The following is a 71,347-nucleotide window of genomic DNA, read 5'->3' as shown; positions in this document are numbered from 1 at the left end:
TGGGACACATGTAGAGGAGTCAGTGTGACACATGAGTAGAGGAGGAGGAGGAGTCAGTGTCACAAGAGTAGGAGGAGTCAGTGTGACATGAGTAGCGGAGGAGTCAGTGGGACACATGAGTAGAGGAGGAGTCAGTGCGACATGAGTAGGAGTCAGTGGGACACATGAGTAGAGGAGGAGTCAGTGTGACACATGAGTAGAGGAGGAGGAGGAGTCAGTGTCACATGAGTAGGAGGAGTCAGTGGGACACATGAGTAGAGGAGGAGTCAGTGGGACATGAGTAGGAGGAGTCAGTGGGACACATGAGTAGAGGAGGAGTCAGTGTGAAACGAATAGAGGAGGAGTCAGTGATGCGACATGAGTAGAGGAGGAGTCAGTGCGACATGAGTAGAGGAGGAGTCAGTGGGACATGAGTAGGAGGAGTCAGTGGGACACATGAGTAGGAGGAGTCAGTGTGAAACGAATAGAGGAGGAGTCAGTGCGACATGAGTAGAGGAGGAGTCTGTGACATGAATAGAGGAGGAGTCAGTGGGACATGAGTAGGAGGAGTCAGTGGGACACATGAGTAGGAGGAGTCAGTGTGAAACGAATAGAGGAGGAGTCAGTGCGACATGAGTAGAGGAGGAGTCTGTGACATGAGTAGAGGAGGAGTCAGTGGGACATGAGTAGGAGGAGTCAGTGGGACACATGTAGAGGAGGAGTCAGTGTGACACATGAGTAGAGGAGTCAGTGTGAAACGAATAGAGGAGTCAGTGCAACATGAGAAGAGGAGGAGTCAGTGTGACATGAGTAGAGGAGGAGTCAGTGTGACATGAGTAGGAGGAGTCAGTGGGACACATGTAGAGGAGGAGTCAGTGTGACACATGAGTAGAGGAGGAGGAGTAGTCAGTGTGACATGAGTAGGAGGAGTCAGTGGGACACATGAGTAGAGGAGGAGTCAGTGGGACATGAGAAGGAGTCAGTGGGACATATGAGTAGAGGAGGAGTCAGTGTGAAATGAATAGAGGAGGAGTCAGTGATGCGACATGAGTAGAGGAGGAGTCAGTGCGTCATGAGTAGAGGAGGAGTCAGTGCGTCATGAGTAGAGGAGGAGTCAGTGCGACATGAATAGAGGAGGAGTCAGTGGGACACATGAGTAGAGGAGGAGTCAGTGGGACACATGAGTAGAGGAGGAGTCAGTGCGTCATGAGTAGAGGAGGAGTCAGTGCGACATGAATAGAGGAGGAGTCAGTGGGACACATGAGTAGAGGAGGAGTCAGTGCGTCATGAGTAGAGGAGGAGTCAGTGCGACATGAATAGAGGAGGAGTCAGTGCAACATGAGAAGAGGAGGAGTCAGTGGGACACATGAGTAGAGGAGGAGTCAGTGGGACACATGAGTAGAGGAGGAGTCAGTGGGACACATGAGTAGAGGAGGAGTCAGTGCGTCATGAGTAGAGGAGGAGTCAGTGCGACATGAATAGAGGAGGAGTCAGTGGGACACATGAGTAGAGGAGGAGTCAGTGCGTCATGAGTAGAGGAGGAGTCAGTGCGACATGAATAGAGGAGGAGTCAGTGCAACATGAGAAGAGGAGGAGTCAGTGGGACACATGAGTAGGAGGAGTCAGTGGACATGAGTAGGAGGAATCAGTGGGACACATGTAGAGGAGGAGTCAGTGTGACACATGAGTAGGAGGAGTCAGTGGGACATGAGTAGAGGAGGAGTCAGTGCGACATGAGTAGAGGAGGAGTCAGTGGGACACATGAGTAGAGGAGGAGTCAGTGCGTCATGAGTAGAGGAGGAGTCAGTGCGTCATGAGTAGAGGAGGAGTCAGTGCGACATGAATAGAGGAGGAGTCAGTGCAACATGAGAAGAGAAGGAGTCAGTGTGACACATGAGTAGGAGGAGTCAGTGGACATGAGTAGGAGGAATCAGTGGGACACATGTAGAGGAGGAGTCAGTGTGACACATGAGTAGGAGGAGTCAGTGGACATGAGTAGAGGAGGAGTCAGTGGGACACATGAGTAGAAGAGTCAGTGCGACATGAATAGAGGAGGAGTCAGTGCGACATGAGTAGAGGAGGAGTCAGTGCAACATGAGTAGGAGGAGTCAGTGAGACACATGAGTAGAGGAGGAGTCAGTGTGACATGAGTAGAAGAGGAATCAGTGACATGAGTAGAGGAAGGGTCAGTGTGACATGAGTAGAGGAAAAGCTCAGTGTGACACATGAATAGAGGAGGGGCTCAGGGTTCATCATATGGGGACAAGGGGCTCAGTGTGACATGAAAAGAGGACAAGCTCATTGTTGCAATCGAGTAAAGGAGGAGCAGAATGAGACACATGGATGGAGGATGGGCTCGGTGTCCCATGAATAGAGGAGGAGTCAGTGTGACATGAATAGAGGAGGAGTCAGTGTGGCATGAGTAGAGGAGGGGCCATGTGACACATGAGTGCAGGAGGGGTCAGTGTGACACATGAGTAGAGGAGGGGTCAGTGTGACACATGAGTAGAGGAGGGGTCAGTGTGACATGAATGGAGGAGGGGTCAGTGTGATATCTAAGTAGAAGAGGGGTCAGTATGACATGAGTAGAGCAGGGGTGTGGGTGACATGAGTAGAGGAAAAGTCAGTGTGACATGAGTAGTGGAGGTGTCTGTGACACTTGAGTAGAGGAGGGGTCAGTGTAACAGAAGTAGAAGAGGAATCAGAGTGACATGAGTAGAGGAGGGGTCAGTGTGACATGAGTAGAGGAAAAGCTCAGTGTGACACATGAATAGAGGAGGGGCTCAGGGTTCATCATATGGGGACAAGGGGCTCAGTGTGACATGAAAAGAGGACAAGCTCAGTGTGACAATCGAGTAAAGGAGGAGCAGAATGAGACACATGGATAGAGGATGGGCTCAGTGTGCCCCATGATCAGAGCCGGGGTCAGTATGACACATGAGTAGAGGAGGAGTCAGTGAGATACATGCGTAGGAGAGAGCTCAGTGTGACACATGAATAGAGGTGCAGTAGAGTGACATTTGACGGAGGTGATGCCATGAGTGCAGAAAGGGCTCTGTGTGACATACAGGAGGAGTTGTGGACACAGCAGTCTAAGAGTGTTTTTGTGCTAAGGAGCATCCCAGAGCTGCAGTCTCTACCATGTGAGCAATGGTTTGCACACACCACAGGAATTCTGATTCATAATCCATGGAAATAATCAACTAAACTGTCCTGAACATTCCGGGAGTGCATCTACCAAGGCAGAGTTCCAAATTAGCAATCCTGAAATATCTAAATTCCATCAAGGTCCTTAAAACTAAGTCCAACCCAATATTTGAAGGGCACCGTTAAGATATCTTAGCCACCCCCCAAGCTCATGTGCCCTCCTCCCAGAACATCCACAGGGTCTTCATGGACACCAGTGGGTCCCAGATTCTGACTGTCCAGGACCTAGAAACTTCCAAAATAGATATATGACAGCCAACTCTTGGTCAGGCAAAGACATTAAAATCAAAAATCATCATGACCACCATCATTTAAAGAACAAAAGTACATGAACAGCCCAAAGAAGCAAGGACATAGCTCAGAATTTTACAATGGAATAGATTTTGCTTTACAAAGAATTCACAGCCTCGTCCACCGTTTTCCGATTTTTACCCCAGAAACACCAGTCCCAGAAACATGACTAGCCCACCCCTCACTGACCCCTCCCCTCCAACCCGCATGCCTGTTCTTGAGCTTCGCCTTGAGCAATCCAAGGGCTGTGCAAAGAGAAGGTACACCTTCCCCACAACTCCCCCCATCATTCATTCATTCATTCATTTATTCATTTCAACTTTGGTGGAAAGATACATAATTGGGTCCTTGACCCTCTATTTGAGTTCCTACATGTGACATTCAGAAAACATATCTTAGCATCAGTCTTTCCACCTAAACAAGAAAAAGGTGTCACCCCATGAAAAAACTTGGGTAGGACTGGATGATCTCCAACAAAGTGGACAGCAAGGAGGCTGGTCCAGAGATGGGACGCAGAGTGGGAGGAGCCAAAGCTCATGGAGGGGCAGGCACCAAGACAGGGGCCTGGGAGGGGGGATTCCGTGAGAAAGCTAGGAGGGCCTGGGTTCCTGGCACCATCTCTGAGATGTCCGCCACCAGTGGGGAAGAAAGAAGGTACATGTAGCTTCTTCTTTCAGGCCCCACTCAGCCGAACCTTGACAGAGCCCCCCACCCCCCAGGAAGAGTCAGCTTCACCCTTCTCTGCATCACTTCCCCAAGCAACCCTGACCCAGGCTCTCTGCCATCCGCCGACTCTTGTCCGTCTCCCCGAGGCGTGCACTTTCAAGGGCAATGTCCGTTTACACGATGCCTGGCACAGGGCCTGGCACACAGTAGACCTTCACCGAATGTGCAAACGAATGAATGAAAGCCTACCATGTACAAGGCCCTGGAGGCCAGATGAGCCCGAAGCGAGGATGATGGAGGTGAAGTAGATGATGGATGGGTGATGGCCAGGTCCACAGTGATGGAGATGAGATGCTGCGCCCAGGATGACAGAGGCCAGGTGGAGGGGAGGGCAGCCCGAGATGACCCACCCACAGGGAAGGATGGACCAGGCCCTGGTACCCGGTAGTTGCAGGTGACAGTAAGCAATGCTGGGTGATGGGAGCCATGAGGATGGAGCCCATGGTGACAGACATGCGTGAGATGGACCCCCCCCCCAAAGACTAGAGTGGGAGGGGGAGGAATCCAGACCCACACGCTGGGCCTGGAAGCGTCTGACGGTCAAGGTGGAACATATAAATGCTCTTGAAGGTCACAGCCCAGCCCAGCGTCCTACTCAACACCCCCCACCCTGCCCCTGGCATTAGCAGAATATCCATCATGTGTGAAGTTGGGAGAACAATTACCGAGCCCGAGAACCTTGCCAGTGAGGAACAGTGGACGCCTAGAACGGGAGTTGGCAAACATTTTTGCTTGCATACCCCATAAAGGAATCTTGAAAAACAGCTATCTCTTCCTGCAGCCCATTGTTTAATTAGCAACATTTGCCCACCAGGCTTAAAGAGTTGCAACAATGTAACCTCCTACATATCCATAGACATTGGTCAACCTCAGAGCTGCAAATGAAGCTCCTTGGATTTGTCCACTCCTGGCGCACTGGCAAACCATCAGCACGGGCCTGCATCAGGACGTCCGGTGTGGAAGTGGGCCCTGTGCCATCCTGTCAGCATGTGCCTATGCGTCCAGGGCAAACACTGCCCTCCGGATTCTGAATCGCAGGCAGAAGAGCAACCTGGTGATAAGGGGGTGGGGCACCGAGGGACATGGCAGGAACTGACCTGGATGGTGCAGCATCCTATCCGAGCGCACTGGTGTCCTTCCGGTCTCAGGCTCCGTTGAGGGCATGAAGCAGCAGCCAGGATCTGGTCCTGAGGTACCTGGCCAGCACCACCCGGTGGCAGACACCAGCGGCAGCGGCTGGGGAAGCTGGGGAGACTGCGGAGGCTGGGCACAGGACCCAGCCAGACAGTGCTCAACCCATTCTTGTCCCTACATCCATGAGGTGGCTCAGTGTCTGCTGTGAGCCGCCCAGAAGCTGGGGTCTAAGGGCTGGTGGGAAGAGGGCTGGTCAAAACCCCAAGCAAGGGGGTAGGCGTTGGTGGCTGTGGGAAGGGAAGTCTTCACTCCAGGACATGGGAGAGATAAACTGACTGGGCAGCCTGGGCAGAGCTGGTGAGGGAGTGTGGGCGGCTCATGGGGGCAGGGACCCCCACCTGTGGCAGCATGACCAAGGAGCGGCAAGGGGGGGCAATGAAAGGTAGGGGTTTGGGGACCGAGGAGGCCACTCTTCCGCCCACTGTGGCAGAACTGGATGCACAGATGGGTTGGTGGACAAAACTCTGAGGGGAATGTGGCCAGGGTGACTGAAGGTTAAGGGTCTCGGGGAGACGTGGATGTGAAATCCACGCTAGGGTGTCTGGGGCTAAGGAGAGACACACACTGTCTCTCACTTCCATTCACTCAACATCTGTCTCCCTCTCACACACACGTACACAAGCACAGAGCCACACACTCGTGCACGCTCACATGTGCGCATACACAGGGTCTGCACGTGCATGCACACTCACACATGCACACACACGCAGACTGCACATGCATGCACGCTCACACAAGCACACACACTGCACATGCATGTACGCACATCCAGCCAAGCACAGGCACACATTCACCCCCAGGCCAGGGCTCCCTGCACACTCAGCCCTCTCCGGGCTGGGAGATCACCTGAGCTGCACCTGGGAAGTCACTAGCACCAACAATGGGGGCCCACGAGGTGGGAGAGCGCAGACTAATCCCTGGACCGGGGTCCAGGCTGCAGACCCTCTGGGAGCAGCATGCTGCCAGGTGACGGGCACAGGCTGGCAGGGGGGTGGCGACGGCCTGGCCCTTGGGGTCTAGTCGATTCTAAGTAGAGGGAGGCGAGCTCAGCCTGGTCTGGGGAGGGCCAGGGGCTTTCCTCCCAGCTGCGTGGCCTGGGGATTCCTGGGCACTGAGGCCCGGCCAGGGCTCCGCAGAAAAGACCCTTACTGACCCCAGGAGAGTGAACCCCAGACCTCGTGGACATGTGAGCATACCCAGAACAGCCTGTGCCCCTGTGCAAGCCCTGGCTCTCGCCTCTGACCTGGGGGTAACCAGCACTCAGCCCACTGACGGGCACACTGTCACGCACGCCTTCCACCACAGCCAACAGCAGGCACACCGATAAAGTGCTTTGTAAAGTGCAGGTATATAGGTAATACTCCACATTACCCTGCCAGCCCACCCCCCACCCGGCCCACCCCAGGGCGCTCTGCCATAGAGGCCCCTCAGCTGCAGCCGAGCTGACGGAGACCGCTATGGGCCCTACACAGACCACAGCAGCACCCCCTGGAATTTGGTCTTGCCCACTGTCCAATTAGCCTACGAAACCTCTCCCTGTCCCCCTCCTTTGCTGACTAATTCAGTAACATCTGGCTTGAATTTGGCCTCACTCTCTGCCAATTAGCTGCTGTCCTGCTCCCCACTGTGGTGCCCATTCATCCCCCCAACCCAGCTCCACCCACCCATGGGTGGGCCAGGCCTCCAGAGAGACTGGCTTTCCCAGTGCCCTCCTTCTAGCTAGGTGCTGGGCTCCAGGGGAGGGCCCAGAATGTCCCCTGAGAAGCGCAGGGTGGGCAGTATTAGGAGACTGCCTCCCAGTGGCCATGAGGGGAGCCTGAGACAGCTTTGCAGATGCCCGCCCCTGTCACCCCCAGCCCCAGCTCCGGAATGGTGGCCGCTGGTCAGGATAAGGGGAAACTCTCAGTCAGGTGGGAAGGACATCCTTCTGCCTCTAAATGCTGAGCTGGGAAGGTCAGTGACATTTGGGACCCAGCTTGGTCCCTCCCCTGGCAGGAAGAAGGAAGGGACCTCCTCTCTCAGTAACCACTGGACTCCATGCCACTGACCCATTTTGCTAAGTGGTCACTACTCACAAAGTGTGAGCGTTGATTCCCACCAGAGCACATCCCTCCAACAAGCAGGAGGACAAAGCGAGTAGTGGGGAAAAGGGAGAGTTGGGGACAAATTGGGGCCTGGTTCCCTGGACCCCCAAAAAAGCTTCCTCCCAGAGCATCCTCGCGCCTGCTGGTCTGGTGTGTTAGCCTGGCATGGGGGCTGGGCTCCTCGCACATGGGTACCGGCGCAGTCACTCTGCCCAAGGGGGCGGGAGACATGGAGCCACGCCTTTCTGTCTCTGCTCTCTTGATGGATGACGGAGGGTGATCCAATCAGCTCTCCAGGTTCTTCCTGCATCTCAGCAAAACCAGAGGCCGCCTGGGTGAGGGTCTGGTGCCTCCAGCAGGAGGTGTGGTCTTAGCAAACATCAGGAGTCAACCTTTCTCTCGGCCTCAGTGTCTCACCTGTAAAAGGGGGGTGGCTGCCTGGGAGACCACTAAGTGCCTTGCGCTGAGACCGCGGCAGCAGCACTTGGAATGCGGTCTTCCCCACTGGGAGGGAAGGAACTGAATCGCTTTCCTCTCGGACCCGGAGTCCCAGCACAATCCTTGCATACTCAGCAAGGTCCCGGAGCTTGATGACCTTGGCCGTGCCTGCAGAACCTCTGACCTAGCTTGCTCAAGTCGGTGGTCCCCCACCCCCGTTCACTGCCACCGCTGCAGTTCTACTTGGAACCGATTTCCCTGAAGCCGATGACTTTAGGGAGCAAATTTCACGTTCTTCACAGACATTACAAGCCTGGCTCATCCGTTTCGCATTTGGCTTCAAAATTTGTTGTCCAGATTTCTAGGAAATCAGTAATGAGTGATTCTAATAATTGTTTGTTCTTGGAACTCCCCTAAAAATAACTTGGTCAAATGAGGGTGGGGATGGGGTGGGGCCGTCCTCTGAAACTTTTCTCCTTCGTTCCATCCAAGGTCTTGAGTTCCAGTTACTCATAAAAGGAGTTTTGGTGTGCATCATTCCAAATTCTAATGAATTTCCAGGAAATGTCACCAAAATGATGTTGGCATCATTAAGATGTGTTTTTTTTTTTGTCCCAAAACTCTTGCCAGCTGCTCCCTTTTCCTGCGGACTACAACTGCATCAAAGATGTCAGTTTCTGGGATATATGTAGCGGTGTCTCAATAGCATAACTGATGATATCAGAGTCTCAGAACCGCCAAGCTCAAGGTATCAGAGTCAGTATGTCCACAGTAAAACTCAGAGGTCTTTCCTCCCAAAGTCAACACTTTTCATAGTTTACCTCTGTCTACCCATGACATTCTTATGGTTTCTGAGCAAGTCAATATTCTGGGCCTTATTTCTTTGTCATCCCTCTCCAGCTTAGTCAAGAGTCTGGTGTCAACCAAGTTCCTGAAGGACCACAGCTATGGTCAAGGTGCACAGAGCAAGGTCCCAGCCTAAAATGTGGCAGCATCTGAAAAGCTGCCATCTTGTCCCCATGTATTTAAGGTCCTTCCTTGCCACCCACGTCACCTCCGTGCCCATCGTGATGGTCCAGCCAGCCTGTGCCAGTCCTAACCTCAATAAACTTCCGTTGCTGGAAAGAGGCAACCAGATCTGACCAGCCCCGAGGCTGCGGCTTCACGCCGGGCTGGCAAGTGGGCGGTTAGCACCTTCCCCTGGCAGAGGAGCTAAGCCGCAGAAATGAGCTTGGGTTACATTCCAGCGTCCAGCCAACTTGGCAGCCCCATGGGTCAAGGCTGGTGTGCGGCCAGCCATGAAACCAGCACAACTAAAAGGCATAAAAAAAAACAGTATTTTGCTGCAGAGATACACACTCATGGGCAGGCTTTGTCGGTGGTGCCCCGCCCACAATCCATGATTTCTGCTACCATGCTCTTCCTAACACCCCTTCTCCAGCCAAGAGTCCCCACTCCACATCTCTCCTTATGCACCTGGAACCCAACTCCCCACTGATGATGCTAATGAGGAGGGTGGCAAGTCATGGGTAAAGAGCGGAGTCTCCTCTGCATCTCTCGTCCAAGTCAAATCTCAGCCACATGTACTCCTGCCCAGCAAGTCCACAGCTTTGAGGTTTCCTCACCAGTTCTGCATGTCAGTTTCATTAGAGACTGGAGCTAGTATCTCAGCTCTAGAACATCAAGGAGACCCCTCATCACAAACATCTGAGTTTCATCGAAGGCTGTGCCTGGGGTCTCGACCCTGGAACATCAAGGAGACCCCTCATCATGAACATCTGAGATTTTTCAGAGGCTGGAGTTGAGGTATTGGCTCTGGAACATTAAAAGAAGCCTTCATCATAGACATCTAATCTTCACTGGAGGCTAGAGTTGGGTTCTCAGCTCTGGAGCATCAAGCAAACACTTCATCATGGACATCTAGGCTTCAAAGGCTGGAGCTGAGATCTGTCCTTGAACATCAAGAGGGTCACTCATCATGAATGTCTGAGCTTCATCAGAGGCTGGAGCTGGGGTCTCAGTTCTGGAGCATCAAGTGGACCCTTCATCATGGACATCTGAGCTCCACTGGAGGCTGGAGCTGGGGTCTCAGTTCAGGAACATCAAGAGGACCAGTCATCATGGACATCTGAGCTTCATCGAAGGCTGGAGCTGGGGCCTCAGTTCAGGAACATCAAGAGGACCAGTCATCATGGACATCTGAGCTTCATCGAAGGCTGGAGCTGGGGTCTCAGTTCAGGAACATCAAGAGAACCAGTCATCATGGACATCTGAGCTTCATCGAAGGCTGGAGCTGGGGCCTCGGTTGTGGAACATCAAGAGGACCACTCATCATGAACATCTGAGCTTCATTGCAGTCCGGAGCTGGGGTGTCAGCGCAGGAACATCAAGAGGGCTGCTCATCATGGACAGTTGAGCTTCATCGAAGGCTGGAGCTTGGACATCAGTTCTGAAACATCAAGAGGGCCACTCAACATGGACATCTGAGCTTCACTAAAGGCAGGAGCTGGGGTCTCAGCATCATGAGGGCCACTCATCGTGGACATCTGAGCTTCATCAAAGGCTGGAGCTGGGTTCTCAGTTCTGGACCATCAAGAGGGCCATTCAACATGGATATATGAGCTTCACTAAAGGCTGGAGCTGGAGTCTCAGTTCAGGAACATCAAGAGGGCCACTCATTGTGGACATCTGAGCATCATCAAAGGCTGGAGCTGGGGTCTCAGTTCAGGAACATCAAGAGGGCCACTCAACATGGACATCTGAGCTTCACTGAAGGCTGGAGCTGGGGTCTCAGATGTGGAGCATCATGAGGGCCACTCATGGTGGACATCTGAGCTTCATCAAAGGCTAAAGCTGGGTTCTCAGTTCTGGAACATCAAGAGGGCCACTCATTGTGGACATCTGAGCTTCAGTAAAGGCTGGAGCTGGGGTCTCAGATGTGGAGCATCATGGGGGCCACTCACTGTGGACGTCTGACCTTCATTAGAGACTGGAGCTGGGGTCTCAATTCTGGAACATCAAGAGGGCCACTCAACATGGACATCTGATCTTCACTGAAGGCTGGAGCTGGAGTCTCAGAGGTAGAACATCATGAGGGCCAGTCACTGTAGACATCTGACCCTCCCTGGAGGCTGGAGCTGGGGGCTAAGTTCTGGAACATCAAGAGGCCACTCAACATGGACATCTGATCTTCACTGAAGGCTGGAGCTGGAGTCTCAGAGGTAGAACATCATGAGGGCCAGTCACTGTAGACATCTGACCCTCCCTGGAGGCTGGAGCTGGGGGCTAAGTTCTGGAACATCAAGAGGCCACTCAACATGGACATCTGAACTTCAATGGAGGCCGGAGTTAGGGTTCAGTTCTGGAACATCAAGAGGCCACTCTTCATGGACATCTGAACTTCAGTGGAGGCTGGAGCTAGGGTTCAGTTCTGGAACATCAAGAGGCCACTCTTCATGGACATCTGAACTTCAATGGAGGCTGGAGCTAGGGTTCAGTTCTGGAACATCAAGAGGCCACTCTTCATGGACATCTGAACTTCAATGGAGGCCGGAGCTAGGGTTCAGTTCTGGAACATCAAAAGGGCCTCTCATCATGGACATGTGAGCTTCAACAGAGGCTGGAGCTGGGTTCGCAGTTCTAGAACATCAAGAGGGCCACTCATTGTGGACATGAGCTTCATCAGAGGCTGGAGCTAGAGTTTTAATTCTGAGACATCTAGGGGTCCCTCATTCTGGATGATTCAGCTTCGTCAGAGGTTGTTGCTCTACCCATCTCACACAGGACTCTCCTGGACTGTCAGCCCTCTTTTGGAAGGACAGACTCATCTGAGTGGGGCATGGTCTGGAGGTCGTATCCTCTGGGTCTCATGGTTGCCTGTAGAGTCACTCAGCACCATCCATGTCTCCATTTCCATCAGGGACTAGGGTCAGTGTTCTTAGCTGATCCAGATGGTTCTTTCTCTTCAAAATGGAGCCACACTCAGCCCATGCACTCATGGATGGACTTGCTTATATTTCTCTTAAAACACCTCACTGTGAGAAGTTGGGGAGAAAGGAGGGAGAAGGAGCAGAAAGAGGAAAAAAGAGGAGGAGGAAGAGGCAGAGGAGAAGGAGGAAGAAGGAGGAAGAGGTGGCCGTGGTGGTGGCTTTGGCTTTGGCTTTGATGGTGACAATGGTGGTGGTGGCAGTAAGCCTCTCCCTTCCCATGGGTTACGTGTCCAGCTCATCTGCTCCAGCAATGCCAGATGGGCCGGCCTGAGGACTCTGTGTGGACTTGGTTCCAAAGCTCTCTGCCCTTGTTCCCTCTGCCCTCATCCAGCCCAGCCACATGCTGCTGGCCAACAGCCTGATAGTCCTGAGCTGGGCTTGGTGCCCCTGCGACAGGGCAGGGGTGGATCTGAGGCTTGGCCTCTGCCGTCTCCTCAGGGCCCTGCTCAGTAACCATCTTGTGGAATGAGTGTTGGCACGGGGTCATAGTCAGGCTGGACCTGCTTGGCCATCTACTTGCCATTAGTTCAATAATGGCAAATGCTTGGCCAGACCCCCGCTGTGACCTTGGGAATATGCAAGAAGGGTGAAGGAGCGTTGCAGCCCTGGGGGTAGCCCCTCTAGGGCTGTCGAAACCAGGACAGTGACCTCCTCCAACACTTCTACATTCCTCTGCAAAGAAACCTGGCATCCTATGACCATTAGAAGGGGGACCAGCAGGTTAGTTCAGGAGCCCCACCAGGCCAGCTCTGCTTCAGGACATCCTATCACCCTGCGCGCGGGATGGGTAGAGGACAGGCGGGCACTGGAGCTGGCTGCCCTGCTCCCCCCTACCCATCACACTGCCCAAAGTGAGAGGAAGCCCGGTGAGACCGGAAGTTCGACATTTGCCCTCCTTACATTAGTAGCACACCCATCGCTGCGTTTAAGACAAAAACCGCATTTATTGAGAGCACAGTAGGGTGTGGCACTTTCAAGCCGCCTCACAGGCTCCTCACAACAACCCTGTGAGGTAGGTGCAGAGCCGATTTCACAGACGCGACGTCGAAGCACCGCCGTCCCCTAAGTCCCAGGGCTGGTGAGGGGTGGGCGGGGGTCAAGCGGCGTGCCTGACCCTCAGATCAGTGAAGTCCATCAGCCAAGGGGTGGGCGGTTACTGCAGGGGGAGCTGAGGAGGGCACACCCCCTCCTCGCAGGGGGCAGCCCAGGTCCAGAGTCTTTGGGTCCAGCCTGTCTCGTGGGAATGTGCAGGGCGTCCCCGTGGCTGTGGAGGCTGAGAGAGACACAGGTGCAGATGAAGGCCACCTGCTTGCGGTCGCACTGCTAACAAGACTTCTCATGCAGACAGGCAGGCCGGGAGCGAGGACAGGAGGAGCCCGAGAGCTCGGCCGTCGCGGGAAAGGCCCCACCGCCAGCAGTCATGCGGGGCAAAGGGAGCACCCCGCCACCAGCTCCTGCCTGTCTACCGAGTACCCTCTAACCTCTGGAGTCCTGCACATCACGGGCTCCTCTACCCACAGGCTTGCAGAAGCACGACCCTGGTCATGGCACCCTCTCGTGGTGCTCACCCCATAACAGAATCTAGAACGCTTGGCCTTTCTCGAGACTCCCCAGGGCTCCTGTCGGACCCATTCGCAATGAAACGTGCCTATTTCTAAAATACCTGCCTCATCCTCCTCTGGGGGTTTCTAGAAATTCTCCCTGAGCCTCTCATTTTGGCCTCCGCCCCTCTTCCCCAAACCTGTTAAATCTCTGTATTTAAAACAAATGTTCCCTCCCTCACGGTCTCCCCAGAGCTGCCCTTCAGGGACCTTGAGGTCCCCCGGGAAGCTGACGGACCCAGCCTCTACCCTCACAACAAAGCTGGGAGGCAAGCTTCCTGGTGACCCACAGCTGAGGGAAAAGGAGGCCGAGGGTCCGAGAGGAGGAGACTTGTCCAACCACCACAGTTAGCTCCGTGGCCCTGGGGTCTGCAGGATTCTAATTTCTGTAACACTGGCTTATCCAACGGACAAAGTTCCATCACATGGCACCCAAAACAAGACTCCTGGTTTTGGATCAACATACCTCACACAAAAGTCCTCAAGATGCGGCCGTTAACAGGTCAACCAGGAGCAAAAGCTGATCTCTGAGCAACGCTGTAAACACCCGCCGCTCGCATGTGGTGGGAATGCCGTTATCTGACCTGCGCCCACCCGTCCATCCATTCCGCAAGAGCAGAGCACCACCCGACCCTGGCCTGGCACTGCCGGCCTGTGAGCCCCCATGTGGCCATTGAGGAGTGGGACGCTGGGGAAGGGGGACATGCAATGTCTTTGGTAGCTGCTGCCTGATGTTTTGGGGGGAGGGCTCTGCTAGAAGAAGCAGATGCAAGTACAGCCCGCAGGCCAGACACAGGGTAGACAAGACACAGCTGAGCACTGCCAACCTTTCACTGAGGACGTGAACGTGCACCCGGGGGTCCAGGGCATTGCTCAAAGAGGCCCCGCCCCCGTATGAAAGTTCCGACCTAAACTCCTATCAAATCTCAGCACACCACACAAACGGAGCGCTCTGCCCCACCAACCTGCCTGGACCACACTTCCTCCTGGTGTCCTTTCGTCCTGCCCCTCCCCACCCCCAGGGGCATGCGGACCGCCCGTTACAAAGCCTGCTTACAGGAACCCTCCAAACAGGCCTGCGAGGTGGGTGCTAGGTTCTCCCCCAGGCGAGAGACCCCAGCTGCCAGTTAAGTTTCATCCCCACGCGTTTGTCCAGCTCCAAGGTACCAGCTTTGCCCAGTCTACCTAGTCTCCGAAGCAACGAGTAAAAGACCGAATTCCAGTGGCGCCCTCAAGACCCCCACCTTGCCCCACGCTGGCAGCAGTGGGCTAAAGAGGGGTCCGCCAGGCCTGGGACCCGCATGGATGCCGGGGGCTGCCTCCGGGGTTCGCAAAGTGCCGTGTGCCTGGGACACCCTGGTTCGCTGATGAGTCGCTCCATGCAGACCCCTCACAGGGCAGGATCCTTGTCATCCACACGAGCAATCATCTCCCCCAATTTTCTCTAAGTAGAGCTGAGCATTAACTAATCTCGAATGGGGCGGGGATGGCTCTCAGACCCCCTCCGCGGCGCCAGACCAAGGTGCGCTAATGACTTGAAAGCCCGTTGGCGGAAGCAGCAGCCGCGCACCTCAGACCCTGCTGCCACTCAGGCCTCTTGAGGATATGGGCTGTGATTTCTGAGCACGCAGGGAACACAGTTTACTGATTACCAATCAACCTAGTTTTGTAAGGAACCAAGTTGGAGGAGATAATCAAACTTTCAACAGAACTCTGACTTGAGAGTGGCAGCTGAATCGAGGGCCTCGCCTGGTGACGGGCACACAAACAGGGCCCCTTGCAAACAGGTTCAGCTCCCCTTTCTCAAGGAGGCATCAGAACGCGACCTTGGGAGCGCGCCCGAGCACAGCACTAGCTGGGTTTTTTTTAAAATATGTTAATTGTGAGTGAAGGAATAAAGCGAGGAAGGGATGGGTCACAACCATGGTCGTCTGGGGGACAGAGCTGGGGGTGGAAGGCAAAGGTCATGGCAGGGACCATGCACCACCAGGCAGGGCGGCCTAGGAAGGATGTCTCTGTTGACGGGCGGGGGTCTGGCAAGGACCCCAACCCTGGATTCGTCACTGTGTGTGATGAATGGAAAGCACTGTGGGCGATGGTGGTAGATGACATTCATCTGGGACATGCTCATGGCAGTGACTCTGGAGGAAGAAGCTACAAACACAGACGTTCGCTGTTTGACCACAGCCCGTGGCACTACACACCTGCCCAAAGGAAAAAGTTTGCTTTCTGGAAAGGGAGAAGCCAAGCACCAGGTCAAGGAACATCGGACAAGGGCACGGACAGACGGACAGAAGGATCAAGCTGGAAATCATCACCGACCTCCCTCGCCTTAATGCTGGGATCAACTAATGGGTGAAAAATTCCGATGCAGGAACATGGCACTCTGTGCTATAGCAGAAATGCCAGTGGGAAAAAGAGGCCCTCTGCTGAGAAAGCGGGGGCAAGGTCTCCTTGGGTACTGTGCTGTCCCCAAAGGCCATGATGACCTTTGAGCCCTGGCTAACTTTGAGCTGGGGCATGAGAGGAAGCTCAAGAAGAGCTTGGAGTCCCGTCTGTTCCTTGAATAGTGGAATCAATTGGCCCAGTTGAGACAAATGGAAGAGGATTCTCCAACAGCCCTGGTCCAACAAGTCCCATTAATCAGTGAAAACCCCAAAGACCACCATAAGGTCCTCATGTTTACTCACACGTCACAGGACCTGACTTGGTGGCTGGGAGGTGGGAGAAGGTGATCTACAGAGCTAGCTTCCTCCAGGTGAAACGGGGGTGTGGGAGAGGGGCAGGCGACAGTGCTGGTGGGCATGGTTGGGCATGGCTGTCTGAACCTTAGAGGGTCAAAGAGATATTCCTATCCCACAAGAGTTGCAGAGGGTGAGTTTACACATCACAAATACATGGTCCAGCCCAGAGGACTCAACCTTAAATGTCAGACTGTCAAATGGAAGATGTCATTTCTACCACACGAGCCCAACACACCTGAAAGGCCATCTGGGCCAAAACCATTCCCATTATTTGAATCTCCTTAAAACTAACCACATTCAGTGTCTAGTGGTCTGCCCCTTGAATGCCTCCAGTAATAGAGGGCTCACTCCCTTCCAAGGAAGTCCATTTTATCCTTGGGAAGCCATGACCCAGTGGATTTGGGCAAACAGTTTATAGAAGATAAAATATAATCTGTTAACAAACATATGTGAACATGTTCAACCTTCATTAGTGACCAAAGCAATGCAAGTTAACATGACAAATACTTTTTAACAGAGATAATCTGGCAATATCTTAACAAATGCTAATACATTGCTGGACATTATAAAATGCTGAAAACCTTCTGAAATTAGTATTTATACAAGAATCCCTGGCCTTTCATTCAAGAAGCTCAACCCTAGGAAATGCATTTCTTCATTCACACATCCATTAATCCATTCTTCCATTCTTTCATCCATTAGCCAATCATTCCTTCACTCACTGCACCTTCGTCCATCCTTACATCATCTCATCCTTCAGTCAACGACTCACACAACTTATTCATATACTCATCCATCTATATATCCTCATTCATTAGCCAATCACTGACCACTCACTACATCTTCATCCTTCTCTGTCCTCTTATCCACCAATGATTCATACACTCAACTAAACCTTCATCCATCCTTCCATTCTCTCACCATCAACCATCAACCAATCATTTATTCACTCACTACACATTCATCTATTCTTCCATCCTCTCATCTATAAACCACAGACTGACCACTCACTACATCCTTTCTCCCCTGCAAATTGGATTATCCTCTCATCCATCAGGAACCACTGACCCACTCGATAGATTTTCTTCCATCCCTGCATCCCCCAATTCATCAGCCAACCAATCACCCACTCACCCTATCTTCATCCATCCTTCCAACCCCTCATCCATGAGCAAACCACTCCCTATGCATTTATCCTCCTTTATTCCTCTTGACAGCCAACTCAAATCTACACTCACATCTTCATTCATCCCTCCATCCTCTCATCCATTAGCCAGTCATTATTTCACTCACTACCTCGTCATTCATCACTCTATCATCTCATCCATCAGCCAACAACTCACCCACTTACTATATCTTCATCTATCCTTCCTCTTCTCACCCATGAGCCAACCACTCACTCACTCATTACATCGTCATCCCCCTTCTATCCTCTCATCCATCAGCCAACCATCACCCAGTCACTATTTCATCCAATCTTCCATCCTCATATTATAGAGCCAACCACTCAACCACACACTGCCTCTTCGTCCATCCTTCCATCTTCTCATCCATCAGCCAAACACTGACTGACACTCACATCTTCATTCATCCCTCCAATGTCTCGTGCATAAGGCAACCATTCACACACTCATTCACAACTTCATCCATCCTATCATCCTTCCATCCTCTTATCAATTAGCCAAGCATTGACCACTCACTATATCTTCATCCATCCCTCCATCCTCTCATCCATCTGCCAGCCATTCACCCACACACTACATCTACATCCATTCATCCATCCTCTCATCCATCTCCCAACCACTCAATCATCATTCAGATCTTCTTTACATTTGCATACTACCTTCCTTTCATCCATCAGCAAATAATTCATTCAATCACAACACCTTCTACATCCTTTCATCCTTCATCCTCTCATCCTTTAACCAGTCACTGACCACTTATTACATCTTTATCCATCCCTCCATAATTTCATCCATAGCCAATCATTCATTTACTCGCTACACCTTTATGCATCCTTCCATCTTCTCATCCATTAGCCAATTACTCACCCACTATTCACATCTTCATCCATTCTTTGATGTGTCCACCCTCTCTCCAATGGCCAATCACTACATATTCATCCATCCCTCCATCCTCTCATCCATCAGTCAATCATTCATTCACTACACCTTCATCCATATTTCCATCACCTGATTCATCAGCCAATCAAAAATCCACCCACTTTATCTTCATCCATCCTTCCATCCTCTCATCCATTAGCCAATCACTGACCATTTACTACATCTTTATCCTTCCCTCCAACTTTTCATCCAGCATTCAATCATTCATTCACTTAATACACATTCATCCATACTTCATCCTCTCATCCTTCAGCCAACTACTCACCACTCACTGCATCTTCAAACTATTTATCCTCTAATCCTTCAATTAACAAATCACCCACTCACTATGTCTTCATTCATCCTTATATCCTCATTCATCAGCCAACCACTCTACCACTCATTCATATCTTCATCCATCCATCCATTCACTCATCCTTATTCATTTCCAATCACTGACCACTCACTATATCTTCATCTATCCCTTTATCCTCTTATTCATCAGCCAACCAATCTCTCACTCACTACATCTTCATCCATTACTCCATCCTCTCATCAACCAACCACTCACCCAATCACTACATCTTCATTCATCCTTCCATCCTCTCATCAATCAGCCAACCATTAACCCAGTAATTTGCATCTTCATCCATCCTTCCTTTCTTTCATCCATTAGCCAAACACTGACCATTCACTACATATTTATTCTTCCTTCCATCCTCATATATCAATCATTCACTCTATACACATTCATCCATACTTCCATCCTCTCATTCATCAGACAACCCCTCACCATTCACTACATCTTCATCCATCCTTCTATTCTTCCATCCTCTCAAGCATTAGCCAATCACTAATTAGTCACTACATCATCAAATCATCCATCCTCTAATCCATCAATTAACAAGTCACCTACTCACTACGTCTCATTCATTCCTCCATCCTCATTCATCAGCCAACCACTCACTACATCTTTTCTTTTCAGTTCTCTAATCTTTCAGACACTCACCCACTCATTATCTTTATCTACTCACTACACCTTTGTCCATTCCTCCATCCTGTCATCTACCAGCCATCCACTGAACCCCTCACTACATCTTCATCTCCCCTTCCAACCTTTCATTCATCAGTCAACCACTGACCCACACTCACATCATGAATCCTTTCATCCTCTTATCAACTAACCACTCACCAACTGATTCACATCTTCATCCATCTTTCCATCCTGTCATTCATTAGCTAATCACTGACCTTTCACTCCATCTTTTTCATTCCTCCATCTTCTCATTTATCAGCCAAGTAATTACCTATTCATTACACCTTCATCCATCCTTCCGTCCTCTCATCTATCGGCCAATCACTGACCATTCATTCACATCTTCACTTATACTCCTTATACTCACATCCCCTCATTCATTAGTGAATCACTTACCCACTCACTACATCTTCATTTATCCTTCCATCCTCTGGTCCACCAGTCAACCACTCACCTACTCACTGCAGCTTCATCTTTCTTTTCAGTCTCTCATCTATCAGTCTACCAATCACCCATTCACTACATCTTCATCCATCCTTCCATCCTCTCATCCTACAAGGCAATATCTAGCATCTGTAATATGTTGGGCATTGGAGATGCAAAGATCAATTCAACAATCTCCTTGCCCTTAGGGGCTCATAGTCTAATGGGAGAAAATGACATGCCTCTGAAGCAATGATCTTTTTTGAGTGTAGGAAGATAATTCATAAGAATGAAAGAAAGTGGGTGTGCTAAGCCATTAGCTGTGATATAATTTATAACATTAAAAGGAAAGATGCTATGCATAACAATAGTAGGTAGGTGTTGCAAATAGTCAGACACAATGCATCTAGTGAGGTGATGAAGACGGTAAGCAAGAAAATTGTTGATGACAGAATATTAAATAGAAAAGGCAAGATGTAAAAAATTATTTTTTTGTGGTGAGAAATGGCAGTTAGGTCACTGAAAAAAGTAGATGTTCATTGTTAACATATGCTTCAGTCAAGAATTTGAAGGGGAAAGAGAGGTGGTGTATCAGGTTGATGGATGACCTCCTGCTCTAGGTCATGTGACATTTACACTGTTTACATTAGAAACACAAGAGGCCCTTGGCATGCCTATTGCGGGTCTTTGGGCTGAGCCCTTCTGCCTATCCAGGCCATAGATGGAGCACTGCCAACAGGCAGGTGAGCATCTGCCCCATGGTCAATTCGAGATTAATCTAAGCAGGAAGCTGATGCCATTCCAAGGCTACAGAAAAAGAAACTAAGGATGAGAGAGCTGAAGTACAATGGCCTACACACCAGGCAATGACATTCAATCAACCTTCCTGAGCCAACACCTCCCTCTGCCAGGTAAAGTGCACGTAACAGGCACATGAATTGCCAAGAGCATCCTCCCTGGTACCCACTTTATACAACTGGCTAGATCACAGGAAGCCCCTAAAAGAAAGGCAAGTCCCTCCTCCTTTCTTCCTCCCATCAGTTCCTTCCCTCACTCCCTTCCTTCAACCCTTCCTTCCTTCCTTCCTTCCTTCCTTCCTTCCTTCCTTCCTTCCTTCCTCCCTCCCTCCCAGTCACTCATACATTCATTCATTTGAAACAAATCAAAACAGATTGGATTATTTATGGACGTCAGAAGCACAGCTTTAAATTAATCATAGCCCTTAGTTCATGAAGCCCTCCCTGCACAAGTCCTATTTATTCACTCATATTGTTTTTATTCCTCAATCTTTTCTTTTTTATTTCCTCCCAAACTTCATTTTTCTCTCTTTCTTTCTCTCTCCCTTCCTACATTCTCATTCTAAATTCAGGTGCACAGAAGAACCAGGGCTACATGCAACAGCCTCATCCCTGGGCCATGTAGCTCCATTTCTCATTCATTCATTTGCTCATTTATTCTTTCACTTGCTCACTCCTTTGTCCTTTCTTTCTTATTTTGGGTGTTCTTTTACTTATTAGGTCTCCTGGTAAATAATTGTATTAGTCAAAACCCCATGTGCAAAATAAACCTCACTGGCCCATGTTTTTATTTGCATTTACAATCTTTCTTCCCTGAATTTAGTTACCTTTTACATTTAGTATTTACTCTTTTATTTATGGACCTCAATTGCATATATTTCATTGCAGTGCTTATTTTGGGGCCGGTGTTTTCTCAATTTTTCATCTATTCTTTGAAAGGTGTAATGTATCTATTTACAGAGTATGTATGTAAACCAATTATAACCCCTGTTCAGACAGCCTCTTAACTAGCCATTTATCACTTTGGTTGTTTATTATCTTTCCCTTTTTGCTTTTTTTATTCTCCTTGTTTTCCCTTGCCCTGGACACAGGATTGGATGATCTCATCCATCTTTAGGATTAATGACAACCCATTACCAACCCCCAGGGGCCTTTCTATAGCAGACACACCCATGTTACCTTTTTTCAGGGTTGTTTAGTGGGGGTTTTTTTTTTTCCTTCTCTTTCAGGTAAATTTCATTTTGCCTTATCTCTCTTACTTTAACGCAGATGTTTCTTTCTTGCATGTGTTCCCATGTAGGGACTGGAGGAGCCTGGAGTGACGTCAGAAGCACTGCCCCGGCTCCTGCCAGCGCTGCTGTTCCTAAGGCAGCCCCTCGCGATCCATTCGTCCTTCCTGTCACTTGCATTTCAGTATCTATCCTTTTATTTGTGGACCTCAGCTGCACAGAATTGGATTAACATCATCTGTGATTCCTGGAGCCTTCTCGAAACCCATCCATGGGGCGCCCTTTTGCTTGTTAATTCCTTGTACTGGTGCTTTGCTTTAGGGTTTATTGAACAATATCAAGAGCCCAGTTTTCAATCAGTCATCATTTGGGGGTCAAGACATCTCATTTCTCTGTTCTAGATGGCCCTCTCTCATATATTCACATCTATGTATGTATATTCACTTAATATGTTTTTATTGCTTATATCCATCTTGTCATTATTTTCTGTGCCCCTCCTTCCTTGATTTCTCTTTTTGGCATTATTTTGTCCTTCTGAGACTTGGTGCAGAAATGAAGTCACTGAAATCATTTTTCATTCATTTATTCATTCATTCATCCACATAGCCATTCCTCTGTTAATTCCTTCCCTCTCTTTAGCCATGTGGGTTTTTTTTTTTTTTTTTGGTGTTTTTTTTTTGCTGTGGAACCTCACTTTTTACTAATTATATTTAATGAGTAATATTTGTTCATTATATTTAAGTACTTATCCAGTAAGTGCCTTTTCCTCTATATATCTATTTTAATTTATTCCCCTACATCTTTCTTTGTCCAAGTCCTTCCTTCTATTTTCCAAATTATTTTTCTTGCTTTCTCGTGGAACACACACATTTATTCTCTCAGTCTTTTGTGTATGGTATTGTTTTTATTATTTATAAACTTCAGGGCCACAGATTTGAACTAAGGTGGATGATCAGTGTTAAACCTAACTCCTCTCATACATGTAGTTGTTTGACCTATTTATTTATTATCTTTTTCTACTCCTTTTATTTATGTTGACTTTTCCACCATCTTAATTGGTTTTTCTACCAGTCTTTCGATCTTTCTTACAACCTTTCATTCCTTTGGACACCAGGCACCAGGAACTGGCTGAACCCTAGTCCCCTCTATAATCCCCTCCTCATCAGTCCCTGCAAACCTTGTTCCTCCTTCTTTCCTTCATTCATGCAGTAATGCATCCATTCAGTCTTTCTACTTAAATCAGTCTTTTCCTTCCGGGTGGCAGGGGCACCTAATTGGATATATGATCATCTATAGTCAGTGGGTCCTCCCCTGCTCTGGCCCCATGACAGTCCTCCGTGACATGGGTCAGCTTTGAACTCTTTCCCGGGTGGTTGGATGGCTACCCATGTCAGAAGCACAGATGTGAATTAATTAGGGTGCTTGGTTCATGTACCCTCAGTCTTATTCCTATGTATCCATTTATTTGTTTGTTATCTTAATTACCTTTCTTCTTTTTTAGGTAATTTTTACATTTCTTTCCAATGTTCTCTGTTTCTCCCTTTCACTCTCATTCTTTCTTTCCTGAATTCCTTCATTCTTGGAGCTCAGTTTTCACGGATGGATGAATTCCCCCGCCACCTGCTAACATCCACCATCCCCCATAGCTCCAATCTCATTCATTCATCCATCCTTCCTTCCTCCCTGGGTATTTTTTATTGGGTATTTACTCCACCGTGTGTGAGGGCATCTCGTCACCAGTCCGAGCCTAACACTCTCCTATGGACCTACCCGCCTGCTCATTTAGTTATTGTCACTTTGTAGTCTCCCTGTCTCTTTTGTTACAGATTTCTACATCCCTTCTTTCCCTCACTGTGCCATCTTTCACTCGCACAGAGCTTCTGACCAGAGGGGATGCGTGAAAACGCCCAGCCCGTCCCCAGGAGCTGCCCAGCCCTTCTCCCCTACCCCCACCTCCTCCTTGTTTCCTTAGTCTCTTCAACGTGCTTATTTAGAATAGTAGATGCTTCCTCTTGTATCCACAGTACCGTGGTTTCACACTAGACTCACCTTAACCCTGGACTTGTGACCTGTCCTTCTAGCATTGATTCACCCATTAGTGGACTCCTGCACCTGACCTCTGCTTGTTCTTCCATATGCCTGGATGTGCGTTTAGATGCTACATTTAGTCCCTCGTTCTTTCGTCATTTCATGTACCAGAGCTCAGATCCCACGACCGACGACTCAGAGCCCCTCACACCATGCTCGGCCCTGGTCCAGGGACTCCTTCCTCACTCAGCCATTCTGTTTTTCTTTCTGTCTTTTTCGGCTGTCTTTCACTTTGGTGTTTATTTTTATTTATTTATTTATGTGTGCCCAGAGTTTTAAAAAACAACTTTTGGTTAAAGTTACTTCTCAACTTTGCCCCCCCCCCCCCGATCCTCTTTAACTAATCTTTCCATTCTTTTTCTGTGGCTTCTTTTTCTATGCCAGGAGCACATGCTTAAAATTAACCCCAAAGCTCGGCTTATAATACAATGACACAGTCCCTCTTGTATATTGACTCGTATTCATGTTCAAAACTTCTGTCTTCCTTTGATTTATTATTTTGCCTCCCGCCATTCTCCCTCCTGGCAGCCACCTGCTCCTTCTCTCGGCACCTTTGGGTTTGTCAGATACTTTCTCTTTAATTTTCTAATGTTTACCTTTTTGACGAAAAGCTGTACATAATAAATGTGCACATGTACATCTTCAGAGTTTAGAGATTAGTATACGCTGTGAACCCATTACCACAGTCTGTGCCATAAACCTATCGGTCACCTCGGCAAGTGTCCCCCCACCTCCGTATTCATTGTTATCATTTATGATAAGAACACTTTACATAAAATCTACCCCTCGGGCAAATTTTTACACATATAGTATTGTCACCAGTGGCTTGTGCATTTTCACTTCCTCACTCTTTCTTTTATTTAGCATTTGTTCTTTTATGGAAACATCGTAGGTGCTCTGAATTTGAATTACACATTCCTTGATCCATGCCACCTGACATGGTTCGTGTACGGCCTTATCTACAGGAGTCGATACTGTATTGACTTACATATTGATCTCCTGTGCATCGAATTGCGTCCTGTTCAGTGGACACTCACATGCTGCCTCGCTCCCTTCTTTACCTATTTGTTTTTATTCATGCTTCTGTTCTTTCATTCACCATTCACTTATTTGGACCAGTGAAATGACCTCCCAACCAAAAAAACTGAACAATCCCCGTATCTGAGACCTTCTTTTTTTCTCCTGCTGAGTTAACCACCAAGACCAAGGTGTGCACAACCCATAACCTTTAACACATCCACGTGGTAGATGCAGGCACAGGTATGGTACATGTTAGCGTAGCCACACCCTCCCCGGGCCCACATCCTAGACAACTGGGGGCGGGGTGGGCACCTCCCGCAGACCCCATGAATGGCCCTCCCCCTGACAAAGCAGCCTCGAGAGCCAGCAGCACACAGAGACACACACGTCGTACACGGTCTCCCCGGTGGGAAAAGACGGATATGGAGTTTGATTTTAAATAGACAGCTTTGTTTGTGGCGATATAAAAATATTTTGGCCTTTCAAGGCAAATACAAAAGGAACTCCCCATTACCATTGCTGAGTGTCTCGGCCCCAAACAATAAAGAACTTGAAGAGGTTTAGCTGGACACTGTGAAGACAGAAAATCTGCCCATTCTGTTTCCCAGACATTTCAAGGAGGTGAGCGAGGTCACTGGAGCTGGGGGCCCATTTGAAAGGCATGCCCCTCGCTCCGAGGTCTTTCGCTGGCCTGTGAAGGGCCCCAGCTCACAAGGGCACTTCCATCCCAGTCTGCCCTGCAGCACGAGAGCCAAAGGGACACTCAGTAATGAAAGGGCCATTCATTTGGAGGAGTGAAAGCGAAGAAATTCTTTTGGGGTCTGGCACTCGAAGCTGCCTATAGAAATCTCTGCCACAACACAGGAGGCTGGAGGTCCTGCCTTAGAACATGAGCCCCCAGCCCAGGTCCGAACCCGGCGAGCTGGGACCACCCCTCCCCCCGCCCCGCAAGAGGACCTCCGACCCACCTGTGCTCATCAGCCCCTCCCACAAGGCTCGCCTGGCAGTGTGCTCTGAGTGGCAGCCCCCACCCTCAGTGACAAGGCCACAGATGTATGCCCCACCCTCCAGGAACTTACGATTTTACAGGTGGCAGATGCTGGGGTTATGTCTGAGGTCTCATCCCACGAAGGATTCCGGACGATGGATTCGGCTGGAACGACAAACACTGGTCACTGGAAGAGAACCTCACTCGACTGAATGAAGCAGGGACTCCCCAACTTCTAGCAAGTGTGGAATTGGGGGAACCAAGCATCTCTCTTTTCAATACACTGTGTCCTTGCCTGCCAAGGCCCCTCCCTCCCCCACCAACTTCAACCACAAATGGAGTGGATGGGGGCAGGGGGCGGCACAGAACAGGGGCCCCAACCCGAGAGCCCTAGGGTTGGTGCTACCCATGGGGCTAAGTGCTGTCTTGCAAAACCAAAGGTTTTGTAAGCAAGAGCTGAGATGGACAGCAAAACGGGGCAGGGGCGCTTGCTGGAAGTCAGGACAGTGCCGGTCAACAGCGCAGCGTGGCGGGAGCGTGACCAGCAGAGCAGCTGGCCCTGGGTGAGGCACAGTCGGGGGCTGCGGGCCACACTGAGGGCTGTGAGGTCTTGGGCAGTGTTCCCTAAAGCCTGGCTCCCACGTCATGGGGCAAAAGATGATGGGCTGGACAGACAGCTCCGCTGCACGTAACGCACACGTTTTAATCGGCGCCAGGAAGAGCCACGACCAAGCACACCGAGCCTTTGACTTCAAGCCGTGCTCACATTTTGAGTTTAAAGGAAGCGAGTTGAGTCACGGCAGGTATATGTCATCACTTGTCCCTCGATATCCGCAGGGCCCTGGGTCCAGGACCCGCCCCCCCCTCCAGGTACCAAACTCCACGGGCGCTCCAGCACCCCCCCCCTAAGTGGTGTCGTACTGGTGAGTGACCCGCGCACATCCTCCCGTAGACTACATCGTCTCTAGGTCACTCGTAACAGCTAACAGTGTAAGTGCTGTGTAAGTAGTTGTTATATGGACTGTTCAGGGAATGGTGGCAAGAAGCCTGTCGTGTTCAGTGTGGACGCAGCAGCCCCCACTGGGAGCCTGACGGCGCGGACCGTCGCCTTTTCCCAAATACTTCTATCCGCGTTGGGTTGACTTCACGGGGGCGGAACCCAGACACAGAAAGCCAACTGGATGTTGGCTCATCAGCTGAAACAAATCTGCCACACTAACGCAAGATGCTCGTGACCGGGCACACGGGGAGAGGGCAGTATGGGGTATCTCCTGAGTCACCATTCGCTTTTTCTGTAAACCAAACTGCTCGGAGAAATAGGGTTCGGTTCCCGCTGGGGGCATGTACTTCGGTTGCAGTTTGTCCCCGGCCCTGGTTGGGTCATGTGGGTGGCAGCCACTCGATGTGTCCCTTTCACATCGATGTTTCTCTCTCTTTTTCTCTTCCTCTCTCTCCCTCCCACTCTGTCTGGATAAAGAATGGAAAAATGTCCTCGGGTGAGGATAAAAAAAAATTAAGTGAGTGGATTTTGAACATGTGTTTGAGTCTAGTGAAGATAAGTGGGTGTGGCCAACAGATGGTGTGAACAGTAAGGTGGGTGAGGGTGGAGCTGAGAGATGGGCGAGACGGAGAGGGCCCAGGTGCCCAGGTGTCCAGGGGACCAGGAAAGGGGTCTCTCCAACACCCCTGCTGCCTTTCCCTCTCCATTCACAGCCCCACCACTCGCTGGGGCACCGGGGACACACCTCCTACTTCCATATCCTCCTCAAAATGCCTTCCCTGGCCTTGAGCTTCCCCAACACTGTTTCCCCCAACTGGTTGATTTTTTATCCAAAAAAACAAATTAGCTGGGTCAGTGTGGTCAGTGGTTGAGCGTCAACCCATGCACCAGGAGGTCGCTGGTTCGATTCCCAGTCAGGGCACAAGCCCAGGTTGTGGGTCTGATCCTCGGGGGGGGGCGGCATGCAGGAGGCGGCCAATAGATGTGCTCTCTCATCGCTGTTTCTATCTCTCTCTCCCTCTACCTTCCTCTCTCTAAAATCAATAAAGGAAAATTTTTTTAAAAAAACAAAAAGTCTTTTAAAAGTAAGCGTTAAGCAGTTAGCAGCTCGTGGGTGACCAAGGGCCGACTCGGGGACCTCCATTTTGTGCTGGACATCACCTGAGATGTGCCCGGTCCTCCCCAGGAGCCCCTGTGCACCCGGGTGGCGCTCTCGTTGTCAACACGGTCCTAAGGTGACAAAGGAACCCCAGAGCCTGACACCGCAGCCAGACCGACCACAGGCACTGCCATGTGCCAGGGGACTAGGAGCCAGGGACTGTGGGGGTGGAGCCCTTTGGGGGTTTGCTCTGGCTTGGTCTCTTTGGTATTTTAATGGGACCAGCAAAATCAGAAGCCGTTCGGGGCATCTGGGTTGTTTCCTGATTCTGCTCCGGGGCCCCATGAACCCTCCGAGCTCCTGACTGCCCTTGATCCACTTTCCTATAGAAGCTGCGTCTGTGCAGACACAGCCCTAGTCTCCAAGGAGCGCGGACCAGCCCTGGGTTTGCCGTGTTGTATCAGTAACACGGTGCCGGGCTGTAGTCTTAACACACGTCAGAGAAGCTGCACAGATGAGTCACTTTCTGGTACCAAAGGAAGACAAGAGGCCTCCTTACAGCATCCAGAGATCTCACAAACATGTGCCCCGAGCTCCCGGTCCACGCGGGAAGCGTGATGGGCCCACCAACGACACCCTGCGCGGTGTGGCGGGGTTAGAACATTCTGGCTCCGAATGCCAAGATGCCTAAAGTCACCCTTTCCTGGAGGCAAGCAGCCCCTTCGTGGTCTGGCCTGTCTTTGGGACAACGAACTGGATGCTTATGAAGACATCCAAAGACTGTTTTTCATAAAACGATGATTTCCAGAAACAGAGCCTGTAGTTTACACAGTCCGCCTCGCCCACTCCCTACCTGTTGAGTCAAGACCACCCCCTTACGAAGTCCCTACAAGGTCCTTGCAGGGCTAATTTCCTGTACCTTCCTGAAGGCTGGGGCCCTGGGCATTGCGGGCCCACTTATAAAAATGGGAAAGGTAATTGGGACACCTTTGAAATCCTGTCCGCGCTCGGGCCCCGGGCTCCGGGTTGCCGTGGGCCGGGCGGTGCGGGATGTGTACATAGGCGACTTCCCGGAATCCCTCTCTGTTCAGGAGTGGGCAATTAGAGAGAATTAGGGCCTATTTGGCTTATGTGCACCGTTAATGGACAGAACGGCAGAGGCAGCTTTGGGAAGGCAGTCTGCCGGTCTAATTGGAGCTGGCAATTTTTTGATTCCTCACTTCAGCTCACAGGTATTGTCGTAACCAAGGTCACCACACAAAGACTGCAGCCCACCCCGGTCATCTGGGGCGCAGGCCTGCCCGAGGTTCGGGGAGCTCTCGATGAGCGCCCGCTGATGCAGAGAGGGCGCTGGGAGGCTGTCGGAGCCGGGGCTGAGACGGCAGCGGCCCGGGCCTGGTGGCTGGGCGCGGATCCAGAAGTTGGCACCCTGATGGCTTTTTCAGGAAGTTCCCCCGAGGGAGCCAGGGTGCTGGCAGGGGTGCTGCCTGTTGCCGAGGGTCTTGTGACCCGAAGGCACGGGGGGGAGCCACGGGGAAGGTGTAGCTGCCGCACTCTCCCGGGACGGCGGCCATGAGCCAATCACCACACTGTGACTGCCCCCGGCCCGGAGAGGTGTCCAGGCCTGGCCGGTGGCCCGCCCATTTGGAAAAGTGCTCTAGAAAACGCAGTCCTTGCCCCGAACAGCCCCTGGAGCTGCCGTGGAGCACAGCACGGCTAGAATCTGTCCCTGCGAAGCTGGCCTGCTAATGACTGTAACCCCGCCGGCAGGCTGGCCGGGTGGGAGCCAGCCCCGGCAGCGGGACTCACCGCGGGCCTGCCGCCTCGGGCTCTAAAGTACACCCCCTTGGACGGTAGCAATCTCAGCCCCTAATTCTGAAGACTCAGCAAACAAATAAAGAGCTCAAAGGACCACTGAGGAAACCAGGCGGGCCCTCTGATGGCGGTGATCCAGCACCACCCCACTTCACAGATGGGACAACTGAGGCCCTGGGGGCTAGAGACAGGGGTCAACAGCTGGAATCAGGTGTCTAGAAGGCCTCTTAGGGCTGCTATCTGACCCTGAGTCCCAGCATCTCTCCTCTGGCAACCTGACCAGTCCCCGTAGCAGGGGGTGTGCCTTCATCCCAATGCCCAGCTAGGAGACCAGTGGGGGCCCAATCTGGACACTGGGGACCTCCATCCCCTCCTCTGGTGAAACAGGGCCCTAGCCTTTCCCATGCTGACATCCCAGGCTTCTGCCTCACTTTACAGATGGGGAAACTGAGGTCCCGAAGCCAGCGGTAACCAAGACCCCAGCCGAGACAGACCTGGCATTCCTTCCTCTCGGCAGGGACTTCGCCCTGGTTCCACAGGAGGGCCAGGGCCTCAGCACAGTTTTCCCTCCAACCCGAGTCTCCTTGCTCAGGGCCGATCCCGCTCCCCTGGGCCGAGCTGCCTCTGCCCCACCCTCCCGACCCCAGCTCGGGCCTGTAGATCCTGAGCCCCAGCCCCGACCTCCTGGACTGGTAGGAAGGACTCTCTCCGCCCACAGGGCGGCCTCCAGAAAGGGATGAACAGCAGCGGGAGCGCAGCTGCGGCCCTGGACGGCCAGCACAGCCGTGCAGTCAGCCTTTGGCCCCCGACTGCCCTCCTTCCCCAACTTTCCATCCCGGAGTTCTGTCCTTGGCCCCATTCTGTCTCTCTGGCTGTGTCTCAGGCAGGAGGCCCAGTGTGATCAAATTCTTGCTCAGAGGCACAGCGACTAATTCTTCCTCCTGAGAAACTTGCAAAAAGAAAACCCTAGAACCGGGAGCAGGAGCATGGCCAGGGTCACGCCGCCGGGGTGGCTGGTTAAGCGTGCCATTGTGTAGCCTCTTGTCTGCGTCTCTGAGGGCACACACAAGGGCAAGGGGGCCCCCGGGGGCCGCAGCCCCCAGAGGGGACACACACACTCCCACACCCTCCTTCTGGGGGGAAGGTAATTGAGGTTTTCTCCTTTTCATCTGAAGAAAGGCACCTTCTATTGAAAGAATGTATTCACGGACCTGGGAAAACGCATCTGCACTCGGCCCTCCCAATTATCCCCAGGTGGCTGTTCTCCACGGGGCGCCCCACATTCCTTTCTGCCTGCGCCTTTGTTCCCATCTGAACGGCCCTGGGAGCTCCCAGGCTAAGAGTCTCCTCCTTAAGCCCCTGCCAAAGACCCTATTCACTGCACAGAGAGAAGCCAGGCAAAAGGTGGTGGGGAGCCTTCCTTTGCCATGACCCCCAGGGTGGGGGACTTAAGAAGTCTCCATCTGGATTTTTTTCTCTAAGCCCAAAGAAATTGGAGAGCAATTAAGAGAGTCATGACTACACCCTCCGCCATCCTCTCCCCTAATTAACTCCTCTCTCACACATCCCCTCAAGTTGGGGCCCACCCTGGCCTCAGCCACCCAGCACCTGCTCTGCTCTCTGGTCCCCATGACCACCAAGGACTTAAGGGGGAAGGGAGCTGAGAAGACAATTACAACTATGTCTGGGGACTTTCTGATCAAACTTGGTTCCCCAAGACAATGGCTGGAGCGATCTGTTTTCCAAGGAAAACTGGAATATGGGACCAAGCATCTACCACCTGGGAAGCACTAGAAATCCCAAGATGTGTGGGCACCCCAAAACACACCCCTCAGGTGCTGGGCTGCTTGCCTTGGCACAGGTAGGAGGTCACCCCACCTCTACTGGTCCAAATGAACTTGAGACCCCTCTCCCTGTCCTGTCCCGTTGCAGGGTCCATGTGCCCAGAAGGGGCCATGGTTCGGGGGCTCCCCGGGGCTCCCTCCCTTTGCACCTTTCCTGGCTCTGAAACCTACTCGCTCAGCACGCTGGAGGGGTACCCGCCTCTGCAGTCCTCTTCCCCAAGGCCCCAAAGTTGGGGTTGCTTTTGGAACAGGCACCGCAGTGACAGCCTTCCCTCCGCCCCCCTCAGACGTGGGCCTCTCTTTCCAAATGGGAACCCCACACTTGAGATGGCCTCTTTGGAGAGATACAACTCTTTTCTGGAATGTTCCGTCTGCTAAGACCAGGGATGGCAGACCAAGCTGCCCTGCCTTATTTTCTTCGAGAACAGGGAACAGGGCTCGGAGCGGGGAAGGGGACGGGAACCCAGTTCTGGGGACTTGTCTACAACGTGCTCACTTCCAGTCTCCAGGAAAGAAAGCCGGCGCCCAGCCGTTTCCCGGGTCAGCCCACAAGGCTGGTTTCTGCACCGGCCGCTGCCCTGCGTCCCTACAGGGCCTTACTTTGCATCAGTTCTGTGGAAAGCCACCTTCCTCTTTGCAAGGAGACGCATTCGCAAGCTCGTTCAAGACGGGCTGGTTCTCCTTCTCTCTCTGGGCATCAGATTGCGCGTAAGAGACACACTGGAGTTACTTCGTGTGAATGAATGAATGAGAAACACAAGCACTGTGTCGCCCTCGGCCTCGCCAGGTTCTGGCATAACTTGGAGAAATGTGCTTGGGGAAGCACTTGGGGTTTGACTCACAAGCCAGGAGGCACGAGGTCGGGGACCCTGGAGGGTGCAATCCGCCCCTGGAGCAAACCTGCAGGTGGGAGAATGGGGGGGAGCGGGGCACCTTCTTCCTTTGCATGTGCACAAGGCTGAGCACCCCTTGGCTCCCTTCCCATCCCCCTGGGGGAGGCGGACGGCACGGGAGGGCCACCTTTCAGACATGCCCACCATCTCTCCTCCACCTTCGGTGCCCAGCCAGAAGCATCTGGCAGGAAGCAGGCCCCAGGGAGCAGTTTAGGCCACCACAGTGACCGGGTCCTCTGGCTGCTCTGGGTCTCATTTCTACCCCTTACTGCTCAAGGATGGTACCAATCCATCAAAAAAGAATTCTCCTGAAAATATAGATTTTTTCAACACTTCATAATGGCCTTTCTGCAGTTCCTGGACTGACGGGGCTGATGTACGATGCTACATTTCAACGTCTTTAATTCCGAACTCGATCTATTTGTATCTGTTTTGTGCTGATGCTACACGAAACCCAAAATGTGTGTTCACCACTCACAGGTGTACAGGAAATACAGCTCGACTCGTGTCCCACCTCCCAAACTGCAGGGCAGGGGGAGGGGCCAGCGACTTCTGGAACTGGCTGGTCACTTGCCCTCAGTGTGACTCTGACCCTTGGCTCGGCTCACCTTCAGGGGGGCCTCAGATGCCCCTATGGAAGAGTCTAGAAGCTGTGGGCTTCTAGCTCCACGGACCTTTCCGGTAAGCTCTGGATAGGGCCCCAGGTGAGCTGTGCCCAGCCCCGCCCAGGCCTCTGTCCCACCGCCCAGAGTTTGCAGGTGGTCTGGCAAATACCAGCTGTGGAGTAAATGTCACAGGGCACAGTCTTCCGGGGCGGCTCCCTGGGCTTAGCCCTGGGCACACACTCCCCACCTCTCTCCAACCTGCCACGCGCCCCCAGCAGTGAGAACAAGCAAAGGCCACAGGTCTGGGTCCCTCTGCCCCTCTCCGCCTACCCGGATGCGTTTAATTTCAAAATGATATTTGCACCCCACTTCCATTTTGGGGAGGAGGTAGGGCTGTGGAGAAGCTGCCTCTGAAACCCGTCTGATGGAGAGTACAGTGGGTGCTGCGTGGAAGCCAAGGCCCCACAGGGCACCACCTCTGAAAACCCCAGTGCCCTCCACGGGACTCCGGAGGGGCTTTCCCCGAACTCGGCCACTGCGACCCCAGAAAGAAGGGCGCCTGCAAAGAGCCTCCTCTCTTCCTGTCGTCCTGCTTAGCTGTCCGTGGGGCCTCCCAGGACACCCAGCTTGACCGTCTGGGCCTCAAGGCACACCTGGCCCCAGCTCACGCCGGGAAAGGGGGACCCAGATAAACAGATGACACGTCGCAAGTGCTGTGCGCTATAATCCCATCTCTTCTTCCCTACCATTACCGACTCCGTGGAAGCAAACAAAACACTCCCATCTCCCTGCAATCTCAGGGGTAAGGAACAGAGGCCAAGAGAAGAACTCACTCAAAGCCACTATTTGATTAAGGGACATTATCAGAGCCTCGTGTGGGAGCAGCCGGCGCGCTCTCGGGGGCTGGTGTTACCACCACGGCTTGGGGGAGAATGTTTCTCTAGCTGCCGGGCAGACGTGCATTCCTGTTGCCACGTCTCCAAAGTGGGGGTGTGTAGGAGAGCAACTGACCCGCTGCTTGGCGCATGAACAGGCTCAGCGAAGCTTGTGGAGCACCTACTGTGTACCTGACCCCAGCCGGTTGCGGTTCTCAGGGCCCAGACGGGAGCTGGACACTCCTCACTTACCGTGTGGGGCCCCTTCTTCACCGGGGTGGCCCCGTGCACGCTGCTTCGGCGAGGCAGGGGTCTTGGTCCAGGTAGCTTCCAGGCCCCAAATTGGAGTAGAAGGTAGTGAGTGACCCCTCCCCAGCTTATGTGTGTACTCTAGACATGTAAGAGCTGACCTGAACTGAATGAAATCGTGGTGTTCCAAGAAAGCAAGACACTCACCCCAAACCGGGAGGCGACAGGCGGGGCACATGACGCAGGGGACTGTCAGGAAGGAGGGCGTGGTCCAGGGCGCTAGTCCTCGGGGCTCCTCTGCCTCTTCTGTCCAGCTCTTCAGCTGACCCGGCCAAGGGCCAAGCCTGGGGAGGGACCGAGAGTTAGAATACGGCGAGGCCAGCGCCCCGGGAAAGCCGCATGCTCTCACCGAAGGCCCAGAGCCCGGTCTCACCTGACGAATGCTCTGCGGCGGAGGGAGGTGGCTCATGGGTTTGAGCAATGACAGGAAAAGCCATGGGCCTGGGTGGCGGCCCCCAAACCAACTCGAAACCAGGGGTGACTTGGGGTGGGCAGAGCCCAGGACTCTTGGGGACGGGGCAGGCCATGGCAACACCTGCTTGGGCACAACAACAAGGCGTCTGTGGGGGGCAGGGACAGGACAGAAGGCCACCCAGACCCTGGGAAGCCAGGCAAACAGGAAGAGGGATCTGAGGGCAGTTCGGGGAGGTGGCATGCCAGCGGGGCCTGTCCCACGGGCACTGGGCATCTGTGGGAGACCTGGGCAGTCCTGAGGACAAGTGGCTCCTTGGGCCAGAGGAGGGGTGTCTGGACCCAGCAGCAGGGCCAGATGCAAGCAGGGGACAGTGGGTGCGGCAGCAGGCGGGGCCAGGTCACAGGGCTCTGCACAGAAAACCACCCTGGGAGACAGAGGGCTGGGCAGCGGGGCCCCCGAAGGTCGTAAGCGGGGTGACTTGGGCACAGACAGGGGGGAAAGCAGAGCTCCAGGCAGGCCACCGACCCCGCTGGTGGAGGCCAGGGGAGGAGCCGCCAGGCAGAGCAGACAGGTGGGCAGCCAGGCAGAGGCGGAGCCTACCCAACTCCCTGGAGGTTCCCTGCCACCTGTCCTTGGCGGAGGACCGTCTCCAGCCAAAAAAAGGAGCTGGGTTTAGCCCCAAGAGCTGGAAGGCATCATGGAGGGAGGGGTCCAGCTCACGGACCCCAACTCAAGAGGGAGACCTGTGTGGCCAGGGCTGAGGGGACACACACCACGTTCCGAGCGCAACAGCCGTCAGCATTCAGCGACAGGCCGTGTGGGAGACAGAGCGCAGGAGGGGCTGGCCCCTCGCACCGTCCTGCCTGCCTTCAACAGAGGAGTCCCTGCTCCGGTGCCGGGACAGCGCGGCTGTCCTCGGCAGAGGAACCCCCCGGCCCGCGCTCCCTGGGCAGAGGCCATCAAGGGACCGGCTAGCGTGGCGGGTGCCCAGCCCGAGGCCGGGCTGTGGGCTTGCTCAGTAAGGATCAACTGTTGAATGAAGGGATGGACGCGTGAGTGAGTGAAGGGGAGACCGGCGAGGCCCCGGCTCAAATGGGGCCACTCTGCTAATCAAAATCCACCCTCCACCCTTTTGGCCTACATGTGACTGCTGGTGTCCCGAGTCCTCTAGCTAGACAACCGAGGTCCTTCACGGACTCACCTGTCCAAACATACATCCCACATACTCTTACTGAACCCCACGTGGTGCCAGGCTGGTGCTGGGACACCCAGAGGAGACGTGGGCAGGCCTAGAGCACCCCAGAACACCGGATTCGGCATTGGGATTGGAGGGGTGAGGGAGGAGAGAAGAGGTCGTGAAGAACAGAGGCAAGAGCAGGAAGCAAGGAACACCAGAGCTCAGAACAGCTGGACGAAGGGGGACATCTCGGGCCCCACCCGTTCCCTAGTCTCCACCTGGTTCAACCACATCCTCCCAAGATTCACTTTTCACAACAGATGCCGAGACCAGTGGGCTCTGAGCTTCAGGGGACCAGCACAGGGAGCCATCTAGGACCCCTGGGCTGGAAGAGGGGGGACACAGGGGTCCCACGCACACAGGCACACAAGCAGGTGCCACCCCCTCCGCTCGGTTTCCTCAGCTCCTCACGGAGGTCACCGCGAGGCCAGTGAGCGGGGCTGAGGTGGGAGGCTGCCCTGGGGACAGGGCTGCTTTGGAGAAAGGGTCTTGGTTGGGCTGCAGCAGCCGCGTGGGCCGGGGCGACGCCTCTGGGCGCCCTTCTCCCCGAGCTGAGGAAAACTCAAGGGAGCCATGAGCTCGGACCCTTGTGCTGGGGAACACAGAAAAGCTAATGACCACCTGGTACCCCGAAACCCCAGCAGGAGCGGGTGACGGAGCCCATTTCCCCCCACAGGCCAGGCCGTTGGGGCTCCAGGAATGACCACAAAAGCCCCAAGGGCCTGGTCAGCAAAAGCCTCTCGCGGTCCGCAGGGGCTCACACGCTGGACTGTGCTTGGCTCTGGGCTCGTTTCAATGATCAGTGTGTGTCTGGGGTGAAAAGGGTCCTACGGATTCTTTTCCCCTATTTATAATGTGTCCTCTCAGATGAAACCCCGAAACTGTTGTCATTTCACTCTGCAGGGCCCTGGCCTGGGCAACACCCCCACGGCGGGGTCCTTGGACGATGTTTACTGGCTGCTGGTGAGCAGGTTCGTGAACTCGGGAGGAGGGCCTAGGCTGACAGGTAAGTTCAGGGAGGTGCGGGAAATTTTTCTACTCATCTGGTTTTCTAGCTCCAACCACCTTCCTTCCCTCTGAATTTTTTCCCATTTGGCTGCAGGTCTGGCCAGAGCTGGAAGTTTAACTGAAGTGATCTAATTTGATTGACTGATTGATTGATTGATCTGGCCCCGGGCCAGCACCGTCCAGAACTGGAGACGGGAGGGCATGCTTCAGGCCCTGGGCACACCTGCTGCCCGCAATGGGCCCCCGGAGTTCAAGGGTCAGGACAGAAGTGTGTTGGGGTGGGCACAGGACCTAGGAGAAGGGGCACAAGACCAGTCCTGACACAGGTCTGTCATCAAGTCCCCTCTGCACTGGCTCACTGTGACCTCGACAAACCACTGGTGCCCTGAACCTCATTGTCCTGAGTATGTGGGACCTAAATGTGAACCCCAAATCATGCCCTTCCGTGGGGGGGTGCCTTTGTGATAACCCCAGAGGGTCTATACTTGTGACTTGGCTCTTGCCTACCACCTGGTGACCTCGAGGTTTTCAGGTTCAGTGGGTCCTGAAGAGTCAGGGGCGTGCTGGGGGGGGGGACTGGGCACCCCGTTTTCTCAGCTCTGGGAGGAGGGCTCCCACAGGCATCACCCCGGCCGACGCGGCTGCCTGCAGGCTCAACCAAGACCCTTTCTCCAAAGCAGCCCTGTCCCCAAAGCAGCCTCCCAGTCCAGCCCCGCTCAGTGGCCCGGCTGTGACTTCAGTGAGGAGCTAAGAAACCTGGGCTCTGGCCCCGAAATTCCCAGTGTGGCCTCAGGACCGTCGCCCCTGCCCTGCAGACGCCAGTTCACCTCATTATGATAATCAGGGTGTTTTTCCTTCACAGACAAAGACAGCTCCTGAGGCGGTGAACACTGGAGCCCAGAAGCTACCTCATTAATGTCCAGCCTCCTCCTCGACAAGGTCCGAGGCTCGCCCTGGGTTCATTAGGCGAAAAGGGCCCAAAGTGCAAGAAAACTGAAAAACACAGCTGGGGGGCGGGCGGGGCGCTTTCTGTTGGCCATTCATTCCTTGAAAGCCTGCGTGTACCATCGGGACTTAACCACCAGCAAGGGAGCTGGGGAGGGTCCAAACAGGATGGAGGAGGTAGAGGTTAAACTTGATAGGAGTTAAGACCCCAAAACGGGGCAATTTGATTTGGAAGCTTCCTGGAATTTGTCACTGGGATAATTAATTTAAAACCTATTTCCTGTTTATCTGAGCCCAACCCGACCCAAGAGGAAGCCTTTCCCGGGACGTGTTTTTTGGTAGCTGTTAACATTTTCTAAATCTCCCTTCCCTACGGGATGGTTTTGCTGCCTTTTCCTCCTTTTCTTCTTTCTCTCCCACCACACCCCCCCCCCCATCTTTCTTCTCTCTGTGGTCCTCCCTGTGGGAACTTAACCTGGAAGAAACTCGGAGGGTGACGCCAATTGTAGTTTTTCACAAATACTTAAATGACCTTATTTCAAGTCCCTCAAATAGTGTCTAGTTCTTACCTGCAAGACAGCTCGCCCGACCTGCCAGGTGACCACAATGAACCCAATTGGGCAACTGAGGACAAGTGGCGGGCAAAGTGGCCTACCCCTGGGCCCCAGCACTAGGCGGGCCAGCTGAGAACCAGGGGTGCCGGCAGCAGGGAGCGCGTGTCAACAGACGTGAACCAGGGCCCAAAGCCACGTGAGAGCAAGACGGAAATGTGTCCACGTGTCCGAGCTGGAGATGCGTCCAGGTGGAAGCTACAGAAGAGTCATTACCTTAGTGAAAGCCGCTCGATGGAGTAGAGAAGGCAGGAAGCAGTGGGTTGAAGAGGAAGCTGGAGGTGAGGAAGGAAGACAGCAAGTGGAGACAGGCCTTTCGAGAAGCTGCGAAAGGAAAGAGAGAGACGGTAGTGGCCGGACAGGAGGACAGGAGGAGCCCGGGAGGCTCCCGCTGTGGAGAGAAGTCAGGAAATCGGAGGGGATTGCTGGTAACCGGAGGTGCGACAGGAGTGACCAGTGCAGAGGACACCCCTTTCTTTGCAACGTGGGGTGCGGATGTACCTTGGGACCCCAATCGGAAGGGCCACTTGACAGCCTCTGTTCCCTGGTAGGCAGCAGGCCAGCCCCAAGTCGGGGCAGAGAGTTGTGAGCTTCAAATGAATTGACAGTTGCAAACGGCAAAGGGAGACTTCGACGCTCCCTGTAATTACTCACTGGCGGAGGGAGGCTCGTTTTTACAGCCCACTCAAATCTCACCAGGGCCTGGATTTCACTGACCATAAATTATGCGTCCTTACATTAAGGATGTAAAAGGCAGCGGGTAAAGCTCCTGCCAGCCTCTGGAAGACAAAAGGTTCCCTCCTAATAGCCTGGATTAACTCAAAGCAGCTCTCCGCCCACTTCATCCGTCACCTTCCAAGTCACCCTTCCACCTTCATTTGCCATATAACCCAATCAGGCCCTTTCAGAGGCCCGGGGGCTATTGTCTGCTCCAAGCCGGGCTTCTCAAAGCACCCCGAGTTGTTTTTGTCTTGTCTGGACAAAACTGGTTGGCTTAAAAGGGGACGAAAAAAAGTGCTGGCCAAACGAGGACCCCAATTAGCTTCCAAGAGACTGTTTGCCTCGTCTTTGTATCACATACCAAGGCCTGGTGAGCTGGGCATTGTCGCTGTTCCAAAAAAGGTTTGTCGGATTAATTCTGTTTTTATTCGTTTTGAAATTTATTTATCGAGCGCAAACACTCGCAGCACCCAGTGGGTGCTCGCCCAGTTCTTCCTGAGGCAGAGGAGGGCTGGGCATGCAAACGAGAGGGGCGAGCTCGGAGTGCCGGGGACCTCAGTTTCCACAGCGATTTACAAAGCACTTTCTGCTTTCCTAGTAGTTACATCATTTGTTCTTCAAAAGCACCCTGTGGGGTAGATAAAGGCGGGTGGGTTTTTTTTTTTTTTTTTTTAAATCCTCATTTAGACCATGAAAGGAACTGAGACCCGGAGAAGTTAAGCGACTTGCGGAAGGTCACACCGTGATTGAGGTCGAGCCAGCACATGTTAGCAGCATTGGGGCCACCCAGACCCCCAAGACCACCCTGGGCAGCTAGGATTTCAAACAGGCTGTCCCACTGTCAGACGCTTGACTGGAAATCAAAAGTTCTGAGTCTAACTCTGGGCCAGGGGGGTACGGGGTAGCTTCAATGTCACCCAGGGTCCAACTCTGACCCCTTGTCTTGCCAGCAATGTGACAAAATACTTACATTTCTCCAGCCTCAGTCCCGCATCATGGTAAATGTGATTAAATGCTGTCCCACAGGAGGGGCACTCAGTCCCCACCCACCTTTTTAAAAGGACTTGTCAATGCCGAATTCAGTCTCATCTATAAATGAGGCTGCAACATATTCAAACACAGAAAGTGCTCTGGAAATGACCGCATGCATAATTCCTGTTCCTACTCAAGTCAGCCCATCTCCCTTCTTGGTTGGCGGCGCCCCTACCTGTGCAAGGAGAGCCCCGTGGACAGGGGCTGTCGAAGCGCTGTGGGAGAATAAACGAGAGGTGTGAGACCAGTGACAGAGGTGGGGATGGACTGACGTACCGAGCTTTCAAACACACTTGCTGGCTGCCTCCTCTATGCCCAGCCCTGCCCCAGGCTGATTTGGCTCATTTAATACTCACAACAACCCTGGGAGGTTGCTCTTCTCATCACCAGTCCACGGAAAGGACCGGGAGATATCAAAAGGGGAGGGGATGCCCATGACGTCAGGGCTCATGCTCATTCCAGAAGCCTACCTGGGCCTTGGAATTGCCAGAGATGCTGGCGGAGCCCTTGGCCCAGGTCCCCCTCCTGAGAAGTTCCCAAAGGGATCCTTCCATTCAGGACATCAGACGGGCAACAACAGGGTCAGCTGAGAAAGACTGACACCTTCTTGGGGAGGGAAACACTCCAGGTCGCTGGCACATTAACACAAGCAGAGACTTACAGGAAAGTACTCATAGCAACAGGCACAAGCATAGCAAAGGTCAGGGGTTACTGTCCAATGCCCCCTCACTAGGGCATTGGTTTAAGTCTTTAGCCAAGAGGAACAACTGGCTGGTCAGTTCTGGTCTTCTTCAGCCTCTGTGGTCCTGGTCCCGGGGAGCGTCTGCCAGGGGCTGCTTGGTGTGCTGGTGGGATTTGGGAATCGGCGCTCCTGTCATCCTCTGCAACTGATCAAAGATTAGAGGAAACACTTAAAAGCCCAAGTCTAGGTATTAATTAAAACTTAAATGAGTTAATTACAACTAAAAGTAATTAGCTAAAATTTAAAGTTTTTCTTTAATTGCTAATGGATCTCGGGTGTGGGAGGAGGGTGGCAGGGGCGGGGCTTCAGCCGCCAGGTGCAAGGTGGGGTTGCATACCATAAGGTGGAGATGAGCAGCAAGCACCTTGGCAGCAGCTGGGCATCGAGAGGTGGTCCTTGAAGACAAGGAGTTGAGTGGTGATGTCATCCCTGAAGAGAGAACCTAAGGCATGGGAGGGGGCCAGGTTAGAAACCATCTTGATGACCTCTAACGGCCAGCGCAGGAACAGCAGAGAGAGGGAGGGGGCGGTCAGAGGGAAAGCAGGGGGAAATGGGAAGAGGAAGGAGGAGGGAGGGGTCAGGAGGGAAGAGGGAGGGGGGAAGGGAGAGGATGGAGAAAGGAGTGGAAGAGAGGAGGGGGGAAGGAGGGGTGAAAAAACCGGAGGGGAGGGGGAACAGAAGTGGGAGGGGTAAGAGAGAGGAGAGAAATAGGAAAGGGAGGAGGGAGAGTAGAAATGGGAGGGGGAGCAGGGAGAACAGAAATGGGAGGGGGAGGAGAGAGAAGTTGAAGGGGAGGAGGGAGAAAAGTGGGAGGGGGTAAAGAGGACTTGATTGACAGGACGCAAGTGTTAACTGTGTGCGCACGCGCAACCTCAAGCCTGGTTTGGCGGGCTGGGAACATTTGCAGGCACAAACCGCCAGGGGGCGCGCAGTCAGCACCAGAGCCGAGGAGCACAGCCACCTGAGGAGGGCGCAGCAGGAGCTTCTCCAGCCCCGCCCGCGCCTGGCCCGCAGCTGCCAGGGCAACAGCTGGCATAGGATGGGGGGGCGCCCAACAGGTCTCAGGCTAGGAGAGTAGACACAGCCCACCCCAGCCCATTGCACAGGGCCACTAAGTCTCCTCAAACACATTCCCGCCATCACCAGCCAGAATCCACCTGTGGACATGGGGCAGCAACCCCACGCAAATGCCCAGAGGGCCTTCTGCGCCCCGCAACAGTGGGGATCACCAGAGACATGAGGATATCAAGCAAACAATCGCCATTAGGGTCTTTACACAACACGATTCCACTTTTAATAAGTAAAAACACAGAAAGCGTGGCTCCGACCTTCAGTAAATCCAATTAAACATAATTAAAATTTAGAAGACCCAGTTTTCAATACGTTTCCACTCACTTCTGTGGTCTCTGCACACATGATATAAAATATGGTGTTGCTAGAAAATAATATAAAGGCGGCCAAAATCACCTAAAGTCATCCAGCCCACCATTGCACCCCCCCCCCAATCTAGCCTCCCTTTTCCACGGCAAGAATTCCAAGATCCCGCACCACGGCGCCTAATTAACTATTTTATGGCCTCTTCCGTCCTGCTCAAATGAGCCACACCTTTCTAAGACCCTCAAACCCAAAACAAATTAAATAAACTAATCTGCGTCCACGCACTTCCACGACCCCCTAAGCCACACACACACGGCATCTCCGCCCAGCTCGAAGGCGCTCCGACTGAACCTAGGGATCTTAAAACACCTCCCTCTTAGGTAAATGAATCCAGAATTCTCCAGTAAATCTCACGTCTGACCCCCTCCAGCAGAAGAACAAAGGCCACCTCCCCTCCCCACCCCGCCCCCCCAAATTCCGCAGTGCCACAAGCGCCCTCTGGCGGCCACCAAGAGAACATTCCAGAAACCTGCCACGTAGCAACCCGCTAGCGCCCTCCCCACACACAGCCCGCGGGCCCTGAGTGGGGAGGGGGTGGCTTGGGGGGGCTTGACAGGGACAAAGGAAATGGCAAAAGGCGACTTTATCAAAAATCAAGAGCCGACAACATCTCAGAATCTTCCAGAGGCCATCAGCAATCCTGAAAAGACCCTCCGACCCCCGATTCCCAGCTCCCAGCGCCAAGAACCCCCCCAAACACGCCCCCTTTTCTGTATTTTTCTCTTCCCGCTTGCTTCCCAGACCCAAGGGCACCCTCTTTTTCTAGTCTGCCAGTACCCCCAATTACTTGACCCTCCCTCCAGCCGCCCTCGCTACAGAACTGATGGAGGGGGCTTCTGGCAGGTTTGCGCTTGGGCGCCATCTCTCTCCACCGTTAAGGAGGCTTTCTCAGGGTGAAACCAGATGATATCGGTTAGAAATTTTACTCATTTTTGACTGGAGCGGTCGTCTCTGCACTAGACCTGTGTGCTTACACTGGGGATCCCTCACGGATGGGAACCTCTACTCCTCACGCCCACAGGCCACCAAGAAGCGGCCAGAAACCAGGGGGAGGGATGTGCCCAGGAGACCTTTCTCTTTGGGTGCTTCCCCCCTAATCCGGGGGGCATGCAGAATGCATCCGCCGCCATATCTCCCACCATTCGTGATTCTGAAGGTAGCTTTAAACACGAAAAATCTGGATTTTGGACCCCAGGGACTGCGGGACACTGGATTCCGACATGGATTTGGTGTGATTTCTCCCATTCCTCTTAATGTAAGCCCCCACCACCCTGCCCACCGTGAAGGACTGGACGAGAATGGGGCCCTGTTCCCCGCCAAAAAATGTGCCTCGAGATTTTTCTTCCTGACAGCATTCTGTTGCCGACGCTCGGGACCAGGCGAGATGGCCACCTTCAAGAGAAGGTCCCGGCGTCTGTCCTTCGGCATGTCCCAAAGGACAGAACCCAACCCACACGAGGGTGTAGCCTTCCTTTTGCACAGCCTTTCTGGCAAGGATGGCCAACCACTCACCTGGTGGGGAGATTCTCGCGTGGGCGCCCCAGTTCTTCGGAGGAGCTGCGGCCAAGGCCAGCGAGCCAAGGCGCGCTCCATCCCAGCTCTCCGCCGTCTGCGCTAGGGGCTGGCTGGGTGGGGTTTATATGGAGGCGCAGAAGGGGTGGTCTCTGACGTCAGCACATTCTGCTGCAATGCGCTCATTTCTCCAAAAGTGATTGGCTGGAAAAATGAGCCCCCCAGATTCTATGACAAATTGCTCTAGCCGCACCCAGATTGCAGCAAAGAAGGCAGGAAAAAATTCTGCCGCAGTGCCCCTCGCCGCCATGACCAACACCCTGTGCTCACTGGTGTTTTTTCCCTCCACGAGCCCCGCTTGCCAAGCAGGGCGATTTGTATGCACAATTTGCTGGGAGAAGGGGACCGGGGACATTTTTCTCGGCCGGGCCGAGGGTAAAGCTGGGCTTCAGGGGTAGCACATCCGCCACCTGGCTCTTTCGGAACCTCTCTTAGAGGGTGCGTCTAAGCGAAAGAAAATGATGCTTTCTGCTTATTGTCCTAGAAAGTAAAATCCCTGGGCGAGATAACCGGTACCCAATGTAAGTCGGCGGCTGTCACCCCCTTTTAGCCCACCCACCCATTCCTGATTGGTTACCTTTGACACGGGAGACTCGGCACAGCACCTTCGACTCAAAAAAAAAAAAAAAAAAAAAAACTATGGTTTTGAGTCCAGGCTCTGCCGCTTACAACCTGTGTACCCAGAACCCTGCAGTGCCCCCTCCGTTGCTAGAGGTTCCGGTTCTCCACGTTAACAAGGGGGTATGCCTAACGGGATTGTAACGAGAACCTACGCATGAGCCCTGGCCCTCTAGGAACAGTACTTTTCGAGGTCTGTGTCCCACCTAGAGAGGCATGGGGTACCCCCCCAATTGAGGTGATTTCCCCACACGTACACTTTGAAAAGCGCCCCCCACCCCCTCGCACCGCCCGGGAGAAACAGGCGGCGACACATGTTGCGGCAGCGCATGGCTGCACGGCCTCGTGCGCCGGGACTTGGCACACGAGATTCGATCCCTAACAGGTGGCGCCTTCGGAGCTCTGCCGGGCACCGAGTGGCAAAGCGGGCAGGGCCGTCAATCAAATGTCCTCTCGAAAAGGTCAAAATGCTGTTGAAAGGGACTAAGGATCTATCTTAGGGTGACAGGTGGGTGGCAGCCGGGAGGGCAAGGATGAAGCGCCTGGTGACAGAAGAGGGTGAGAATGAGTGATGGGTCCCAAAGGGAAAAAGGCAGAGGGGCCCCGCGAAGGTATCAAGTTAGAACAGCGCCCCCCGCCCTCCTTGCGGGGACTTGAAAGCAGCTTCAGAGAGGCCCCAGGCCCAGCAGCCCTGCGAGGTGGTTGTAACACAGACGGCGGCGGATTCCAGGGCTGAAATGGAGGATCAAGGCTATTTGTGAAGCCAGCGGACAGTGATAAGCACGTGAGCCTGGACCACCGGGCCGCAGGACATCCCGAGCCTTGGGCGGGGGCTCGTTTGTAGATACACGGGCACAAGGGATAAAGTGGGCTTTGGGGCTCATGGCTGGGAGCCACCCTAACATGTCAGATAATGTGAGGGAGACAGAGAACATCCCTCTGACAGCTTAAGGCGTGTGCAAGGCCCTCCAGGGACTAGAGCCCCCCAGCAGGAAGGCCCGCACCCACCATTGACGTCAAGGAAGCTTCAAAAAATCATGGCTCCAATCTTCCAGTCAACAGGAGAACGTTTATTAGCCACGGTATTAATAGCTAGGAAACAGCCAGAGCCGGCGGGGACCAATCAGCGGCCAGGAGCCCCTATCGTCAGGCCTGAGCGGCCAATCAGGCGCCAGCAGGCCGGGTTGCTAGCCTCCCCGGGGCAGAGGCGAGGGGCTTGCATTGTCACGGGGGCTCCTGCTCGCCCTCCACGCGTGGGAGGCCTGTGTGAGAGCCCAGGCAGCCACCAGAGAGCGTCAGTAGTCACGCACTCGGGGTCCCTGGAGTCTGTCTTAGAGACAGGGCCTCTTGGCATCAGCTCTGCAGCCCCAAAGATCATGAGTTGACACGCTGGGAGGAGCCCCAGGCCCTGGTTGGGGTGCCCCTGAGAGGCCCTGTGGAAGGAGAAACTCCAGACATGCAATGTGCATCTCTCTCCAACAGCCCAGGCCCCACTAGGGAAGCTGGGCCTCCCAGCGCCAAGTCAGCCTCTCAGCGTTTTTTCTGACCTCCCTGGCTCCTAGCCTGCAGCTCCGAGGTTCACAGTAAACCCTGCTCCTCTTTCTCAGGGTCTTAACTGCCGAGGCCAACGTGAAGGACCCTGGAAATGATGTGTTTCTGACAAAAGTGTGGCGGGTTTGAATCCAGCTCTGCCCCCTCCTCGCTGGGAGGCTGAGGTCCAGGCCTTCTCTCAGGGCCCCTATTTCCTCATCTGGAAAAAGGAAAGAGTTGGACAAGATGGTCCCCAAGGAGCTTTGCAGTCCTGCTTTGCTTGATTTGAATGTATACATCAGGCGAGTCAAATGTCTTCCAGAACATTGTGCATGACAGTAATTAGTATCAGGTGTGCCCTGCAGCCCATGTGGTTACTTCATCACGCTGCTTTTCTTTCCATTGTATTTTATTTTAAACAGAACTCCATGGCAACATGTGTATTCTTCTGGCTCCCTAAAAGAAAGGGAGAAAAAGATAGAGAGAGAAAAGGCTGCTGTAAACGGATCCTGCTGAGCGTGGTTTAACCACAATACACACAAAAAAATCCATATGTTTAAATGTTTTTGTTGGCTTTTCTGGAGCTCAGAACCTAACTTTTAAAATATTTATTGGTCCAAAGCAATGGAAGAAATAACTTGAAAGAGCCAATCCATGGTGATCTTTGGATCGCAACCGTTTCTTGATGTGAGAGATATCGGGCGTGCTCTCCTCGCTCAAAGAAGACATTGGAGGGCTCAGATTCACATCTCAGGGCACAACAGACAAGGAAATCCAGGTTGAGAAATGGCTCGCTTTCTTTTCTGTACATGCTGAAACCCAACTCTCCTGAAGAGCCCTGGAGGAAAGCCAGTGTCCCAGACGCATGGCTTAGCCTGCTGCCTTTTTTTTTTTTTTTTTTTTTTTTAACGTAGATCTAATTCAAAGCACACATTTTTCTTCTTTTTTTTAATTCATATTTGGGAACCCTCAAAAGCCATGTGAGTGGTCTCCTATCCGCATGTACATACTTGTGGGCAAGTGTACAGGCGTCCTAAGATTCAGCCAGCGAATGAGGACAAGGTCCTCCTCTGTCCATCTCCCAGGCATGGGTCAGAGAGCTCACAAAACAGCATCCCCTGGGCGCCTGCACCTCTAAGCAGGCCTTCTCAGCCTTCCAGGTACCCCCCCAAATTGCCGTGTTCCCCAGAGATCTCTCTAAGCCCTCCTCAGCTCTTCAGCTCTGTACCTCCTTTTCGTTGCTAGGCTGGGTGTCAACCAACAGTCCCATCAGCTAGGGTCCTGGAATTCCCAGGTCCCTTGCAGAATGCACAGCAGTGCTAACAGCCCTCCAGGAACTCGGTTTCACCTTCCAAATAGAGTCTAACCTCTTTAGTTTGGCATTTAAGGACTTGTGTGAGGGGCTGGCTCCCTTTTTACTTCTGTCGGCTTATCTGAAGTCAACTCAGTATCCACATGCCCTTCGAGTTGGATCTTTGGGGGTCGCTGCTGTGCCTGGATCCTGGAGTTGGGCAGTGAGGCGTGCGTGGCCGCCTGCGCACTTCTGGAGTTCTACCAGGGACCCCAGTGTCAGGAGCACTCTGCTCCCCTGAAACCTGCATTCTAGATGCAGCGGCGCCAACCTTTGCATAGAGGAGTTCGCCAAATTGTAGATATTAAAAGACAAATAAAATTCGGCCTTTTGCAAAAGGCCAAGGATAAAGCCTACTTCCCAGTAGACTGCTGGGCTTCCAGGCGGCGCACTTGTGTGCTGGACTCTGGGGGCCCTGATGTGTGGGAGAGGGTAAGCCAGTGAAAAAGAGCTGGAAGGTAATACCCCCAAATTACCCCGTAATGCCCCTAAAAACCATTAGTTGTTCTGGGCAAATAAATTCGGAGCAATTTTTCTTCTTTCCACTTTTATGGATTTCTCTACTGACATATATTGCTTTTATAATGTACATTTTTTTAAAATGCAGCAATCCAAGAAAACTGACCATTTGAGCCTCTTCCTTAGGGACCACAAATATGTAATATTTTTCTAATAAGTAAATAAAAATTGAGAGTCTCAGGACGCCCCTTCTGAACAGTTCAAGGCATGGTCCCCGACCGAGGCTCAAGCATGGGGTGTGCACAGTGGGGGCCCGGAGGCAGCCCCCCAGCCACACCAGACTTCTGGAAGGGCCCTCTTGAACCCACCACAGAGATGAACAGTTCCAAGCTGGGAACGACAACAAGAAAAAATGAGCTTCATCAGTTTCATTCCTGCAGGAGGGGCCTAGAAAGATCCATTTACTAGGGGAAGAGGCAGGCCAAGAATGGGGTCTTGGCGAAGCAGGCCACCGCCCTGGGTTGGGTTTTAGAAAGAAGTCACATCCTGACATTAGGAAAACATGGCCACGTCGACCAGCCCCACCCCCACATAACCCCCCCCTCTGGCTTTGGGCATGGGCCAACCCCCGGATTCAAGCAAGGGGTTTTCTTGGCCCAACTCCATGGAAATATTTCCTTCGGTGGAGCAAAGAACTGCTTCATTCAGCTGCCTGCGGCTAGGGAGGGGGCTGGCCTTGCTGTGTTGACAGAGAGCAGCAGAGGCCTGGGGAGGGGCCCCAGAGGAGAAAATGTATTCCAGGTAGAACAGGACTGGAAAGTTTGCTTTTTAAAAAAAAAACTAAAAGATTGCTGACAGTTGAAAAACTGCCACCCCACCCAAGAGGCTCCAAGAGAAGACATTTGTTTGTGCTAGATTTCAGGGAGGACTACAGCAGGGACCTGTCTTCTTAACGGCAGAGGGAAGGGGGCCAATTCCGGGCATGCTTTCAGTTTAAACATTCGAGGTCTGGAGCCTTCCAGAGTCCACAGTCAGCCTCCCCGGGCCGGGCCTGGTGATAGCTGTGTCAGCACTGACCCAGAGCCACCAGCTCACTAGTGGAGAGTCAGGGGCGCCCAGGGGACGCCACAGTTAGAGGCCCCATGCACAAAGAGGCTTCTGGGCACGCATTCTCCCTCCTTCCTTGACCCCATGTTTGTGAGATCCGGCTCAGGGGCTCATCTGCAATGAGAGGTTTGGGGGAGAACATGGAGTGTCTTCACCCAGACATGGGATGGTCCATTCTACCACCTAGTGCCATCCAGGGGATGAAAACTGATAAGAAACCAACCCAGGACAGAGCATGGCATGCTGGCGGGTGCCACTCTGTGCAATGGCCTGTGCTGCCTTGACAGGTACTACCTGTCACTCCTGGCACCAGAATCGAAGGGATGACGTCACAAAGTCACAAGGCAGACTGCTGACTTTCTTTCCCAGCTCTAGGGTAGACCAGCAGTCCCGCCCAATGGTTAAAGGTTTAAGCCCTGTGATCAGACTTCAGATGTGCTACCTGTGTGGCTTTAACCTCTCTGAACTTCATTTTCATGATCTTCACAACGTGCATAAATGCCTCCTTCAAGTGAGAAGATTAAATGGGGTGGGGGGGGGAGCGTGTGCTGTACAGGGATGTAAATTGTAGCAGAGGAAATATAGTCAATAATATTGTAAACCTTGTATGGTGTCAGGTGGGTACTAGATTTATCGGGAATCACTTTGTCAAGTATATCATTTTTCAGGTGCTCTGCTGTACACCTGAAACTAATACAAAATAATATCGAATGCTACCTATAATTGAAAAGAAAAGTAAAAATAATGCTTGAATTTTGTTCAAAGCTCCCTTACCCCACCCTTTCTCCTATAAAAACTTCCCGTTTTGGCCCTGGCCGGTTTGGCTCAGCGGTTAGAGCGTCGGCCCATGGACCAGAGAGTCCCGGGTTCGGTTCCCGCTAAGGGCACGTACCTCGGTTGCAGTTTGTCCCCGGCCCTGGTTAGGGTGGAGTGGGTGGCAACCACTCGATGTGTCTCTCTCACATCGATGTTTCTCTCTCTCTTCCTCTCCCTCCCCCTCCCACTCTATCTAAAGATAAATGCAAAATGTCCTCAGCTGAGGATTGAAAAAAAAACTTTCCGTTTTGTACAACCCCTAGGAGCGCCGTTCTAGTAGTCAGATGAGAGGCTATGCAACAATAAAGCTAATTAGATCTTCAGAAAAACACCGTGTGCTATATCCTCCGTGTGTCCCCAGCTGTGTGAACTGGGGGCTGGGTAAAAAACCTTCTCATTTTCAATGCTGTTCGCATTTATTTTATAAGAAACATAAATTTATTTTGTAATTTTTTTTTTTTATTCTCACCCGAGGACATTTTTCCATTTTTGTTCAGATAGAGTGGGAGGGAGGGAGAGAGAGAGAAACATCCACGTGAAAGGGACACATCAAGTGGCTGCCTCCTGCACGACCCCAACCAGGGCCGGGGACAAACTGCAACCGAAGTACATGCCCTTAGAGGGAACCGAATCTGGGTCTCTGTGGACCGTGGGCCGACACTCTAACCACTGAGCCAGGGCTATTTTGTAATTTTAAAAAATACGTTAAATCTGCTCGGCCCGTGTGGCTCAGTGGTTGAGCGTGGACCCATGCACTAAGAGATCACCGGTTCGATTCCTGGTCTCCGGGGGTGCGCAGCAGGCGGCCAATCGATGTTCTCTGTCATTGATGCTTCTATCTCTCTCTCCCTCCTTTCCTCTCTCTCTAAAAAAAATTAATAAAGAAAAAATATTTTAAAATATACATATATACACACGCACACATCAAATCCACTCTAACTGCAGGTCAAAGAGCAAAGGCACCCTGCTGCCTGCCACTGACAGGGAGGTACCCTTCTCAGGGCGGTGGGGCCGCTTTGAAAGCTGCTCTCTCCAAAATGTCCAGGCTGCTGAACCTGCAGCCCCCACCACGGGTCAGAGGGAGGAGAGAAACAGGCCTCCCCCTCGCGGCCTCTTTGCTGAGCCTTGTGGGCTCTCTGTGGACCAGGCTGGCCCCCCAGCACAGCCGCCCACCCCGGTACCCTCTGTACCCACCATTGACAAGGGCCAACTCTCCCTTGGAGAGACCTCCTGCCTCAGAGTCTGAGGTCTGTGCTGCCATCCGCAAGCTCAGTGAGGAAACAGCTCTTCCAGATGCAGACATTCTCAGAACTCTGGGCCTGCTGCCCCTCTTCCCTGCTGCTGCCCTGGGCCTGGCGGGACACAGCACTCTGCAGCCTGGGGAGGGGCAGCGGGCCAGGGGGTGAGAATGTGGGCTCTGATGCCAGACCCTGACTCCACTCTGGTACCAACTGCTTGACTTTGGGGGAGTCCCTCAGCTCTCTCTGTGCCTCAGTCTCCTCATCTGTAAAATGGGGATAAGAAGAGTACCTGCATCCCAGGGTTGTTGGGAAGAGCCTGGATACCCAGTAGATGCTCAACACTGAGGTGGCATCCCCCCACCCACACAGACAGCCACACTGCCCCCAGGGAGAGCGGGACGGACACTGCCGCCCTCCCACAGGAACACAGAGCAGCCCAGGCCTGGCAGAGCAGAGCTGTGAGCCTCGGGTCCTGAGAACCCCGGGATGGGGTGGTGGCAAAGCCTCTGGGGTGGCAGGGGCCCCGAGGCCAGCCTCTGTTGTGTGCCGTGTCCACGGCCAGGATGCAGACACATCTTGTAGCTTCAGCCACTGAAAAGCTTTGTCTCCCCCTCTTTGAAGTAGCTTCACCATCCAGGTCGGTGGGGGTGACTGTGGGTCACTGCAGGTCATTCCAGAACGGAACGCCGCAGGTCACCGCGGTGCCTTGCCCCCATCTCGTCTACGAACTTGCCCAGGCTTATGCTCTGCAAACGCTTCGCCCTCCCAAGACGCGGGCTCAGTGTTCAACACACCCTTTAGGTGTTTGCGGAAAGGATGAGCTTAGAGGCGCCTGCCTTTAGGTAAACGGAGCTGCCCTGGTACATTTGATGATAAAGAAAAGCAAACAGAAGCCGCCTTTCCGGGGCCTGCCGGCTCCCACTGGTTCTCAGGCTGAAGACACCACCGCCGTTATGAGCTGTTGGTGGAAGGCTCCAGCCCTCGACGGGGGGTCCTGCCCTCTGCACCCCACTGAGCCTCGGCTTCCCCTCTGCAAAAATGTGAAAAAAATGCTCATACCACAGCTTTGCTCTGATCAGAGAATAAGACAGACTCACAGAACCATTAACAACAAAAAGCCTCCAGCCTCCTGCAGCAGGACAGTGAGGGTAACCATCCCCAGCAGAGGTCCGAGCCAGTCACCTAGTAGGGGGCACACCCAGGCCAGGCACACTTAAAACCGCTGCCCCCCAAAACCCAGTCAAGGTGGTTTGTTTTTTGCCTGTCCAGCTCTGCCCAGTTTTAGCCTGAGTTTTGTCGACTTTAAAAAGTGAATTCCAGACAGTTGTACTCAGGCATTTATTCATTCAGGTCAAGAAACACTCACTGGTAGGATTAGTCAGTGGCCTTGTGATAACTGCATGGCGTCAGGGGTCACGGACTTCTCAGAAGGACCACTCTGTACGTTACAGAGACGTCTAACCATGGTGCTGTCCACCGGAAACTCGACGCTGATGTAACATTGAATGTCAACTGCAATCGAAAAATTAAACATGAAAAAATAGTAAAACAAAATATGACAGTAGATCCTATTGGAACCTAAACCTAAACCAAGTTTCAGTAAAGAGGAAAGAAAGAAAGAAGAAAGAAGAAAAAGAAACAAACAAAAAGGAAAGAAAGAAAAGAAAGAAGACACGGTTGCCAAGGGGGCTGTTTCAGGTGTTAGGGGTAAAGAGACAAGCAGAGGACAGACAGACCCCTGCCTCTTGGCGTTCAGGGCGCTGGGCGGCACACCTTCGGGGGGGGGCTGGGCTCTGGCCGCCTCGGACCCTCTCAGGTGCACAGAGAGCTGGGTCTGGATAGGGGCCCTGAGAGCAGTGAGTGCCCCCCCACTCCCTGGGGGAGGGGTCCCCAGAGAGATGGTCACTGAAGGAGAAGGGCCAGCTGAGGAGGGGCTGGGGTGCCATGGAAAGCTGACCCCCCACCCCCCGCTCTCTGAGTATCAGGAATTCTGGGCCCATGTCCTTTCCCGACAGTCTGGCCTTAGGTACGTTTCCCAGAAACCTCACTGTTTACTCTGAGGGGCCTCCCACAAGCCCTGCAGATCCTGCTTTGGGCTGTAAGTCGCTCTCTGGCTGGCTCCCCGCACAGACTCTCAGAGCGCTGAACGTATGGCCACGTGGCGCCCCAGAGATCCAAGCAAAACGGTCTGGCCGCCCGGCTGAGCCGCCCTGAAAGGCTGCAGTGTGTGTCCTGGCCCCCGCTTCGGGGTTCGCACGGGGCCCTCACACTCGCCCTGAGCAGCCAGCACAGACCCAGGCCGGACCCACGGTTGGTTTCCACAGCCTAAATCAAACGGACCTGGGTGAGGGGGGCCAGGAGGTGGCCAGGCCGTGTATAAGCTGCCTGTCCTACCAGGCTGGACAGGGAGCCAGGTGATGGTGGGGCCGGCGAGGGGGCAGGCCCCCTCCAAGCCCCCTCTGGGGAGGGGTGTCCACAGGGAAGAGCGTCCACGTGGGGCGAGAAGGCTCCTGCCTGTCCCAGGACCTTGACTGAAGGACCCGCTGACCTTTATCACCGCCTGGGAGGGACCTTGGCTGGAGAAATGTGGACTAACAAGCAGGGCCAGGTCAGACTCCCCCTCCGGAGAGAACCTTCCGTTTCCGGGGCCCAGTCCCTGGAGTCTCAGGGGAAAACACACTGCTGTTGGCTTCTTTGAGGACAGAAAGGGGTGCTCCCTGGAGAACAAAGCCTCCAAAAATGCCCAAATGAGTAAAGCAGAAGACAGGTGCCCAGGATCCCAGGGGCACACTGCCCCGTGTGTGCCACGTCCCACCCAATGGGCAGCGAAGGCTGGCCTCCCCGGGGTCCTGGCAAATTGTTTTTTAGATCTTATTTATTGGCTTATATTTATTTATTTATTTATTTATTACATCAGGGTGACCTTGGTTAATAACGTTATGTACATTTCAAGTGTACAACATTATGATTCAACATCTGTGTACGTCTATTGCATGGTCCCCACCAAAGTCTCGTTCCCTCCAGGTACCATACATTTGACTCCCTTTACCCATTCCCTCCCCTCCCAGTCCCCTCCGGAACCACCATTCTGTTGTCTGTATCTATGAGGTTGTTGTGAATTAAGAGCCTGATTCGGGGTCCAGGAAGGCAGCCCGAAAGGCTGTGCCCCTCCCGCTCGCTCAAGCAATGTGTGAGGGTCTGTGTTAGGCCAGAGGACACTGCCGCCTTTCAGGGACACTCCTGGGCGGCCGGGCCTCCTGGCAGGTCTCCGGAAGGGGGGCTGGGCGCTCCGCAGAGGCTGTCGCCGCGTTCCCACATGTTAAAGCAACGCTGTGCCTGCCCTCGGAGCTCCAGGGGGAGGCAACTCGAGGTAGAAAGGAGATGGGGAGAACTTCAGCATCTGCTCTTGGAGCACCGCAGTCAGACCAAGATGGCCTCGGCCTGCAGGCCACACGCCTGGTCCCCCGAGCGGAAGGCCAGGCTGCGCCAAGCACAGAGGCAGAACTGTGTTCCCCGAGATTGGGATATCCCACGTGAACCCATATTCCCTTTAAATAAAGTGAAAAGCCCTGTCTCTTGCCTCCTGCCCGGAGCCAAGATTCACGGGTCCCCAGCAAGACCGGGCTCCAGCCACCTTTGCTTAAGACCCCAGCTCTGCCAGGTTCGGCTGTGTGGCCCCCAGCACCCCCACCTGCAGCCAAGGGCGGTAGCCTGTGGGAGTTCCGGCCCTCGAGGCCGCCTCAGCCCACAGGGGCCGCAAAGTAAACCGGAATGCTTGATGAGGACCCTGTAAAAATGTCCCTGTAGGACTTCTGTTTACTTAAGATTTACATTCTTTTCCTAAACTATTGGGAAACTTATCATAAAAACGCCACTCTCACCCCAACTTGACGTCGTGTCTGTGGTTTAAATGGGCACGACCTTCCGGAGGGCATTCTGGCCGCGCGTCCACCCAGCCCAGCCATTTCCTCTGGAAGTGACTGCGCGGGGGCGATTGTGCCCAGGCGCAGGGGACGGGGCTCGAGGGGCTCTCTGTACCTCCGACAGCTCCCGCAGCCCTCACCCAGGCACTGTGTGCTTTGACGCCCCTTTACAGATGAGGAAACTGAGGCGCAGAGCGAGGCCAGGTGGGACGCGGGCCTGGCATTTGTGCCGTAGGCACTTCTCCCTGTTGCTTTGCAGTCACTCGTCACCCATCCCCCTCAGGTCCAGGAATGTTGAACTGAGCTCTTGGCCTCCTGGGTGACAGAGAGCCTCCACGGAGGGGGTCATCTGATGACCACTGTCCAATCCGGGAGTTATCTTGGTCTCCCCCTCCAGCTGTGATAAGCCTACAAGGCCCTCGCTGGGCGCCGCCAGGAGCTCCCTGCACAAGTCAGTTTCAGCTGACCTTCCAGAGGGGCCTCTCGGTTTCCCTAACTTGGGAGAAAGGCCGGAGGCAGTTCCCACCAGTTCGCACGCAAGCCTTCAACAATGCTGGGGAGGCTATTGTGAGACACGTCTCACACCACAGGGCATCTCAGTGAATCACTAAGAAGCCCAGTCCCATGATGTCCCCGGTGCTGTGGATCCGTGTCAGCCGTCACGGTGCACAAAAAAGTCCTGGGGTGAGTGCCGACCTGGGGACCGCAGGCACTGACGGTGAGCCCTGCTGCGCCGTGTGTACCAGCCAAGGACCCGGACTAGCGCAGGCCCACAAACTGTTAGAAATTGCTAGACCATTCAAAGGACCCCATTTACAAAGCTGCCAAGCAGCCTGGGCACACATCTGCATGTCCAAAGTCATGTTTCCACTTGCTCAAAGGATAGCATGGCCAGCCGGAAGTGCCCAAGAGGCTTCGGTCAGTTTTCGGGTGAACCCCGCAGGTGCCACGGCTTCTCTGGGGCTCACAAATTCTGAAGCTCATTTCTCTGTCTTCGGAGCTGAGCTGGAGAGGGGGATGGGCAGCCTTTGCCTCACCCCTCCCCCAGAGCAGACACAGTCATTTGCAAACTAGCAAGACCAGGCTGGGGGCCTGTAAACTCGAGGCTGGAGAGTTCTTCCCCTTCTTAAAGGAACAGAGCAAGCCCAGCTGGAAGCAGTCTGGCCCAAAGACCCCCGTCCCCGGGAGAGTTAGCTCTGTTCACGTCCTAGGCTAAGTCACGTCACTTCTGTTCCAGGCTGGAGAAGGAGGCCCCAGTGCCTGGTGCTGTCCCATGCTGCCTCCTGGGGCCTGCGAAGCCATTGCACCCCACCCGACACCTCTGTGAGGAGGGCTTTGTGGGGACCCCTGGGGGACCATTCCAAGCCTTCCCTTACAATTTATTGTGACTTCCGGGATCTCAGTTCAGTGCTGTGTTTTTACTTTTACCGCCAAATCCTTCCCAACAGAGCTTCCATGCGTCACTGTTACAGAGGCCTCGCCGGGGCGCCCAGAGGCCCAGAGACTTGCCCGGTTTCAGTCTGACTTGCAGCGCTAAGAGGAGGGCCTGTGTGTGGACAGCCAAGTCTTTCTCCTCACTGCCCCTGGGAAGTTGTTAGCTGGGGAATTGCATGGGATGGTCAGGGGACAGCCAGGGCCCAGTCATGCCTACGGAATAGGAATAGTGTCTCCTGGCATCACGGGCAAGAGGCCAGTATCAGTGGTCAAAAGTCCGAAGGAAAAGGGCACCACGCGGGCTAACTGGGGCACTTCCTGTGCTTCAGCCAAGAGGTCTGTCGCGTTGGGTCAAGAATGACACAGCAGAGCCCCAGGGAGTGAGTCAGGAGCAGAGACTTCTCCAAGGTGTGACTTCACAGAAGGTCACAATTGTCATGAGAACCTTATCCCAGTGAGACAAGCATTTCAGGAGGTGCAGAACCTCTTCCCAGTGAACCCCAGTCTTCCCTCTCACTACCTCTTCTGTGTCCTGATGGCCTCACTGTCCTTCCTTCTGGAAAAACAGGACCCAGGCCTCTGTCCCGTGCTGGGAACAAGAATTGCTCCCCCTGAGAATAACACAGGGCTTGGGTCCCAGCAGCCTTGCGTCTAGGAAACTGTCCAGGTCCACCGATGGGGACGGGGCTGGCCCAGAGAGAGTGTGCGTGTGCAAGCGTGTGTGGAAGTGCGTGATCGTGGGCCTGCACGTGTGTGCTGGCGTGATAGTGCGGCTGGCACATGACACAGCTCGTCTTACCGAGCTGACATACCCCGGTTGGCATCATACCCAAGCACTGCCAGGACCCCTCGGACGGTAGGACCGCTGCTCCGATCGCCCCTCGAGCTGAAGTCCGCTTGGGAATGGGAGACCAGGCTGAGCCACCCTCTGACTCCACCATCCCCCACCTCGGGCTAGTAACCCAGAGCCTTGGGGGAGGGTCAACTAAGAGTCAAGTATCAATTCCTCTTGAAATGCGGAGTTTCAGATGGGGGAGGTGCAGAGCACAGGCCCGGGGCGATGTTGCTGCAGCCTCTCAGCACGTACTTAGGTCTTGCACAAAGTCGCCCGAGGCCTGGAGATAACCCTCGAAACTGAGAATCGTGGAGACCCATGAAATCACCAACCATGGCGAATTGTGGTGAATCACGGTGAACTGTGCTGCAGAAAAACACTTCCAGGAAGTCAGGGGGTTCGGGCAGATGAGGTGGCCAATTACAATGCCGCGGGCTTACCATGCCGCGGGCTTACCACGCCGCGGACCGCGGGCAACTGGCGGGCCGAGGACAACCGGCGAACCCTAGCTCAGCGACAGCCGTCTCCTCCCCAGACCCACACACTTCTGACAATCCCTGATTTGAGTCGGGGGCACAATATCGCCCTGGCCTGCAAGCTGCCCAGTAGCCCAGTCTTTGACACGGGTACGAAACCTCCTCAGACCCCAAAACTCAATAACTCCAGCCCCCAGGCCTAAAAGAGCAGGGTGTGGCCGGTGGCATTTTTGGAACAACACATCAGGCCAGTGGGAGAGCAATTTACAAAATGCAGGGCCAGGTTGGGGGCAGCCCCACCCTTGGAATTCAGGAGTTGAGTTGGTCTTTCGGTCCTTTTTTTTTTTTTAAAGGTTCAGGGTGTCCCCAGGCAAATTGTTAGGAACAGCTCCGGGAATGAAATGTATGGAGTTCATCTGGGTGGGGAGGGCAGCTATTGTTCTTGTCCTGCCTCTCTTCCAGCTCGGGAGGGCCACACAGTGTACACGTAGAAGCAGCTCTAACAACGCCATTTGGGTGACTCTGTCACCCCCAGACTTGGAGAGAAGGCAGTGTGATCACCCACACCTCGATTGCAGATCAGGGACTTCGTAGTTGCTGAGGGGGTGGTTCTGACACATTCCTACCATCTACAGTGTTTTTAGGAACTGTACTGTGGCATTTCTTTTATTCAACACAGCAATGCTAGGAAATGGGGCTTCGGTCCACCAGTTTTAGAGAATCCCAAACTGGCTTCTCTCACAAACCACCTAGGTACCTGGTCCACAACAACAAGAAAGGAAAATAATTGGGGGTGCAGATGAGCTCTCAGCAGGAGAACTGGATCTTGGGGACCCCCCTGAACAATTTTCCTAAGTTAGGGTGAAGGTCTGAACACTCTCCATTGCAGAATGTCAGCAAATCCTTGAGAGGAGCACGTGACTGTGCTGATACCTCCCCGTGAGGACCAGTGTGTCCGAGCCTAGAGGAGACTTGAGAAGTTGCAAATGAGGCGCATGGGGGTGAATCACAGTGAGGTGTTCTGCAGAGAACAGCCTCCAGACAAACAAAGGCCAGGAAGCCAGGGCTCAGGAACACCCGGTGTCGCAATCACAATGCAGCAGGATTACGGTACCACCGATTGCAGGCTACCAGCAGACCGCGGGCAATGGGCAAACCCCAGCCAGAAAGCAGGCTGTACTCTTTCTGGCCAAAGTGGTAGCTAATAGTCTTGGAGGAAGCTGCAGGGGTCAAACTTCCCCCCAACGGCCCCAAACTCAATTTCTTGAACCCTAAAACTCAAGGAAGTTCTCACTCTCAGGGCGGACCCGCCTCGGGCAAAAAGAGTCATTTGCAAAACAGTAAGGAGGGCACAGCCTCCTCTGGAATTCATTGCCTTTTGAGTTTTCTCTTCTTAAAGGAACAGAGCATCCTCACCAGGCTTTAAGGAGCTGCCTTAAGTATGAAATTGACCAAAGGGGCCTGTGGTTACTACTATTCTTGCCCCCTTGCCACAGGCAGGAGCTACACTAAACAGACCCGACATTTTGACACAGCTGGAAACTGATCCCCAGTCCTGGGGAATAGCCACATGCCCCTCAAGAATCCAAAATGTGAGCAAGCACCAGTAAAACCTGGCGTCATAGTGAACCATGGGCACAAACCAGCCTGGCAGACGTGGGGCAGGGACACCAGAGGACTGTGGTGAACCACAGCATATGTGCAGAATTACAGTGCTGGGTGCTGCTGACCGCAGTCCACTGGTGAAGCATGAGCCACTAGTGAACCATGGGCTACTGGTGAGCCGCACCCACTGGCAGACGACAGGCTACCAAGAACGTGGGCCAGCGGTGGCCCAGGGCTACCAGCGAACCGCGGGCCACCGGCGAACCGCGGGCCACCGGCAAACCATGAGCTGTTGGCGAACCGCGGGCCACCGGCGAACGACGGGCTACCGGCGAACCGCGAGCCATTGGCGAACCGCGAACCATTGGCGAACCGCGGGCCACCGGCGAACCGCGAACCATTGGCGAACCGCGGGCCACCGGCGAACCATGAGCTGTTGGCGAACCGCGGGCCACTGGCGAACCACGGGCTACCGGCGAACCGCGAGCCATTGGCGAACCGCGGGCCACCAGCGAACCGCGAGCCATTGGCGAACCGCGGGCCACCGGCGAACCGCGAGCCATTGGCGAACCGCGGGCCACCGGCGAACCGCGAAACACTGGCGAACCACGGGCCACTGGAGAATCGCGAGCCATTGGCGAACCGCCGGCGAACCACGGGCCACCGGCGAACCGCGAGCCATTGGTGAACCGCCGGTGAACCGCAAGCCACCGGCGAACCGCGGGCTACTGGTGAGCCATGGGCCACTGGCGAACCTCGACCCACGGGCGAACCGCGGGCCACCAGTGAATTATGGGCCACCTGCAAACCGCAGGCGAACCACAGGCCACTGGGGAACCCTGGGCCGTGGGAAGTCACCTGTCATAGGCCAGCAAACTTTGCAGGTCCTGTTTGGGGACTGAGGCATGAAAGTTCTTTCACTCTCTAGCCACTGGCAGCCCAGTCCTGCACCTGAGCTCAGTGGTCTTGGGGAAATCCTGTACGTGCCAAACCTCCTAGGGAAACCCAAAACTTAACTCTGTACTCCCTGAGGCCGAAGAGTGGAGAATGCACTCTCTTTGACCAAGGGGTGGGTCGCTCCCATTCTCTGGAGATATTTTGCCCCCCAGCGCTCAGTCGCTGGCAAACAGCCATTTACAAAGCAGCAGGAGGGCAGTTTGGTAATTCGGGAAAATGGTAATTGGGGAAATGGTCATTCTTTTACAGGTTTAGTGTTTCCCTACTCAAAGGGTCTTCTCTTAAAGCACTAGAGACTCTCCAGGCAGGCTTAAAGGGGAAGTTTCAGGTTGAAATTTACCAATCCCTCTTGGGAGCCAGCACGAACTCATCCCACGCTGTCCCTGATGGGGACGCAGAGTGGGGTCGTCTGATTTCTGAAGTGACAGTGGCCAAGTCATTCTGACTAAATCATCTCCTCATACCTGGGGCGAGGCCGATTTCAGGAGTCCTGTGCACTCTTACCATGTACAGTTCTTTATTGGATGGCAAAATTTATGGACACAGACCTAGGAAACGGGTCATCTCGTCTCCAGTTTTGTAGAATCCTCTAGCGCAGGGCGAGAGCTGGGCCACGCAAACCTGGGGAGAACCGGTGACGCCACAGCCAGGCTCTCCACGGGGGATCATCTCAAGCCCAAGGTCTGCAGTGACTCCCATGGCCCCAACCCCCAGCCTTTCAGAAAATGTGTGAGGCAGAGTCCCAGGCACAGGGCAGTTCAAGGTCACAGTGCCGCCAGCAGATCAGGAGACTGTGTGGGGACCAGAGCACAGCCAGTGATCAGTGGCAGGACCGTGCCTGATGCCGGGGCACAGGGCGCAGCAACCTTGGCACCGACAAGTGGAGTCACTTTTCACGACCTCCCTCCCAATTTGGGGTCTGGGGCCTTCAGTGCCACCAGGCGGCCCAGCAAGGCATTTGGGCATCATGACACCCTTGGCCCAAAGGGGAATCATGAGGGGCAAAAAGCACCCACAAGGCCCTGGAGGGTACCGAAGGCCCAGTTTCCCAGTCCTCAGGGCTCCACCGGCCTCCAGTCCTACCTCCCCCAATCTTCCCAAGCCCCCATCCTCAGACATTTTCAAACTAGCTCAACCGGGTAGGGGCCAGGAAATGGGATTGCATTTGTCTGATGCTCCAGTGAGTGTTGAGTTCTTCTCCTTCTTAAAGGGGCAGCCCGGAGCAGCCCCTGGGGCCAAGACCACCCTTGCCTGGGGGTGTTTGCTTCCATTCACTTCCTGGTCTAAAGTACCAGCCCCCGCCCCAGCCTGGGAGACCCCCACGCCCCCGCACCCCCTCGCAGCTCTCCGGGCTCCAGGTCGGTGTCTGGGCCTCGCTGCCTCTGAGAGCTGGGCTGCCACACCCCACGGGAAGCCACCAGGGGAGAGCCCTCAGGGATCCCCGGCCGGGCGGCTGCTAGCCTGCAGTGTGCTGTGAGCTCCAGGGTCTTGACTTGGCATTTATTTCGCTGTACCCTCACGACAGCCCCCGGAGGAGCGTTCTGCTGTTCTCCAGCATCACAGACGCCTAAACCAGAAAAGCGAAGGCTCTCGGCTTCCCACAGTGACCCTGGTAAGGTTGGTCCCAACTTTGTGACTGTCCCAGGCCTCTGTGCAGCCAAGAAGGTGAAGTGAAGAATACAGGACCCCTTCCCCTGCCCAGCACAGAACCCTGGCGACAAAGGGTGGGGAGGGCCGAGGCGGGGCGCTCTGAGGCTGGTGTGGAGGTGAGGGGCTGCAGGGGGAGAGTTTGAGCCCTGGGAGAGATGGGCATGAGGCAGGTCCGGCAAGGTTGAATTCTGTAATGAGAATCACACCCCAAAGTTCTTTACGACTGAAAATTCCACTCAAAGACTTAAGTGTGCCATTAGGATGGAAGTCCTCTCTGGGGACCCCATAAGAGAATCAATCTGTCATGTGGAGGATGGCAGGAGCCAGGATTTGATGAGTGACAAGCTTAGGGGACCAAACAGCTCCCTGTGGACAACTGAGGCACAGGAGCCCGGTGGCAGAAGGGCGGTTCTTTTCCTGCACCGCCCGGAAGCCCCCAATGACGTCCCGATGCTCCCCAGAGCCTCATCTCGTTTAACTCTCCCAATAGCCCAATCAGGGAACTGTCATAATAGTTTAACCTTTAAGACAATTACCGGAATGTTTCTTGTTTCTTGTTTCTTGTTTTAAAAAGAAGAGGACAAACAACACAAAACAGCAGCGGAAAAACGCAACAGTGTGACCGGGAAAAGTGGAATTTCTCAGCCCCACTCTGAACCCCCCCTGCGTGCTGCCCAGGGGACCCGGGTTCGTGGTGTTCCAGATACGCTGGGGATGGGCAGGCTGTCGTGGAGGGAAGCTCCAGGTCACCACCCGAGGGTCAGGGGACACACTCAGTTTTAGGGTGCCCTCCCACTCTTTAACACAGTCAAGGGGGGCTGGAAGGTAGAGCCAGGGAGGGTGCTGGCTGATGCAGGGAGCCCCTTTGTGTCCTGTGAAGTAGGTTATCTGTCCCAGATTCACTCTGCTGAGGGGAAGGCAGATTTCAGAGAGCTTGGGGTAGAAGGTGAACCCCAAAATGCTGGAAAGGAGACACTTTGTTGACCCAGGGAGAAGCCAGTTCCCAGATCCTTCCTCCCTCTAGAAATGCAAAGAGAACCTTGAGTATTTGACAGGCCTCCAGGGTCTGGAACTAAATGGAATGGTCCCCAGGGTGCCTGCTTTGGCCTCACAATGTCCAGGGAGCAGGTTTGCAGATTTCCTTTTAACCCCAAGGAAATGAGGGGCAGCTGTGTTAGTGGAAATCACTCACTGCTCCAGGATACCGGGGTGGGGGTGGGGGGCTGACTCCCAGCTTCATGCTCTTCTTGGTCAGGTGCAGGGAGCTGAAATAGACCTAGAAAAATAGAGACTTCATTTCTCCTTATCTGGGCTCTTTTTCACCTCTCCCTCTCCCTCTCTCTCTCCTCCACCCCTAAGCCCAGACCCAGGGCCTCCCTGGTCTTCTCTCCACCCAGGGAGGGCGGGAAGGGAGCCCAGACGCTCCCAGACCTGACACCCTGCCCCTCTTTCGTCCCCAGCAGTCTGCCACAAGGGTAACAGGTGATGGGGAAGCTGGCAAGTTGGCTGGTTCTCACTCAAACTTTTAAATTGTTGTGTAGTAGTATCTCATTATGGTTTTAAATGTCATTTCCCTAAAAAAAAATAATAATAATGATGTTGCACAGGTTTTGTGTACTTATTTGCCATCCTTATGTCTTCTTTGGTGAAGTATACGCTGCAATCTTTTGCCCAGTTTTAATTGAATTCTCTGTTTTCATTCCAACTTTTTAAATGTATTGATGTGAGAGAGAGCGAGAGAGAGAAATGTGGATTTGTGCCACTTTATACAGAAATCGGTTGCTTCTTGTGTGTGCCCTGACCAAGGATCAAACCCTCAACCTCAGTGTATCAGGGCCCTTAACCTACGGAGCTACCCGGCCAGGGCAAGATCTTCGTTTTCTTATTATTAAACTTTGAGAGTCTTTTTTGTTTGCAAGTTTTTGTTTGTTGGTTTGTTTTTCAAATATATGCTTTGCAAATATTTTCTACCAGGCTGTGGCCTAAAAGTGTTTTGGGAAGAGAGGTTTTTAATTAGGTGAAGTCCAGCTTATCAATCTGCTCTTTTAAGATGCCTTAAGAAACCTTAAACCAAGCTCACAAAGGATTTTTCCTACTCGCCGTTTTAGAAGCTGTTCAGTTTGGGGCTCTACACTGGGTCTGTGCCATGTTCTGTATTTGCCGTGCGGTACGAGTGAGACTTCCCTGGACGTCGCACTGGTCCAGCTCTTTGTCAACGACAATCCTTCATCAAATTGCTTTTGCTTTTGTCAGAAAGCAGGACTCCATGTGTGTATGTGTGGTCTGTCTCTGGATTCTCTATTCTGTTCCACGGATCTATTCTGTCTCTCTTTTGCCAATGCACACTGTTTTAATTACTATCGCTTTATAATGAGCCTTGAGATAGAGTAACATTAGCCTACGGACTTCATTCTTATTTTTCAGGGTAGCTTTGGCTAGTCTAGGCCTCTTTTTTGTTTTTAATATGTGTTTTTGTTTTTGTTTTCATTGATTTGAGAGAGAGAGAGAGAGAGAAAGAGAGAGAGAGAGAGAGAGCACGCGATCAGTGGCCTCCCTTAGGAGCAAGTGTTGGAGGACGTTGACCCACTTAAGCCACATCAGCCAGGGCTGCTAATCTAAGTTTTTAATTGCTGTGTGAGTTTTAAAAATCAGCTTAGAATATTTATTAATTCCTATTTTTAAAAATCCTGCTAAGATTTGGATCGAGATGGTGTTTCTCTATTGATTACTTTGGGGAGAAATGACATCTTAACAACATTGAGTCTTCCCATCCATGACAAAGGTATATCTCTCCATTTATTTTCACCTTGAGTTTTTCTCAATTGGAAAAATTTTTTTAGTTTTCATTGTGCATTAGACTTATCCATAATTATTTAACATATTTTGATGTTTTTGTAATTAGCATTTTAATTTTGATTCCTGATTATTTGTTGCTAGTGTACAGAAAAACAATAGATTTTTAAACTTGATCTTGTAATCTGCAATACTGTTAAGTCCACTTATTAATTGTAATAGCTTTCTTGTGCTGGAGATTTCCAACATAGAGGATCATGCCGTCTGCAAATAGAGACCCCTTTGCTTCTTCTTTTCCAATCGGAATGCCTTTGCTTTCTTTTTTTCTTCTTTTGAAATAGAGAGGCTAGCAGACTAGAACTCCCAGCACAATGTTGACTGTAAAGGTGAGAACAGACATCCTTGTCTCGTAATTGTTCTCGGGGAAGCGTTCAGTCTTTCACCATTAGACACAATATTAGCTGTAAGATTTTATATTATAGGTGCTCTTTGTCACATTGAGGAATTCTTTTCTTTTCCTTGTTGCTGTGAGTTTTTATCACAAATGGATGCTGAAGTTAATTAAATGAGTTTTCTGTATCTATTGAAATGTTCTTACGGTTTTTCATTTTTTAGTTCATTAATATGATGAATTACCATGATTGATTATCAAATGTTAAAGCAATCCTGCCTTCCTGGAACAAACTCCATTTGCTCATGAATATTTTTCTTTTTATATACATTATTGTTTCATTCAATTTCCAAAAGTTGCTGAGGGTTTTTGCATCTATGTTAATGGGGGTTATTGGACCACGGCTTTCTTTCTTGTAATATCTTTATCTGGTTTCCATATCAGGTTTATGCTGGCCTCATAGAATAAGTTAAGAGGTATTCCTTCCTCTTGAATTCTCAAAAGACTTTGTAAAGAACTGGTACCATTTCTTCTTTAAATGTTTAGTATCATGTCTGGTGAAGCCATTGGGGCCTAGAGTTCTCTCTGTGGGAAAGTTTTAAACTATAAATTCCATTTCTTTAATAGATATACAGCTAATTAATTACGTTATCAATTTCTTTTTTAGTGAGCTTTCATAGTTTGATTTTACAAAAATGTTATCCTTATCATAGAGGTTGCAGAATTTATATACACCTAGTTGTTCATATTTAACATGGTCTTGTTATGTGATCAAGAGCTAAGGTGTGCAGTGAGGGTACCTTCCCATTCCTGAGATTAGTAGTTTGTCTTTTCTCTGTGTGTCCTAGGCAGCCTGGCTAGGTATATCAATTTTCTTCATCTTCCAGGGAAACAGCTTTTGTTCGCAGTGATTTTCTCTATTGTCTTTCTGTTTTCTACTTCGTGGGTTTCTGTTTTGATCTTTTTATTTTTTTTAAATTAGTTTAATGTATTAATTTACTTTATTTAATTTTTTATCACCATGTACCGCTATTCTACCGTCTTTCACCTCCTCTCCACTGCAATCACCACACTTTGATCTTAATTTTTTCTTCTCTTCTGCTGACTATGAGTTTAATTTGTTCCTCGTCGTCTTTGTTAATTTGGAAATGGAAGTCATTGCTTTGAGACCCTTTTTCCTTCTTAATACAGGCATTCGGCACTATAAATTTCTGCCTTGGTACAGCTTGAGAGACATTCCACAAATTCTGGTATTCTTTTCTTCGTGTTTCTTCTATTCAGAATGCTTTCTACTTTCCCTTTTTAGTTCTCTTTGACCCATGAGTTATTTGGAAATGTGTTACTTAGTTTCCAAGTGCTTGGCAATTTCCCAGAGATCTTTCTGTTATTGATACTGTATCTAATTTAGTCCCACCATGGTCAGGGAACATACTTTGTGTGACTTGTATCCCTTTAAATATACTGATACTTGTTTATGGCCCAGGACGTGATCTATCTTTATACACGTTCCATGTACACTTGAAAGGAATGTGTGTCTGCAGTTGTCAGGCAGCATGTTCTATAAATGTCAGTTATGTCAAGTTGGCCGAAAGTGCTGTCCACGTCCACTCGATCCGTACTGATTTTTCTGCCCACTTGTTGTATCAATTACCGAAAAGAGAAGATTGAAATATCCGACTATCATTGCGGATTTGTCTATTTGCAGTTCTCTGGGTCTTTATTTCCTGTGTTTTCAAGCTCTGTTGTGAGAGGTGTAAATTTGGAGGGACTGTTATGTCCTCTTGGTCAATGACTCCATTACCATTAAAAATGAACTTGGTTTTTTAAACTGAAATCTACTTGTCTGGTATTAATATAGCCACTTGAAATTTCTTTTGAATAGGGGGTGGAAGCAGGGAAGAGGGGGTCAATGGGGGAAAAGAGGGGACATCTGTAATACTTTCAGCAATAAAAAAATAAAAAGAAAAAGAAGAAATTTCTTTGGAATAGTGTTAGCATCATACGTGAATCTTTTTCCATCCTCTGCTAGGGACCCGGCTGTGTCTACACTTGCGGTGTGTGTTTTGTAAGCAACATCGGATCTTACTTGCCTATTAATGGAAGTGCTTGGACCACTTACAATTAATGTGATTATCGATTTTATTTACATTTAAACCAGTCACCCTACTACTGGCTTTCTATTTGGTCTAGCAGTTCTCTGTTCTCTTTTTTTTTTTTTTTTTGCATTCTTGAAACTAATTATGATGTTCACCGCCTCTGTTTATCTCCTGTGTGGACTTGCTAGCTATAACTCTTAGTCTTGTCATTTTAGTCATTACTTAAGGTTTATAATATTCACCGTGAACTTACCATAGTCAATCTGCAAGTAAATCCCACGTTACATCCAGTAAGAACCTCTCATTCCAAGGTTCCATCCCTCCACCCCCCCAACCTCCATGCTGTTGGCATTGATTTTACTTTTACATATATGATAAACACTATAATACATTAATACTTTTATTTTAATGGTCAACCACCTTTGAAAAGAAATTTAAAGAAGAAGTAACAACCTTGATTATTTGCCCCAAAGTTAGCATTTTGGGTGTTCTTCCTGTGCATACGTCCGTTTCCATCTGAATCCCATTTTCCTCATGCCCAAAGGACTTAACATTTCTCGAGGTGCAGATCGGTTGGTGATAAACTTTTTCAACTGTTTTATGTCTGAGAATGTACTTTACCTTTGTTCTTGCTGGATACCGTATTTATACCAGGCATAGGAGCGAAGCTATTCTAAGTCAGTGCAACTGTTCCAAGTTGACAGTTCTCTTTTCTTTTGGTATTTGAAGGACTGTTGCTCTTTTTTTTTTTCTTTAATATGTTTTTATTGATTTTTTTTTTTTTTAGAGAGAGAGAGGAAGGGAGAAATAGAAACATCAATGAGAGAGAGAGAGAGAGAGAGAGAGAGAGAGAGAGATTGTCTGCCTCCTACAAACCCCCTACTGGGGAGTGAGCCCGAAACCCGGGCATGTACCCTGACTGGGAATCAAACTGGGACCTCTCAGTCGGATGATGGTCAACCACTGAGCCACACTGGCTGGGCTGTTGCTCTTTTTTTTTCTTGTTTGCATCATGTCTAGTAAGAACTCCGCATTCCTTTTTAGTTTTATGCCTTGTAGTAACACATCTTTTTGTCTCTGGCTGTGGTTTTTTTTGTTTGTTTGTTTGTTTTTTCTTTATTGATTTTAGGGAGAGGGAGAGAGAGAGATAGAAACATCCATGAGAGAGAACATCGACTGGCTGCCTCCTGCATCCCTCCCACTGGAGATTTGGCCCACAACCTGGGCATGTGTCCTGACCGGGAATCAAACCTGTGACCTCTTGGTGCCTGGGTCAACACTCAACCACTGAGCCACACTGGCTGGGCTCTGACTGTAGTGTTATTCTTGTCTTTGTACGTAGTGTTCATTGAGTTCCTTAGATCTGAGGGTTTATAGTTTTCATCAAATTTGGAAAAATGTTGGCCATTACTTCTTTAAATATTTTTTCTGTACCCCTTCTCCCCCAGGGTCTTCAATGACCTGTGCACAGGGCTGCCTCAAACTGCCCCACAACTCACTGATACTCTCTCAATTCTGAATTCTTTTCTCTGTGTGTTTCATTTTAGATAGTTTATATTACTAAACTGTAGAGTTAATTATCCTTTCTTCTGCAATGTTTAATCTGCCAATAATCGTACCAGTGTAATTTCCTCTCTCACACCGCAGTCTTCGTCTCTGCAAGTTCAATTTGGTTCTGTTCTTACATCTTCCATTTCTCCACTTAACCTTCGGAACATGTGGGATACAGTTCTAATAACTGTTTCAATGTTTTTTCCTGCTAATTCTAACACCTGCGTGGCTTCCAGGTCGGTTTTGAATCATGAGTCCCCCAAGCGGGTCATGTGTTCTTGACTGTTTGGATGCTTGGCAAACTTTTTGTCGTTGTTAATCCTCACTCAAGGATATTTTTTCCATTGATTTTTAGAGAGAATAAAAAGGAGGGAGAAAGAGAGAGAGACATCGATCGGTTGCCTCCCGCACCTGCCCCAACCGGGGATCAAACCCACAACCTCAGGTATGTGTCCGGATCTGGAATTGAACCTGCAACCTTTCGGGGCATAGGACAATGCTCAACCAAGTCACCGTGGCCAGGTTGGATGCCTGGCAAACTTTGATCGGATGCCAGCCATTATGAATTTTGCCTTGTTTGTGTGCGGAATGCCTTCGTAGTCCTGTAGATATTCTGAGCTTCATTCTGGGGTTCAGTGAAGTTACCTGGAAACAGTCTGAGCCTTCTGAAACGTGTTTCTATCATTTTCCAGGCAGGTCTGAAGCAACGTGTAGTCCAGGGCTAATATTTCCCGCTGCCGAGGCTACACCTTGCCGCGAATTCTCGCCAGTATCCTGTGAACATGAGATTCTCCAGGCCACCGGGTGGAAGCAGACACTGTCCCCAGTCCTGCGGGGGTGCTGGGATGGCTCCCTCTCACCTTTGCGGAAGGTTGAAGGTGGTTGTTTTTCATTCCTGGATTTGAGCAGTTTGGTTTTTTCCAACCTGAGGCCATGTTCTTCCAGGCAGGCCCTCTGCAGACCCCAGGACTCTGCACCCGCCGTGGTCCTCTGCCCTGAGGGTTCTAGCTGCCCCGGTTTCCCTCCCTGCACTACAGCCGGGAAGCCTCCCAGGTAAGTCAGCTGGGGCGATCGTAAGACTCCCCTCATTTGTTTCCCAACTTTGAGTGATGTCCGGCGTCCAGAAAAACCCTTGGTGCCTCTAGCCTGTCTGGTGGTTTTGGAGGCCTCCCGTGGGGGAGCTCATCTGGTCCCTGTTATGTGTCCCGACCAGAACATTCAGCGCCGTTCTCAGCGCTCTCTGCCCACCCTGCGCACTGACACCGCGGCCCTTGCTGTGCAGCTTCCGTTCATCCAGACAGAGGCTCACACCTGCCGGGGGACCCTGTCATTTGGCTGTGAAAACAGCCCCTTACTTTCTTCAGAAAGCCCAGAACCCTGCCGGCGCTCCGTCTCAGCAGAGCTGCCGGGGAGTCTGCGCGCAGCAGGACGATCGTCCTCACACGGACGGCGGAGGGTGGAGATTCTCAGTGTTGGGAGGTGGTGCTACTGGACCCCGCGGGGCTAAGACAGCGCCCCCAAAACAGGTTTTATCCACCACAGGAGGCAGCAGCTCTGTGGGTGGGAACTTGCGCGGTGGGGGTGACACAGATTCAGAGGGGGAGAGTCTTTTCCCTGTGACCAGGAAGGGGGACCAGGTCTGGGCGAAGGCCGAGGGGGGCCCCGCTCTCCCAGCAAAGTCTGTTCCTAAAGGTGCCTCTTGCTGCTGAGCCCAGTGAGGTCTGAGTACGCGTGCACGCGCACACACGCACGCACATGCACACACACGCACGTACACACTCACACACAGTGTAGGAGCCGTGCTGGTCACAGGGCCGACCAGAGCTGAGGTAGGACAGGCTGGGCCTCACAGGGCCTGGAGCCCACACCGCCGAGCCCAGGAGCTGCCAGGGTATCAGTTAATCCCCAGAAGAGGCTGGTGGGGTGGGTTCTCAGCCCCATTTTACAGAGGGACCCCGTCACTCAGCTGGCATAGGGCCAAACCGAAGGGCCAGCTTAAAGCCTTCCTGTGTTGCAGCCGTGAGTGTCCCCCTCGCTGACTTGCAGAGCTTAAAACCTCTGCTCCAAAATTTCCCAGCTGAGTGGCATCCGAGGGTGTCCTGCACCCCACACCCTGACTTGGGGCCCGCCGTGGTGTGCCCATGCGGAGCAGGCCTTGTAAGGAAGCGAAGCAGGTGCCGAGCTGGCTCAGTGTCGGTCAGTGACAGATTGGAGGGAATGCTGGCCAGGGTCTGCAGCAGGGTCTGCCCTAAATAGGTCATGTGGAGCCTGGGGCAGGATACTCGGTGTCCTGGAGCGCGAGACGTGTGGGTTTAAAATTGGAAGGTGCAGAGGTGGCCTTGACTTTTTCCGGCCTTGGGTCACCCACACCCAGCCTTCAGCTGGGAAGGGCCTGACAGGTGGTCCCGGCCCCTGGGCC

At 52.5% G+C, this 71,347-nt stretch overlaps 1 long non-coding RNA gene across 2 annotated transcripts; it reads right to left on the bottom strand.

Moving 5' to 3' along the window:
* Positions 1-12,852: 12,852 nt before the first annotated feature.
* LOC118617412 lies at positions 12,853-44,122 on the bottom strand. 2 transcript variants are annotated; one of them, XR_004956827.1, is made up of 8 exons: positions 44,036-44,122; positions 41,424-41,528; positions 40,520-41,231; positions 38,809-38,916; positions 34,750-34,911; positions 34,524-34,660; positions 26,028-26,101; positions 12,853-13,181 (listed from the first exon to the last, which is right to left on the bottom strand). It is a non-coding gene; the product is annotated as an uncharacterized LOC118617412 (long non-coding RNA). The 2 variants fall into 2 exon arrangements; XR_004956828.1 differs by lacking the exon at positions 34,750-34,911.
* Between the last annotated feature and the right edge of the window lie 27,225 nt (positions 44,123-71,347).

This window comes from Molossus molossus, unplaced genomic scaffold, assembly GCF_014108415.1.
Source record: "Molossus molossus isolate mMolMol1 unplaced genomic scaffold, mMolMol1.p scaffold_m16_p_1, whole genome shotgun sequence".
In the NCBI taxonomy this organism is placed as follows: domain Eukaryota; kingdom Metazoa; phylum Chordata; class Mammalia; order Chiroptera; family Molossidae; genus Molossus; species Molossus molossus.
Note: the sequence above shows the minus strand (reverse complement) of the source record. Positions and strands in the feature narration are given on the sequence as shown.